Genomic DNA, 72,089 nt, shown 5'->3' with positions numbered 1-72,089 from the left:
ACATACCTGGACCGTTTCTTGATAAGGGATGGTTTCGCTGGGACTAAGAAGGTCGCTGGTTTTTTAAGGGTGTTCTTGGGGGGTGCTTCCATCAGTTCTCGAACCCTTACAAATTGAGGGAGCACCGCTCGATGAACTTGTAGGGACGACAGCCTTCCTACGCTCTTGGACATAAGACTAAAATATGACCAAAGTCAAGAATAAGTCAGCTACAGAAATCTTGAATAAAATCTCAACTTAACAAGGTCGAGGCTGTTGCTCTGAGTGCGTGTGACATAACTGAGCCCCCAGCTGGTAGAGCTGGTGCCGGGTTAGTAGAGGCAGTGGGGCTGGAGCTACTGGCGTGGTGGCCTAGGGCCACCCGCGAGTGACTCGGCTCCCGCGTCGTCATCCCCCTCTGGTTCTGCTCCACCAGCAGAGGATGGGGCTCAAGATGATACGTTGTCACCTCTGTTCCCACTTAGGCCCATACTACCCCTGATAAAAACATCATCCAAATCCGTAGCAGGGGACCCCATGTTCTCGGGCTCTGGGTCAAGCCCTTTGCATACGAGAAGTTGTCAAGCCCACGACGGCCGTTTCCTAGAGTACAACTACTTAGAGCAAGAATCAAGAAGGTCTGGGACACTTACCGACAAGATTCTTGCCTAATTTTCATGGTCCAAATCTACAATGGGAACCAGGACATACTTGCTGCTAGAAGAAGGGATGGCTTCAAAAGCAACTTAACCTTCTTATCGATAACATACGATGAGTACACTGCAAGAGAAAGCAACAATCAATAAAGATAGATCTTAAATACCCCTTACATATAACTACTTAGGATCGGGAAGTACCTATCTCACAATTTCGGTCCAGATCCAATCCGGCTAGAAAAAGCCAAGCCCCAGTAATCCTCGATTTCAGAGGACTAAGGCGGTGCTTGATGAAGTGCCTTGCGATGTCGTGCTCCATTAGATTCCTCTCCTTTAGGAGCAAGATCTCCTTGATAAGATTACAGTGAAGGGTAGTCATCACTGGTTCTTCTGTCCACGTGACCTTTGACAACAGCGCTAGGCCCTGATAAGAAAGTCCCTTTGGACCAAGTTGGTAGTATAACCACTTCTTGTGCCAACCCGACCAGGAGGACTTGGTGGCGAAGTTGATGTACTCTACCAACTTGCCTTCTCGGAGCCAGAATCCGGCACCACCGATGACCTTGTTTTGGAGCCTCTTCAGGACATAGAAATACCAGAATAGGTCGAGGGAGAGACGGAAGCTGAGATAGGCCACACAAAGATGCACGAAGACACTTAGAATGATGATGGAATTAGGGTTCAGACGGATGAGCTCTAGACCACATAAGGCTAGCACCTCGAGGAAGAAGCTAGATGGAGGGAAACCGAACCCACAGCGGAAGAACTCAAGGAAGACCACCGAGGTGTGGGTGTTCGAGCTCGGTATCATCTGCCCCACCGCCGTTGTGCAGAGGATTAAAACCTAGGAAGGAATCACCTCCTCACTCTCGGCCTTCTCCAAGGCCTCCTCCATGATCTCTGATTGCTACTAGCCATCTCATCGACAGAGGAGCTCTCTTTCTCAATCCTCTTCTTGTCCATGGTGGCGGAGGGATTGGGACAGGAGGGTTTTTTGAGGGTTCTTGGAGCATAGGTGCAAGGAGAAAGACCAGGGTGACGGAAAGCAGTCAATGACAGAGGAATGGATGTTGAAGAGGGTTTTCCTTTACCTTTATGTAGAGAGGAGACTCTCAAAAATGGTGGTTCGACTAATGATGTGACATGACCCAAGGCCACGATCCCCTCTTTATCATCACGTTGCATTTAATGACCGACGCATGTAGGACAGTTGGCACCGTACCTCGAGGAGTTCACCTCCTCGCGCAACTACCATAATAATGATACTATGGCAGGAAAAGATTCTCACCACTACCCAAAATCTCCCCTGCGATGTTTCAAAACTCAAAGTTTAACAATAACAAACCTTTTTTTCTTTGAAAGGGCCAGGTTTGCAAAAAAAATCTACTCGGACAGAATACCTTCTCGAGAACTCTCTTGAGAACTCGGAGGCATTCGAAATCCCTAGTAAGTAATCTTAAAATCCAGGAAATATGGTTAGATGTTTTATCCTAATCTGGAGTCTAAGTTTACTCGATGATATTGTCAGGCAAAAATTGCTGGCTATATACTTGAACCGTCGAAGTCTCATTTCACGTATTGATGAGGGGCATGACGATAAATAATAGATAGCTACCATATCCGGGTACCACTGGGTTTCCCGTAATTCTCGAGGCATATCTTTATCTCTGAGAAGGGGATCCCTAGAAGAAAGAATACTACTCACAGGTACCCATGGCATCCCGTATTCAGGAAGGTCTATCTCCAAGAATAGGAAGGAAGAATCCAAGACATACGACACCCCCATATATATAAGGAACTAAGAGGCCCTACGGAGGAGGAGCGAGAACAAGTCATCACAAGCAATATGAGTTCCACAAGCCGATACAAGCCAACAGAAGCCATGAAAGAAGATGCTGACTAGGTTAATATCCTCAGGGTGGCCCATACCTGTCTAAAAACCCATGTGTGTTTACCTTGTGATTCGTCTACTCAAAGCACCCCCATATTCTTTAACAAGATCATTAGATCAGTGATTTACCAATTGTCGACATATACTAAGTTCAATAAGTGCGTGTTCTAGCTAAAGGAATAAGTATCATTCCTCGGACATATCCTATATGCTACAGTGGACCCAAGTAAGGTGAAAGGTGTGCTGGTTTTGAAATCACCAACTAGTGTCACAGAAGTACAAAAATTCCTTAGACTAGGCGGATACTATCATCGCTTCATAGAAGAGTTCGCTAAGCCACTCATAGAGTTACTCAAGAAATGTGCTTCACATGTGCATATGTGCCTTCTCGTTGCATCAGACATGTATTGAGTCAACTTGGACCCATATATCAAGCGACTCTCATTCATTGTCACTAACGCAACAACAAACTTGTCCATGAAGTATTTGCACCAACTCTTCAAATCTTGCTAGATGGGTCTAACTTGGTAGTCAAATGTACTATTCTATAACTCGAGGATCGCCTTTAGAATCCCTGCATGGCGGTCATATATGATACAAACATCTGGTTGATTTCTCACAACAAAAATCCTAGCATGCTCTAGAAATCAATACTAGTTGTCTACATTCTCACTCTCAACAAAGGTGAACGCCACTGGTAATACTTAGTTGTTTCCATCAATGTCAATTGCAGTGAGTATTTGACCCTTGTACTTGACGGTAAGGATGGTAATGTTGATGCAAATGATAGGGCGAGAATGTTGGAAAGCTCGAATACATGCTCTGAAGGCAAAAAATGTGTGCTGCAAGACCAACATACCATGTTCCTTCACCGACAAGTAGTGCATAATGTCAATGTAAGTTCAATGGTTCCTTTGAGAAATTATGCAAAGCAACCATGGGAGATTATCGTACAATGATTTGTACATCTTGAAGGTCATCTCAATTGCCTTTCTCTTCGCCCTCCAAGCTTTGTCGTAGCTAATGGTGTACCAGTACTCCTCCTCAATTGACCTGATTATGGATCTTGGATCAAAATTTAGGTTGTTCACAATCTAAACGTGCATGATGTTAGCAACAAAACTTGATTATAGGTTCATGTGGTGCTTCTCCAATTCATCCAACTGACAAGTGTGGTCAACCACTATGAAGTACTCACAATATTCAACTCACTTTCCCTTAAAGGCGTGCACCCACTACGGGCAACCCTCATTCACACACTTCACATCAGACTCCTACATGCTGGACTTCACAACAGTAAACTACCTCTCAAGAGATGTCACTCATTGAACCACATCATTTTTGACAGGCTGAATGTTAGGGTACCTAGCCCCTAGCACACCTCATTCTGACTATACTTCCACGTCAGATGGTAACCTTTATTCACCATTAGGTTTGCAAAATCAAGATTGTTCCAATCCACAGGGATAGGAACAACATTCTCATCGTTTGAGATGTCATCTTCAGGAGCTTCCTCATCTTTCTAATCCTCCCACTCCATCTATTCAATTAAACCAAGGATGAGTTCCCCCTCATCAGCCTCACCCGTTGGTTCCATCAGATTGGCCAAGGATTGCTCAACATCTGATTGTTCCACCTCGTGTACCACTATTTCATCCTCCTTCTCCATAATACCTCCAACCTGCAACTCTCCAACTCCTTCCTTGTATCTCCATTGAACAAGCAACATAGGTGACCAACCTCTCTTAGTTGTCCACTCCAGGTACCTCCTCCACCCTGAGGTAGCATCTATCTGGAACAAACCCCAATAAACACCTTCACTTCCACGGTTCACTACAACACTAATGCTCAACTCTTGTTGCTCAAGATCTATTCTGAAACCCCGCATTACCAGTCGTACAATGCCACAAAAGTCTTTTCCATTGGTGTAGCTATACCCTTGTCCACTGAGTCAAACCCTGGCATATCTACCCCTTGTGGACCATAAACAATCTTCTCTTCTCCATAAAAAATCTCGAAATACCACTTATCTAACATACCTACCCACGATCGATAAAACTATACTATTATTTTGGTTGACAATAAGTATATGTGCTACATCTACAACAATATAAACATAAAAAAACAAATATCTAATGTTACTCTACGTTGCTCCAAAAATCTATATCTGATAACAGTAAAATATCCCAAAAAACATAGGTTTAACAGTTACTCTAAAAACCTAGATCTAATAGCAGTACAACTATCCTTAAATTAGATCTGCTAACATTGTCAAATATAGATCCAATGCCTAACCTATGTCCGAAACTACATCGGATGGTTAACTTATGTCACAAACTAGATATAATGGCTATCCTTACTAGTTTGTAAAAAAACCAAAATTTGAATTATTATCTCAACCACAAAAGAAATCCAGTAGGGCTTCACCGCTTTTCCCCTCCCTTCCTCTCCTCCTCTCTCCTCTCCTCTCTCTCTGTCTCTCTAGCGATGGAGCAAATTTGCTAGCGGTGGGAGGCCGAACACCCTCTTATATAGGAAAAGTTGTCATCCTTCCAGCAAGCGACAACTTTTTTAGTGGGACCCGTGTGATATAGAGGCATTTGTCGCCCTTCAAAAGGGCAATAGGTGGGTGATATCCGATGTGGATGCCATCGTAGCCGATTCGCCCAATTCGAGGGCTCGGACATCTCGTATTGTTCGTTCAACGGGCGACACGTTCATGTCGCCAGTTAGAAGGGTGACAGAAGTATAGATTTCCAAATTTCAGAAACTGGCACATATTTTTGCAAAATCCAAATTTTAAAAATGTAAAATAAAAAATCCACACTAGCCAGCCTCAAAAAATAAAGAAGCCCAATTGGCCCACGAAGCAAAACTGAGGGAAGAAAGGAACCCACAACGTACCCAACACTAAACGACCCAAAGGCGAGCATGAATCGCAGAGCAATTCTGATGGCCTAAAATTCGACTGCAATCACCAAATAAAATAGCTAGCTATTGTATACCAATCATGATTTTTTTTAAGGAGAGAGAGAAGAAAAGATGGTAACCAGAGAAGGCCGTGGGCTTCGCCGTTTTCTGCAAGTAGCTACCAAGTTCAGGGTCTGGCCTTCAGCGAAGCCCGTCAGCCCATGGAGGCCCCGCCCAGGTAGACGCCTGAGCAGGCTGATTCTCAGAAGGCCCTATCTCCATCCATGTGGACGATGCAACAAGGGTTAGGGTTTTGCCGCCGCCACCCGGCCGATTAACCCCTCTATAAGTAGCAGCCATCATCCGCCTCTGTTCCTCAATCCCCTCTTCACACTCAACCGTGCCTCCATCGCACTAGGATCGTCCTACCGTCTCAATACTTCTCTTTTGATTTCGTTGCTGGTGTTTTTATTTATCGGCTCAGTTTGGTTAGGTTCCTTGCTCTGGTAAAGTTTGTTCAGGGGAAATTTGTGTGCTCTGGGTTTCTTGATGGGTTGGGTTTGGATCTGTTGATTTCGATCAATCTTGAAAGAAGAAAGTGTGTAAAGAAAGCCAATTTGCAGAGCAAAGGGGCCAGATATGTGGCGATCTTTGCATTGAAGGTTGGCGATATCGAACTAGATCCTGCAGTTCTCCGTGCCGCTCAGATTTACCTCTGTTTTGTGACGGCCTCGAACAAGCTGCTACATCTCTATTGTCCAGTCCCATACTATTTTTCCTTAGTGTGGAGGAACCTTGGTTGCGAATCAGTCGTCTAGTTTTCTTCTCTCCTTTTGGCTTCCAAAGTGTTCATCAAACCTACGAGAGGATGACTGATTTGTGATTTTACTTAACTTTCCTCCCATCAGATGGTAGTTTTTTCTTTTCGTATTGTATGAGATTGATGGCTGATTGAAAATAAAAAGGCAACGGTATGGATAACGACAAAACTGTATGGCTCCGCAGAGTGGAACTCGCTTCCATCAGTTACATGCATGAAACACGGGAACTGACAGGCAACATAAGATTAAGATTCAAACTGTTTACATCAGTTAAAAAGTAAAACGGAATAAAACATTCTGAAGCTAAACCGTTTACTAAAACGGAATGAAACATCTGATTTCTGAACGCCAAGCAGAACATACTCAGGCACAACTCCCAGCTAAGTCCTGCGCGTGCAGGTTTCCCTGCTTACACCTCCCAATCGATTGCGGTACTCTCCATGAGCACGCGCTTGGCGCAGACCGCGATCCGGCCGTGCACCCGCATGTTGAGCAGCACGGGTTTAGCCCTCGTTCTGAAAGTAGATATCGATGCCCTCAGGAAATACCAGAGCAATAAGGTGAGTTCTTCGGCGGCGCCGTTCGGAATCAGAACACATGAATTTCAGAAGAAAGAATTCACGTGACTTTTTGGTGAACTTTATGTTCTCCATACTATAACGTACGTTGGAGTGGACAAGGAGCTTACAAACCTCTTCAAGGGCACAAGGTGGCATGGAGGTTAAAATGGAAAAAAAATGGATCAAAACCTGCAGGTTTGTAAGGGAGAGGGGATTATAAAATTATCTTCAACCATATTCTTTTTATTTTATTCTCTTTCCGATTCTTTTTTTCGTTCTTATTCTCTTTATTTTCTCTTATCTACAACAGCTTCCCTTCGAGGAGAATCGCGAAGAGAAAGTAAAGAGAATCCTGTCCTGAAGAAAATATTCTTCGTAAAGGGAACCGTAAAGGAAAACCGTTAGAGCACTGAAGGGAAAGAAAATCCCGTCGTGAAGGAAATTTGGACCTCAAAAGGAAACCTCGGAGATAATCTAAAGTCCGCAGTTTGAAAGAGGGAAAAGCCATTAATAGGAACAGACGGGTATGTTAAATTAAATATAGATGCTGCTTTCTATCTATTGGGGCATGCTGCTTTCTATCTATTGGGCAACAAGAGCTATAATCAAAGATGAAGTGGGAGGTTTTTTTTGCAGCTAGCAACAGTATAATTGCTCATGTCAATTTAATATCAACTGCATAGGCTCGAGCTCTGAGAGAGGGACTTATCCTAGCTGGTAAGATTGGGTGCTCGAAGTTAATCATTAATTACTCACGTCAATTCAATATTAACTGCATAGTTAATGTAGAATATTGGCAACTCAGCAACTGAAGCATTAGCAATATACGAAGAGCGTAATTTTCTAGCTAGAGGTTTTGATCGTGTAATAATAGAACAGTCCGTAAAAGGGTAATATTATAGCTCATGTGTTAGCATATGTCTAGACGGGAGATCCCCGACTTTATTATGTCCAGGTTGTTAGATGATATAACTGTCTTTGATAATCAATAAAGTCCATGAAGGCATTCCCTCAAAAAAAAAAGGAAAAAAAGAAAAGTGGACCCAGCTCCTGATCAGAAGCAGAACAACATACAACACTACGTTTTGCTCAACATTAGTTGTTTCACAGTACGATTTTTCTTTTTTTTTCACAATTAATAAAATCAATGCACAGATTAGAAAAATCAAATTCGATAATTAGCAAATCATTCGAAATAATCACTCGAGTCAAATGAGTTCTACTGTGTAAGCAGATATAATGTGCTGCACTTTCACAATTTGGCCCGCGCAGCCCTGAACGAGTTTTGACAGCTAATTCCTGTGACGTGTTGGACGTAGGGAGATATAAGCGACACTCTTCTATTAATATTTAAATATTTAATTTTAAATATAACAAGCATTTGGAATTAAACTTGCCATAATCAAATACCACAAAAGAATACGAGCAGTTCCAAAATATTAATTAATTAAATTAAGTTACTCATTTAATAAAACATTTATTAAAGAGCAGGAACTGGGTTTATGCTTGATCAGAACAAACCGAGTCTGGAGATGTAGCCTTCAAAATCCCCGAGACTATGAAAGTGATCCAGACTATTCAAGAGATTACTAATGAAGAGTCTCTAGAGCCTAATAGAGAGAATGACCTGCTTACCAAGGCCTTAGGGAACAAGGAACACTCGGATCACACTCGAGGTATTGGATCAAAACTGGGCTGGAAGCATAGGTTTCCAGACGCCGAGGGCCAGTACAAGACAAGTTATAGATATAGGAAGACCCTAGCGGAAGAGATACAAGAACAGATTAAGGTCTAGTTCATGAAGTTGTAGAATGAAAGGGAGAATGAAAGGGCGATATTAATGATGATAGAATAACCAACCAGCTCAGATTTTCGGAGCAGCGTCCGGCTCATGCAGTTCGATAACCAAAGATATCCTGTGGATGATATCATAGAGGCTACCCCTTGCATGCTACATGTTCCGGTCGGCAAAGGAGACTTCACTGTTGAGGCTACCATGGGCTAGGCCATTCCAGGTTGTGTGTTCCACAATCAAGACATTTCGGCCGGTTACGCCAAGATATAAGTGGACTCGGTACAGCCACTTTTCATGAAGTACAAGCTAGACATCAGCACACTTGAGGGTATCATGATTCTTGATTAGGTTGTTGGAAACTACATTCTGTGGCCTAGACGAAATATCATCTTCAGCTGTCAGCAGTCACAATCGACAGCATCACGACTGTGCCAGCTCCCAACATCTCTGCCTCAGGCACCTTCGCCCCTGCGCCAAGCCTCTCCGCCTCAGGAACTTTTGCCTTAGCGCCCAGTATCTCCACCTCAGGCATCTTTGCATCATGCTTCACCGTCTGTGACTCTAGCACCTCCGCCTCTAACGTCTACAACTCCAGCATCTCCACCTCCAGTTTATGCGCCTCCGGCACCTTCACCTGAGCATCAGAGAGTCCCTATGTCACACCTAGTTTTAACGGACAAAACCAACTGCGATTTATGTGTGCCCAGAATGTTCAACACACATAAGGACGTCACAGTGGAAGCAACAAAAGCAATACTTTTATTAAATAAACGTTAAACTCTTACAGCAATTAACATATATTATCTTCTATGAAGATATTTGCAGTGGAACAAAAGCATTGGTGCCCAACAACACCGCAGGTAACCGACCGGGACACACGCATCTAGAACGTCACAACCTCGCTTTGATAGTCTTCAACATCTTCACTCACTGAGCAACAGCACACATGTCGTATGGCCTAAGAAAAATAACAAGTGTGGGCACATGACACGCTCAGTAAGTGTGGGAAAGATAATAATATATAGGCTTATATCAAGAATAGGCTAACATATAGTATATTTGCGTAAATACGAGTAAGAAAATATATTTAGACTCAAAAAGTATTAAACAATTATTAAGTGAATGTAACCCATACAGTACAACACCTAGCATACAAGGCTCCCCATCTTGCATACCATAACCGTCTAGTACTCCCTGTACTATAACAAAAACCAAAACCAAACTCATAACCACAACCCAAAACCACAACCCACTAATCATGTGAGAATCCAAGTCTTTCATTACCGCGAGCACGGCTGATACATCAGATTTTACACTATGCAGAGGTTGTCCAGCTTTCCCAACAGGTCGTGATTTCTATGTTGCCATGTTAGCTAGACACTTAACACACGCCAGTGGTGTATCGCCTGGAAAGTCACTTCAGAGCCGTTACAAAGTTTCATCTAGTATGTGTATGCCCGCTAGGTTTCACCGCCATCAAAAGTGATTTTCGCCCCACCCAGAAGCCCCCTTTTGCGCCTTGTAGTTTCCAGAAAGTTTTCAACCTTCCCTTCCACTACACATCTCATACCACTAACCAAATGGTTCTGGCCTTTGCCGTCCCCACACATCCACTCTTCCATTTGGTAGCACAAAAACTGGAATCCACTAATTAATAGGCCAGGCCTGTCCCATACCAGGTCTCGTGGTTGGTACGATATTTCTTGGGTTGTCGCTCCACAAATCGGTCCTTATTTATGCTACTTAAACAAACACTAACCCAACAACATAACCATAACAACCACCAAAATCACTTTGCTCAAGGCCTAAAGTTCCATGTTTTTAAACCATTAACATATTAACGACCATTGTTGCATAAGTTTATTAATCAAGTATATGACACTTCTCGACATCCCAAAAGCATGGCTAAGCAATCTACCCATCAAAGATACCTAACCATAAACCATCTAGATTCCAAGGGATGATAAAGAAAAATCTAGAGAAAACCCTAACATAGGTGACTACCCATCATATTAACAGACACTGCATGCAATTTTGTAAAACAAAACAGTTTAAATCATAGGTTCAAGATGACCAAGGACACTTGCCTTTTACCCAATGCTGCTCAGTGTTGTCGAAATCTTGGTCTTAAAGTACCTCGAACTGCTCCGAAACATTATCGACTAATCGCGAGAACTACCGACAAACAACACAAAGGAAAACACAAAGAACAACATATCAAACATCATTAAACCACTTTAGAAACACTATGGTTGGACAGGTAAGATTTTAGAAATATTTAGACTCAAGAATCACCTAAATAGCTGTTAAGATGAAAAGAGAATAGCTTTCGGAAGATAGATTAGACTGAAAAGAATATATTGATTTACCTAAACTATCTTCCTATAGGAAAAGGTTTTATTGCACAATCACTGCGTGAGGCTTGAAAACATCATTGCGCAAGATTCAAGAAGTATAGGGCAGACCAAACTTTGCTGACTAGGCTAAGGAGAATAACATGGTGCTGACTTGACATGCTATGGAAGTACCGTTTTAGATTAAAGAAGGGATATACTGAGATCTAGTCTCGACCACCTATGATGGATCAAAAGGGCCGAAGGTTACGTTTCTAGGTTAAGGAAACTACCGGTGACTCTATGTAGCGGTGGTGGTTCGGGTTTCGTCGAAGACAGCGATCGGGCGCGTGGCCACTGACATCGATGTTAGGCTTCTATGGCATTTCACTGAAACGTGGGAAGCATGGTGTAAAACACGGAAAGACTAACTCAACAATATGGTTGGTTTTGGAAGGGGTCATCCGAGGTAGCGGCAAAACAGCGATGACTGCTACTAGGTTTGGTGGTGACCGCAAACAGACGCAGCAACAAAGATGCTCACGTTCCAGGAGATTGGCTATGAAATTTGAGAAACTATTTGAATAGATATGTTCATATATCCCGAGAATACAATGCTACGATATAGGTTTTTGTAAATCATCCACTGAGAGGAAGAATGATCAGTGGAGATGCGATGGGTGACGGTTGTGACATGCTGTGGTTGGCAACCACGTTCTGATCGTGTCGCTGCACAAATAGGGATGGGCTCATAGGGTCACGTAGAAGACTCGATGGGACACGCAGTGACGTGGTTGGTGCATCCATACGGCTTTCAGATTGACGGAGAATGTGAATGCAAATCTATTGCACGTGCAGAATGCATCCAAAAACCGAACAGCGGGCATGTCAACTTTGATTCTGGTGGTTTGGCTACTCTACTGGCCAACCTGGTTAGTGAGGGCATGGGGAACATCATGGGACATGCTCTGGTGAAAGGGCATGGTGAACGGCGTACTAGTTGGTCGGGAACATCGATGCCAATTAGCTACAACCCGGCTGTCCACGACGGTGACGACCGTGGTGGTGTAGATCGGGCTTTGGCTGGGGCTAGGGCTTGGCTAGGGACTTAGTATGATACTAAAACAGTATTAAGGGAGGAGAAAAAGGGGTCCTCACCTTGCTTTGATGATCGAGGAAGGAGGATTCACGGAGAAGATGACGTAGCGCATCACGGGCGGCGGTGGCGACGGCTCCAACGAATGGCGACGCACGGACAGGGCAGCAGCGACGTCTAGGGCTTGGGGGCGTGGAATAGGGGTAGGAGAGGGCATGCAACTCCTATTTAATGGTTAGGGACCGTTGGTTGAGGTGGAGTACAAGCCGAACACGAATTGGATTCGAGTTCTAGTCAGTAACGGTTTTCTTTTTCGCAACTCTCTATTCTTAGGATGATATCTCCATCATCCGGATTCCAAATTGGACGTTTCTAGACTCTAAATTGTACTACTCAAAAAGATCTGCAACTTTGGTATTCATTGGAATGTCCGAAACGCCATCTTGATTTTAAAAAATACACCACAAGTTAAACTATTTGAACTCAGACTTATCTGTGCAATATTAATTTCGGGGCCATAACTCCTAGCTTCATTATCCAAATGAGGAGTTCCATAGTTCAAATCGAAGCTCTCGACGAGACCTACAACTTTGGTATTCAAAAGATTTGCATTTGAGGCCGTTTTGAACTCCGAAACTTAATAGGAATATGAGGCTATCCAGGACTCCGCGAAAAATTTGCAGATTTCGTGGATTCTTTATTGAGCCATCTAGAAGACTTAGCTAAGGGTTTGGACTTGAGCAAGATTGAGCCCAAAGACAATTTAGGTATATCTAGGGTTTAGAAAAGAAACGTTTGCAGAGAAATTTGAATAGGGTTTGAATTTGAATTGTACTTGGAGTGGATTTAATAGAAACGAAAAAATGAGGTTGAACAAGAATAGGAGTAGATAAGGAATTTGAATTTGGATTTGGGTAGAATTTAAGAAAGAGCAAAGATTGGCTTTAAATTAGAATTTGGGTAAGATTTGAATTGAACTGGAGAGGGATCAGGTATGATTAAGGATTGAATAGATGATAAATTCAATGATTTTGAATTCCAACCATTAAGATCCTTAACTAGCTTACTAAAGAGTTTTGTAAAACATTTTCAAAATCTTTCTCACTCAAAACACCAAAGAGAAAGAAAAAGAAAAGGAACTCTAATGCATTTACTTGGCTCCTAATAAAACTCAGCATGCAATCACTCAAAATAATAACCTATATCGATCGATTGATTAAGAAAATAGGTTTTAAACCTATGCTACTGGTGAAGCTATTCAATAATCTGGGAAAATTTTAAAAAGTTGTAAATTCTGAAAATCAAGGTGTTACAAATCGACCCCCTTAAACGAATCTCGCCCTCGAGATTTGGGCAGATCGGAAAACAGATAAGGGATCTTGATCTTCAAGTTTTCTTCTCGCTTTCCAAATTGCTTTTTCTTCTCAGTGTTAACCTCATTGCCCTGATATACTCTGCTCACTTTGCTTTTAACGGTTTTCGCATCTGCCTTGACAAATCTTGATTGATTACCCTGAGTATGTTGGATTTTCTCGAATATTCTATTCCTAGTATCTTCAACGGTTGTAGTTGTCTCTGATGTATTATTCTAACGTTTTTGACATGTGTCATATAGGACCATATACTTTGCTACACCACTCTTGTTTCCATACTACTGATAACAATTCTTGAGATCATGATACATCTTAGTGCTTTCTGATTCCTGAGAATTCCGTAGCTTTAGCACTCTTGATAAGTTTCTTTATTATTTTTTTAATGATCTTCTCATCTGTTGATTGACCTTGGCAGAACTTTTTATCCTTGCAGATTTAGTAAGGTATATCCTAATTCTGAGGAAAGAGTATTTATTCTTAGCAATCACTTGTGTGGTAGGAGTGCAGCTTCTAGGTACTATCCTTCCTTTAGCACACTTTATTACCTCATTACCTTTGCTGACTAGCCGTTTCCAATATATGTCTTTAGGTTCCAAAACCAAGAGATTAGCTAAGAAGACTACCCCTTAAAAAGGAGCAGACTTCTCTGACTTACATTTCCAGTTCTTGAGAAGTAGATAAACTTGTAGCTTTTGACATGGAATATATCACTCTTTTCTTTGGTGCCTACCGAGCTTCTTTGAGCTTGATGGGATCTCGTTGATCTTGGCTATCTTGAGCTACAACTTGAAAGTCATGACAGTCCGAATGTTGAACTGAGATCTTCATATGGGGTTTGGGGTTGATCCAATTCCGTGCGGGGTGCTTCATGGGACATCTTTTGACCTAGCATGTAGGTTCTCCAGAGTGGACACACACCTTCTTATCGTCAGGTACAAGGATCCTCAGGGGATATCGATTGGCATAGCGTCTTTCTTCTTCACATAAAAAACACACATTCCTTGTAGGGGTACTCTGCAAATATTCTCTCGACCTGTGAAACTTCCTGGTTGATAGAACAAAGTGCTTGTTCAGGAGTGGAACGTAGCCAAGAACTGTTGTTTGCTTGATGGTCTTCAAAGGATTTCTTCCTCTTCTTGATGTTGCCTTGCTTTCCACGCTTGTCTTCTGCACCCAGAGCTTTGATGATATGTAGCAGACTTTCTATATTCTGAGTCATGCCTTGAAGGATCTGAGTCTGTGTCTCCAAAAATTGCTCCTTGTTGAATTGAGGTGGCATCTACTGGATGTTGTTCTTATTGTTGTTGGTACCTTTACCAAGCTAATCTTTATTTGTGTTCACCATCTGATTGGGAATGAGGCAGAAGGTTGGGGCAAGAAGATAAGGGACTAAAAGGAGAAAACCTAGCTATACTATTAACTATAGAGATATATAAGGAATGTCGTTGTTATCAGATGCTAAAGCATCCCCCAAGGCACTCCAGCACTCAAACAGAAAAACCAAATCACACAAGGCACACAACACGAACACACACTACTAACAGCGCTCTAACGTTTACGAAGATTAGGGAAAATCCTCCTATGTCTCAAAAACTAAAATCGGCAATGGCGCGGAGGTAGATCTTCATGTCTTCAGTGTTGTGGTACATGAATCTTCCTTGTCGTGATGGATTTTCATCTTTATCATATAAATATTCACGCAAGGTAGGAGCACCAAGAGATATCTTTAAATGCATCCTTCTCGAACAGAGTAACTGGGATGGTTCAACAACTAATAGTTTGAAAGGAGGAGTGTTGGAAATTCATTTTTCTCAATAGATTCACATGGGTAAGTAGAGAGAGAAACTAAGAGGTCAAAAAAGTACGGGGATGTGTTTATCAAAATAGGCTTTTAAAATATGACATTATGGCACGACCATTCTATCTAGGCTTGCGTTCTATGGTCAGTATGGCTATGATACCACCTCTGTCACACCCAATTTTAACGGACAAAACGAGATGTGGCTTATGTGTATCCAGGATGTTCAACACATATAAGGACGTCACAGGTGAAGTAACAAAAGTAATACTTTTATTAAATAAACGTTAAACTCTTACAGCAATTGACATATACTATCTTCTATGAAGATATCTGCAGCGGAACAGAAGCACTAGTACCCAACAACACTACAGGCAACCGACCGGGAGACACGTGCCTAGAACGTCACAACCTCACCTTAATAATCTTCAACATCTTCACTCACCGAGCAGCAGCATATATGTCGCATGACATAGAGAAAATAGCAAGTGTGAGCACATGACGCGCTCAGCAAGTGTGAGAAAGATAATAATATGCAGGCTTATATCAAGAATAAGCTAACACATGGTATATTTACGTAAATGCGAGTAATGAAAATATATTTGGACTCAAAAAGCATTAAAAAATTATTAAGTGAATGTAACCCATACAGTGCAACACCCAGCATACAAGGTTCTCCACCTTGCATAACATAACCATCTAGTACTCCCTGTACTATAACCAAAACCACAATCAAACCCATAACCACAACCCATAACAACAACCCACTAATCATGTGAGGATGCAAGTCTCTCATAACCGCGAGTACGGCTGATATATCAGATTTTACACTCTGTAGAGGTTGTCCAGTTTTCCCCACAAGTCGTGATTTTCATGTTACCGTGTTAGCTAGACACTTAACACACGCCAGTGGTGTGTTGTCCAGAAAGTCACTTCAAAGCCGTTACAAAGTTTCATCCAGTATGTGCATGCCTGTCAGGTTTCACCACCGTCAAAAGTGGTTTTCGCCCCACCTAAAAGCTCCCTTTTGCGCATTGTAGTTTCCAGAAAGTTTTCACCCTTCCCTTCCACTACTCATCTCATATCACTAACCAAATGGTTCTGGCCTTTGCCGTCCCCACACATCCACTCTTCCGTTTGGCACGAACAAAAACTAGAATCCATTAATTAATAGGTCAGGCCTGTCCCATACCAGGTCTCGTGGTTTGTACGATATTTCTTAGGTTGCCGCTCCACTAACTGATCCTTATTTAGGTTACTCAAACAAACACTAAACCAATAACATAACCATGACAACCACCAAAACCACTTTGCTCAAGGCCTAAAGTTCCACGTTGCTAAACCATTAACACATTAACAACCATTGTTGCATAAGTTCATTAATCAAGTATATGACACTTCTCAACATCCCAAAAGTATGGCTAAGTAATCTACCCATCAAAGATACCTAAACATAAACCATCTATATTAGAAGGGATGATAAGGAAAAATCTAGGAAAAATCCTAACATAGGTGACTACCCATCATAATGACAAAACTGCATGCAATTTTGTAAAACAAAACAGTTTAAATCATAGGTTCAAGATGATCAAAGACACTTGCCTTTTACCCAATGTTGTTCAGTGTTATTGAAATCTTGGTCTTGAAGTCCCTCGAACTACTCCGGAACGTTATCGACTAATCGCGAGAACTACTAACAAACAAGATAAAGGAAAATACTAAAAACAACATACCAAACATTATTAAAATACTTTTAAAACATTATGGTTGGATAGATAAGATTTTAAAAATATTTAGACTCAAGTATCGCTTAAATAGGAGTTAAGATGAAAAGAGAACAATTTTCAGGAGATGGATTAGACTAAAAACGAAATACTAATTTACCGGAACTATCTTCCAATGGGAAAATGTTTTATTGCACAATCACTGCGTGAGGCTTGAAAATATCATTGCACAAGATTCAAGAAGTATAGGTCAAACCAGACTTCGGTGACTAGGCTAAGAAGAATGATGTGATGCTGACTTGGCATGATATGTAAGTACCATCTTGGATTAAAGAAGGTATACGCTGAGATCTAGTCTTGACCACCTATGATATATCAAAAAGGCCGAAGGTTGCGTTTCTAGGTTAAGAATACTATCGGTGACTCTATGTAGCGGTGGTGGTTCGAGTTTCGTCGAAGACAGCGATCGGGCGCGTGGCCACTGACATCGATGTCAGGCTTCTACGGCATTTCACTGAAACAAGGGAAGCATGGTGTAGAACGCGAAAAGACTAACTCAGCCGGTTGGTTTTGGAAGGGGTCAAACGAGGTAGCAGCAAAACAACGATGACTGCTGCTAGGTTTGGTGGTGACCGCGAACAGACGCAGCAACGAAGATACTCGCGTTCCAAGAGATTGGTCATGAAATTTGAGAAACTGTTTGAATAGAGATGTTCATATATCTTGGGAACACAATGCTACGACATGGGTTTTGGTAGATCATCCACTGAGAGGAAGAATGATCAGGGGAGATGAGATGGGTCACGGTTGTGATATGCTGTGGTTAGCAACCACGTTCCGGTCATGTCGCTGCACAAACGGGGATGGGCTCATAGGGTCACATAGAAGACTCGTTGGGACACGTCGTGACGCGGTTGGTGCATCCAAACGACTTTCGGATTGACAGGGAACGTGAATGCAAATCCAGTGCGCGGGCAGAACGCGTCCAGAAACCGAACAGCGGCATGTCAACCTTGATTCCGGTGCTTTGGCTGCTCTACTGGCCGAGCTGGTTGGTGAGGGCCTAGGGAACATCATGGGACATGCGTTGGCAAAAGGGCATGGCGAACGGTGCACTAGTTGGCCGGAAACGTCGATGCCAATCGGCTACAGCGCGGCTATCCACGACAGCGATGACCGTGGCGGTGTAAATCAGGCTTTGGCCGGGGCTAGGGCTTGGCTAGGGGCTTACTATGATGCTAAAATAGTATTAAGGGAGGAGAAGAAGAGGTCCTCAAGTTGCTTTGATGGTCGAGGAAGGAGGATTCACGGAGAAGATGACGTAGCGCGTCACGGGCGGTGGCGGTGCACGGACAGGGCAGCAGCGACGTCCAGGGCTTGGGGACATGGAATAGAGGTAGGGGAGGGCGTGCAAATCCTATTTATAGGGTTAGGGGCGGCTGGTTGAGGTGGAGTCAAAGCCAAACACGAATCGGATTCGAGTTCGAGTCGGTTACAGTTTCCTTTTTCGTAGCTCTCTATTCTGAGGACGATATCTCCATCGTCCGAACTCCAAATTGGACTTTTTTGGACTCTAAATTGTACTAATCAAAAAGATCTACAACTTTGGTACTCACTAGAATGTCTGAAAATGGCATATTGATTTTGAAAAATTCACCACAATATAAACTATTTGAACTCAGATTTATCTACGCAGCACTGATTTCGGGGCATAACTCCTAGCTCCATTATCCAAATGAGGACTTCTATATGTTCAAATCAAAGCTCTCGACGAGACCTACACCTTTGGTATTGTCAAGATTTGCAGTTGAGGCTGTTTTGAACTCCGAAACTTCATGGAAATATGAGGCGATCCAGGACTCCGTAAAAATTTGCAGATTTCGTGGATCTTTTATTGGGCCATCTAGAAGACTTGGCTAAGGGTTTGTACTTGAGCAAGATTGAGCTCAAAGACACTTAAGGTATTTCTAGGGTTTAGAAAAAAACTTTTGTAGAGAAATTTGAATAGGGTTTGAATTTGAATTGAGCTTGGAGTAAATTTAAGAGAAACGAAAAATGAGGTTGAACTAGAATAGGAGTAGATAAGGAATTTGAATTTGAATTTGGATAGAATTTGAGAAAGAGCAGAGATTGGCTTTAAACAAGGATTTGGATAAGATTTGAATTGAACTGGAGAGGAATCAGGTATGATCAAGGATTGAATAAATAATGAATTCAAAGATTTTAAATTCCAACCGTTAAGATCCTTAATTAGCTTACTATATAGTTTTGTAAAACATTTTCAAGCTTACTACAGAGTTTTGTAAAACCTTTTCAAAATCTTTTTCACTCAAAACACCAAAGAGAAATAAAAAGAAAAAGAACTCTAATACATTTACCTAGCTCCTAACAAAACTCAGCATGCAATACACATAAAATAATAACCTATATTGATTGATTGATTAAGAAAATAGGTTTTAAACCTATGTTACTAGTGAAGCTATTTAATAATCTTGAAAATTTTAAAAAATTGTAAATTCTAAAAATCAGGGTGTTACACCCTATCATGGTTATCTCATACGAAAAGACTCTAACATCTCCAGTGAAGAGGTGGTTATGTCCTCCAAAGTAAATGTATCATCCGCTCAGGAATCTCCAGTGAAGGGCAATCTCACAAAAGAGACCGACAAAGCATTAAGTACCCCTTTGTTGGATTTCTTATCTACACCAGATGTTCATGAGAAATATGAGAATGGCAAGACATATCTACCATTGTTTTAACTCCAAGAAGGTTCATGGGAGATGAGGAGATTCCACGAATAGTATATGAGGGCATGTCACGCGGGGTTCTCGATAATCACTGCTAATATCCCCACTAATGTTTTTCTAAGCGGTGACTCCTATCACCTGGTGGATTTTAGGGACATACACGCTTTGTTTCGTCACGAAAAACTCGATATCAATCTCATAAGCGTGTGGTGCCTGTAAGTGCCTACAATCTACCACTATGTTCATATATCTACCAATATATGCTATAAAAGCTAATAACTAGTGACTTGTTCTGTAGTATGTAATTTAACGATATGAAAAAGTTGAAGTTACCGGTCAGATTCATTGATCCACAATGAATTTCTCAGCCCAACTTAGTCATAAAGTTGAGGAATGATGCCCCTGAGATTAAGGGGAAGATTAACAAGGAGAAAGTAAGGGTCATAAGATAAATGACCAAATCACGCAGGCTTGATATGTCAACCTGCATAGGAAAGGCTATGCTAGAAATGCAAGACAAGGACTACGTCATGGCTTCCTGCAACTTTAAGTAAGTTTGATACGTCTAGAACCTAACATAAGTATTTAACTTAATTGGTCGATCAAGAATCTAACATAAGTATTCATGTAGCGATCACTTTATTTGTATAATGTTGATATCGAAGCAGAGCAGAATCGTGATCCTTGACTGAACCGATCTCCAACCATCATCCTACCAAGATCTCATCGACGTTATATAGAGGTAAAAAAAATTCCCATACATAAAATTCTTATAAATGATTTATGAATTGATAATTACTTATTGGCATTCGAATAGGACCTACAAGTAATATGTAATGAAAGGTGGGATACACGATACGACCAATCTGGATACGATGACAGTTCGTACACACTTTCTGGTAATAATACACCTCTAATACTTGTATCTCACTATTTATGATGAAGAGTCTTATTGAACTAACGACGTTGCATTTTTATTTAAAATGCCACAAGCAAGATTTCTATATCGTTCTTTGTGGATACTATATTTGCCAGTTTCTTACGGTAAAGTGAAGGTACAAACGAACCCCGATGACGTAAGTTATTATTGCGCCTGCACATTTTTATTTTGTTATGTTTCCGTTGTCATTAGTGTTTTAACTCTTTTAGTTGTGTTTTTATTTCAGGCACGGATGATCGAATGTACCCATACCTTGCTCAAAGATGATGATATACAAAACATCCAACATAACATGTGGTAGTTCATCATGCACGAAGTTATTCACAAGAGTGACAGATTTTTTGACCTCGGAGGTGAATTGGCTAGCCACCTGAGGCTTTGTGAGTGCGAGAGGAAAGACTTTTAGCAATGTTAGTTGAGTTATTGTGGTACTTATGTTGAATATTGGATTGTAATATATATTATCTGCTGATGTAAATATTGTGTATATCTGCTGTGTAGAAAATATGTGTTTAAATGTTGTTAAAATTTGTGATGTTAATCTATTTTGAAAATCTATGTTGAAATCTAGACAAAATAAAATATATGAATATTATGAATTTAGAATGTTATACATACCATAGGTGGGTCCTTATATCACCCGTTTGTAGTAGTCTATCTAACTACAGGCGGATGATAAAGTACACCGTTTGTAGAAATAGGTTTTCATATGGGGTTCTCTTAAGGAACCATCTGTGGAAATAGGTTTCCACAGGTGGTCTATTTTGCGTCTGTGAAAATCGTCTATTTTCACAGGCCATTGATCACAAACGGGTGCGCTAAATGCCCGTGACAATGAGTTACGAACCGCCTATATAAATTATCTATTTTCACAGATCTTTGATCACAAACGGGTGTGCTAAACACCTATAAAAACGGATCATAAATCGTCTTAAAAATAGTTTCTTTAGTAAAACACTAATCTCTACCCCATCTGTTAAGGCATTGAGCCAGCAGTAGACCAAACGCATCGTTTACATCAGGCGCCATCACTCACGCACGACGACGACCAGCTGCTTGCCGACGTTGCGCCTAGTGAAGAGCCCAGTGGGTGCCACCGGTGCCTTCTCTAGCCCATCAACAACATCCTCGACGTAGCTGATCTTCCCCTCCTTAAGGTACCCCACCATCTCTTCCTAGAACTTGCGGTACCCGTCGTAGTAGTCGGAGACCATAAACCCCTCCATGTGCATGCGCTTGGACACCAGTCAAAAGAGGCTGCACACCCCTTCCGTTTGCTCTAGGTTGCACTGCAAGATCATTAGGACAGCAGCAGACCCAACCCAGAAATTGAACAGAACCCTACTAGCTATAGTAATACTAGAGCTAAGTAAAAATAAGAAGTGCTCCACTTCTATAATGCTAGATCCGCCCTCTTACCCAGCGACCCGGCTGTAGACAGGCATGTTGAGCAGCACCGCATCCAGCATCGTACCGCCCACGTTCTCAAAGTAGATGTCGACACATGGGTGGGGTTTGGCAGACGCTGCAGCACAGCTGTCTTGGGACCGTAGCGTGTTTTGCATTGCACAGGAAGGCAGCGTTGTTGCGTGGATGGAAAACGTGGAGAAGGCCACTGAACAGACTGGAACAACACAAGATTCTTCTAGATATCGTTTCTTGGTTGGCACCTGTTCTTATGCATCTCAATCGATTCTTGGTGGCACCTGTTCCTCCCAGACAATTTCCCTCCTCTTATTTTTTTTTTCCCTAAATGAGGATGGCTTCAGTGCAAATTCTTCATTTTTCTCATCAACGGTAGTCGTATTATTAATGAACATGGCGAATTAAACAATCAAAAGGAATTTCATCTGTCCCATATAGAATGCGTAATCCAAAGGTGAGTAACAGATCAAAGGAATGGCATCAATACACAAAATATATAGCTGGTTTGGAGAAGGGAAAATGTCCATCCAACAAGTTCCGCTATAATTTAGAGATTTGCTAGATCTGAGCGGACTTAAATCTCACAAAACCTATAGAAGAGTTAGGTTTAGCAGAGGGGTGAGAGCCGGGGTTGATCTGAACCGTGTCACAGCCCGTCTTAATTATTGGTACCACAACTGCCAGGAATTTTCTTATTTTTATATTTTTTAAATTAAAAAATTATAAAAAATAGATCGCCGTTTTTAAAAATCGCACATCTGGCGGCAAGGACATGTCGCCTTTCCATTGCTCTAAAAAAAATGTTATGTTCCAATAATCTTAAAATTCAAAACACTATCAAAATTGTTATAATTTTTTTTGAAAATATTTGGTGGTGTAGAAGATATTATGATCTAACACTCCAAAAATTTTCAAATAAAAATATGATGGATGCAATGAGAAATTTATCTTTTTTGTTTTTTATTATATAAGTAATTGTTAAAAAAATTTAGAGAGCTACTTTATAGCATCCTCTCCACCATACATTGTTTTCAAAAAAATTCATGACTATTTCTATTGTGTTTTAATTTTTGAAGTATTAGAATGTTATATTTTTATTTTTTAACTTGTCACTCGTCATAATGGCGATAGGCACATGTTGTCTTTTCAACAAACGATATTAGTCTAGATGTGTAATATTTTAAAACGGCCATCTTATTTTATAATTTTTTATTTAAGAAATATATATATATATATATAAGTTCCTACTATCAGCGCAGCTGAGCCTCGACGTGAGCTCCGTCGACGCAAGCCGAACCCCCAATACAGCCCAACAGAATGGCTGGTAGGAAAGTAGCTCACGTTTGTGACGAGTGAAGATGAATAGTTGAGAGGTAGAGAGGTGTATTCCTTTTTAATTCTAATCCCAATCTCAATTGTCCCTTCCCAGTCTAAAATCGATCGTTCTTCCTCAAGTGTGTGACAAACCGTTGAATCTTTTATCCAAAGAATCGGAATAGGTCACTTTGAGATTAGCAGATTCTAAGTCGCAGATGACTTTCACGCGAGTTACTTTTAATTGTAAAAAAGAAATTCCAGGTTTCATTATCAACATGAACTGTGTACAACCCAGAGGTTGATGAAACTACGAAATTGACAGGCGACACGAGATTGAAACCTTTCACATCCGTTACTTGTACGGAAAAAAAATCTGAAACTAAGAGTTTGTTTCAGATTATTTTTGGTTTCTGTCAGAAGTCCAAAAGTTAGAAGGTAAAATAAATATGTTTGCTGAAAAGTGGTTTGTTACGAGAAAATGAATTAGAAGCTGAGAATCTAGTTGAAAGTATTTTTTTTAGAAGTATTTATGCTGAGAAATTAAAAATTTATTATAAAATTCAACAACTAAAATCCAAAAATAGTTTTTCAAGAAAAGCAAAAACACAGCATTTTAAGAAGCCAAAAATAGAAAACGTCCATGTGAACTCTTGGACGTTTAAGCAGCAGAGACGTCCGCGCACACCAAACACGTTATTTATCAGCAGATAGATACTCTGCGCTCACCAAACACGTGGATTGCCAGCACTCACTCCGTCGCGATAGCCACCAGCTGCTTGCCGACATTGCGCCCGTAGAAGAGCCCGATGAGCGCTGCCGGCGCCTTCTCGAGCCCCTCCACAACGTCCTCCACGTAGGCGATCTTCCGCTCCTTCAGGTGCCCCACCATCTCCTCCTCGAACTTGCGGTACTGGCCGAAGTAGTCGAAGACCATGAACCCCTCCATGCGCACGCGCTTGGCGACGAGCTGGAACAGGTTGCGCTGGCCCTCCGGCTGCTCCTGGTTGTACTCTGAGATCATCCCGCACATGGGGATCCGCCCGTGGTTGCGCATGTTGAGCAGCACGGCGTCCAGCGTCGGGCCGCCCACGTTCTCGAAGTAGATGTCGATGCCATGGGGGAAGTACCTGAGCAACGAGCAGCACAGCAGCAAGGTTGTGAAATTCAGCTGCGTTTGGAGAATGACAGTTCGTATTGTTGATATTCATCTTTAGGTTGGACAGAACGGGATGCGAATCACAAACCTCTTCAAGGCGCCATTCAGGTCCTGCTCCTTCTTGTAGTTGAAAGCTTCGTCGAAGCCGAACTTGGTTTTCAGAAGGCTGACCTGGAGAAGGCATAAGTTTTCATATAATTCATCGGTTAGGTAGTTTTCCCTGACCAGCACTTTATTCATTTAGTGCTAGTTAAGAAAAAATTAACAGATGATGTAGTAGTTACAATTGGACTGAATGATCTACCAGTGATTAGGACATCAAATAAATGAGACGACAGTTACAGTAGGCAGAAGATGAGCTTCAGAAAAATAGTAGTACATGAACTAGAGAACAAAAAATCGTTAGAAGAAGGCAAAGGGAGATGAGTAACCTTCTGGTCAGAACCAGCACTGCCAACCACGTAGCAACCCGTGAGCTTAGCAAGCTGCCCAACAATCTGACCAACGGCACCCGACGCCGCTGAGACGAAGACATAATCGCCTTTCTTAGGCTTGCCCACATCAAAAAATCCAGCCCAAGCAGTAATGCCCGTCATGCCTGGATGATGGAGATTGTAGCGTAGTTAGAAAACAAATTTGTACCGTGTAAGAATGACGGATTTAAGAGTTTTTTGTTTTCAGGGGAACTAGGTAAGATTTTTTTTTTCAGTAGAAGCCAATGAAAAAACAACTCAAAACATTCTTTTTTCTGAGTGGAAAGAAGAAAAAGACATTGTTTATTGTGAAGGAAGGTTTTGAGGGATTGGCATTTTGGTTACAAGAAATGAAGTGCTAATATTCTACTAACAAAGAACTCACCAAGAACACCTGTGTAGTACGACAGAGGCAATTCAGGATGATTGATCTTGAAGAAAGACTCTGGGTTAGGTATGAGAGTGTACTCCTCCCACCCGGTGATCCCCCACACAAGATCGCCGACCTTAAAATCCGGGTGCCCAGATGCTACCACCCTGCTCACGCCAAAGTTAACCAAAACCTGCAAGGTTTGTACAGGGGTATAGCAGAGCTGTAAGGTCCCCAGATTGAAAAAATAGCGGTAAATGGAAGAAAATGGGACCCAGATCCAGTGCACAAGCTGAACAGAGTACAGTAAACTTCACTGTTCAGAAGAATAAACCACGCAGCAACTTATGCTTTGTCCAACACTTGCTGTTGCACAGTACACTGAATTCTTCATTTTCACCCGAATTGTAAATCAAGGCATAGGTTGGCACACTCGAATTTGACAATAGTCCAATTCCATCGTTCAGCTATGGTGAACTTACCTTGTCCGAGATCAACAAGATTCAATTTCAGATGCCATATTTGACCATATCTAGTACTTCTGGGCAAATTCACCTTGTCGGAAATCAACAAGATTCAATCTCATACGCCAGATTTAACCATATCTAGTACTTCCCGTCGAAGTTAATAACTATAGCGCATTTTGGATGAAGAGGAAAACATAGTTGAACCTAGGAGTGACATGGTTCTTTTATCCCTTAGAATAGAAAACCACATGAATTTGAAAGAGGTCTATTCCAATTTTTGGCCACAACATAGGAATTATTTGACATGGTCTAAATCTAATGCAGTCTTGGGCGTAAGAAAGCATTCCATTGTAGAGGTATAAATTGGTGAACCTAAAGGTACTCACCGAATCTTTTTGTATTATTTTTCTAAAACAATGACTCAATTTGAGAAAAGTAGTATTATTGGTTGAACTAAAAAGTATCGGTAGATACCCTTAGGTTAATTAATTTGCACCCTACTCCATTGAAATTGGATCCTTTGATAATCCTACAACCCAAAGAGACCTTGTGTTCTACTCTGCTCCCCGTAAGACAAAGCTTAATTCTTCAAAATCTAAGCGCAATCGATCGATGCGTGTCAACTAGAAAAGATACTGCAAACACAGATGGCACCATGGACAGAGTCAAATACTACAAATATATAAAGACCTCAACACAGATGACCAGCAAGAATAAACAAAAAGATTCGATTTTTTTATACAACAACAACGCGCTGGACTATTTGATTGCTATTTGTAAATTAGTGGTTACCTCCCCCGGGACGAAGTCGGGGACGTAGCTGGGCGTCTCGTGCTTGGTCATGCGGTTGCGCATGTAGGGGTCGCACGACACGTAGAGGTTCTTGAGCACCACGGCCGCCGACCCGGGCGGCACGGCCAGCCGCGCGGTGCCGGAGACCACCTCCATGTCGTCCTCCGTGGGGAACCCCGTCACGTAGCGCTTCAGGATCACCCGCCGGTTCGGCACTTCCTCCCCGTGCGCCACCGACGCCATGGCTCTCTCTCCCTGGTCTCCTTGTCTTGTGCGACGGATGGGTGAACGAGTGGGGTTTGGACTGGAGTCGACGAGCGCCCCCGTCCAGTCGACAATGCCTTGTGGTGGTGGTTGTCGCGTCTCCCCCCGGGCCTGCCCCTCGGATGGGTGCGAGTGTGGCCGTGTGGCTGAGCAACGATTTCCTTTGCTGGTACCAGTCCTAAAATATTTTGAATCCAAGTGGGTGATTGTTGAAGAATGAATAAGTTTAAGCTGTTAGCACTACCGTTTGCAGGATCTTGTTAGTGCCTAGATTGTAGGATCACGGGTGGTAGCGCGTGTGTTTTAGCGCTTACTGTTATCGTCCAGTAACTGAACTCTCTGTAGAAATGAAAACAGACTCCCGCACTGGTTTGGTGTGTGGAATTGATCCATTCGTTTATCATTAGTTTCAACACGGCATCAGAGCCAATGTCCAACAATAACTCCAGTTCGAGTATCTCCACCACCATGATCAACTCCACCTCCACTGGCATTCTTCCCACGGTTTGTTCGGTCAGCTCGTCACCATCAAACTGAACCATGACAATCATCTTCTCTGGAAGGCTCAAATGCTACCCTTCCTACGAAGTCAGCAGCTGCTGGGGCTCATCGAAGGCTCCTCCGATGTACCTTCCAGGATGATCTCTGTTAGGGATGGAAACGGATTGATACGTATGGAATCGAATTCGGATAATATGATTTATCATATTTTAATTCGAATACGAATACGGATCCGGATATCCTCAAATATGAATACGAATCGGATAGTTCGAATACGAATCCACATTCGGATATCTACTCGATCTTCAAAATTCAGGTCGGAAATTTAAATTTTTGAAAAATTTGACTGAAATTTGATAAAATTCGATTGAAATTTGTTCTAATTTGATTGGGCCGGAATTTTAGAAATTTTGTTCAAAATTCATGTTGGAAATTTAAATTTTTGATCAAATTTGACTGAAATTTGTTCCAATTTGATTGGGTTGGAATTTCGTTCATATCTGAAATTTCTAAAACTTTAGCAAAATTTGGTTCTTTGGTTGGCGGATACGGATACGAATCGGATATATCTCGAATTCGGAGATCCACATTTGAATCCGAATCTCGAAAACGAATTCGGATATATCCATTTTAGTATCCATTTCAGAAACAAATATGGATACGGATATCCATATTCGTACTTTAACGGATACGGAATCGGATAATTCGGATTTCCTGCCATCCATTTCCACCCCTAATCTCTGTCACCAAAGGGGCTAGTGAAAACGCCAGGACCTCACTCAGGCCAAATCCGGCGTACCAAGCATGGATCCTCCAAGACCAAGCGGTGCTCAGTGTACTTCTGTCATCCCTATCCTCTGAAATTTTATCACAAGTGTTGTTCTTATCTGCATCCCATGAAGTGTGGATTGCGCTAGAGCGCATGTTTGCATCCCAATCCCAAGCAAAAATTATACAGATCCGGCGTCAAGTGGTATCGATACAAAAGAAGGATCAATCAATGTCTGATTACTATCATAAGGTGAAAGAACTTGTTGATTCTCTAGCTGCTGCTAGCCAACCTCTGCAAGATGATGAAGTTCTTTCATACCTCTTCACTGGGCTTGACTCTGAGTACGATCCCATTGTGACCTACCTCACAACCAGATCGGATCCACTCAGCCTCGACCGAAATTTATGCTCATCTTCTCACCTTTGAGATGCGGCTAGAGCATAACTCTAGGATGCCAATTGGCTCCTCGATGAATTCTGCTACACGCGACAGAGGAGAAGGTGGACGCTGAGGTTGTGGCCGTGGCTGCAGTGACGGTCATGAACGCTAAGGCCACAATTCTTCTGCCTCCAACAACAACAGCATCAGCTCTGGTAGCAAAGCCTACATGTCAAGTCTATGGTAAGATTGGCCCCACTGCTCTCAAATGTTGGTATAGGTTTGATCATTCTTACCATCCTGAAGACAAGAGAGCAACAAGTTCATCGGTGACCATGCTGGCCTACAACCTTGACACCATCTGGTACACCGATACCGGGGCAACTGATCACATCACAAATGATCTGGACCGACTGACAATCCATGAAAGGTATAATGGAAAAGATTAGGTCCATGCAACAAATAGGGGAGGTATGATCATCTCCCACATTGGTCATTCTAAGATTAATACCCCTCATCGCGATCTCTATCTGAATGATATTCTACATGTACCACATGCCACTAAAAACCTTCTATCTGTTCATCGCTTTAGTACTGACAATGATGTTCTTTTTGAATTCCGTCCCAACTATTATCTTGTGAAGGATCGAGCCACGAGAAAGACTCTTCTTCACAGCCAATGTAGAGGAGGACTCTACTCACTTCCACCTGGTTGCCGTGCCTTGTCTGGATGCACCTTTCTCAGTACTGCTGTCACACCAGAACAATGGCATTGTCGACTGGGCCATCCATCCACTTCAATTGTTCAACAAGTCATCTAATTCAATAAAATTTCTTGTTCTAGTATCAATAAACATGTACCAGTGTGTGATGCATGTCAGTTAGCCAAAAGCTGTCAATTGCCTTTCTCTCTGTCCAATAATGTTTCCTCCACTCCTCTTGAACTTGTGTATTCTGATGTGTGGGGGCCTGCAAACACATATGTAGGAGGATATCAATATTATGTAAGTTTCATTGATGATTTTAGCAAATTCATTTGGTTGTACCTTCGTAAGAGAAAGTCTGATGTTGCTAAAGTTTTTCTTCAATTCCAAGTGAACGTTGAACGAATTCTTGGTGCTAAGATCCTATGTGTGCAGTCAAATTGGGGGGGGGGGGGGGGGGGCGGTGAGTATCAGAAACTTCACTCAATCTTCACCCAAACTACTATATCACACTGAGTCTCATGTTCCTCACACTCACCAACAAAATGGAGCCGCTTAAAGGAAGCATCGACATATCGTTGAAGTCGGTCTGTCCCTCCTTGCTCATGCTAGCATGCCTGTCAAATTTTGGGATGAGGCATTTTAGAAAGTTTGCTTTCTCATCAATAGACTACCCAGCAAAGTCATTCAATCCAAAACCCCCGCTGAAAAGCTTTTCGGCTCCAAGCCCTCTTACTCCTTTCTGAAAGTCGTCAGATGCACTTGCTGGCCTAACCTGCGTTCATACAATCGATATAAGCTTCAATTTCGCTCCATCCAATGTGTTTTCATAGGATATAGCACACTGGACAAAGGCTAGAAGTGCCTTGATCCCAAATCAGGCCGTGTGTACATCTCTCAGGATGTCAAATTTGATGAGATAGTCTTCCCATTCACTAAAATGTCTCCAAATTCAGGCTTTATTCATTCTGTGTCTCAAATCCTGCTCAATCCCATCTCACCTAGTTCCTTTGAGGGTTATGAATCTCAGACTAACCAGTTGAATAATGATCTTATGCCTGCTTCTGTTGTTTCACTTGAATCTATCTTGCAGAATACTGTAGCAGGTCCAACTGTTGTCGACAGTGTCACAAATTCACCAAGGTCAGTGAATGAGGCTACACTAATAGCATCTGCAGATAGTCCTGTGGTTTTTTTATCTGCTAACATTGCTTTTGCACATACCTCTAGTGGTGGCTCCTCAAATCAATCACAAGGTTCAGCTGATGAAAGTAACTCTGAACATGTGACAGTTCCTGCTGCTGCTACCTCTCTGGATCCCATGCACACTCGGCTTCGAGACAACATTACAAGACTAGGGCAATTCTCTGATGGTACTATGAGATATGTAGGTGCAGTCACAACAGAGCCATGTGATTACAAAGAAGCTCTTCGGCATGTGCAGTGGAAGAAAGCTATGGATGATGAGTTTCAAGCTCTAATCAGAAATGATACATGGGAATTAGTCTTGCCTCAACGAAGTATGAGCCTTATAGACTGCAAATGAATTTTTAAACTCAAAAGAAGAGCAAATGGGTCAATTGATAGGTACAAAGCTCTGTTAGTAAGGGATTGAAACAAAGGCAAGGTATAGATTATGAAGACACCTTCAGTCTAGTGATTAAACATGCAACTATTCGACTGGTTCTATCTCTAGCTGTGTCTCGAGGATGGAGTTTAAGGTAGCTGGATGTCCAAAATACCTTTCTTCATGGAATTTTGGATGAAGAAGTCTACATGAAACAACATCCAGGATACGAGAATCCACAATTTTAGAACCATATCTGTCGGATGAAAAAGGCATTGTATGGGCTCAAACAGGTATCTCGAGCATGGTACACTTGACTCAGTTCCAAATTACAAGTTCTGGGGTTTAAACTATCTCAAGTCGATACATCTTTATTCATTCTCAAGAATGCAGAAGTCACCATGTGTGTGCTTATCTATGTCAATAATATCATTGTTGCAAGCTCGTCTGTTCAAGTAGTTCCAAACCTTCTTTGTCAGCTTCAGACAGATTTTGCTACCAAAGATCTTGGAGATCTCCACTATTTTCTTGGGATTGAGGTGCAGCAAACACACACAAGTCTCTTGCTCACTCGATCCAAATATGTTGCCGATCTATTGAAGAAAGCACATATGGATCGATGTAAACTTTAGAGAAGCTGACAAAAATAGAGTGGCAATCTCTGTCTGTGACAGATGCTAAGGTATCGAAGTGTTGTCTGTGCTCTGCAATATCTTACTCTCACAAGGCTTGACATAGTTTTTTTAGTCAACCGAGTGTGTCAATATCTCGCTAATCTGACAGAAGTTCATTGGGGAGCAGTGAAACACATTATTTGATATATTCATGCCATCCCGACAATAGGTCTTTCTATCAACAAATCACACTCAGAGTTGATCAGTGCCTTCTCTGACACTGATTGGGTGAGGCGCCCTGATGACAGGCGATCAACAAGCAGGTTTGCTATTTATTTCGGCAGCAATATCATATGTTGGAGCTCTAAGAAACAAAATATTGTGTCAAGATCTAGCACCGAATCGGAGTACAAGGCTCTGGCAAATGCTACCACCGAGATTATATGGATTCAGTCACTCCATGCTGAACTTGGGATCTATCAAACAAGATCACCGAGTCTCTGGTGTGACAATTTGGGCGCAACTTATCTGTCTGCTAACCTGGTGTTCCATGCTCGCACCAAACATATTGAAGTCGACTTCCATTTTGTGCGAGAGCACGTGGCGCAAAAGGCATTGGACATACGGTTCATCTCCAGCAAGGATCAAGTAGGTGATGTTTTTACCAAATCCTTGGCGGCGTGTCAACTAATGAAGACGTGTGACAATCTTAACCTGAATAAAACTCGTGGTTAAGATTGAGAGAGGCTGTTGAAGAATGAATTAGTCTAGGCAGTTAGCACTACCGTTTGCATGATCTTGTTAGTGCCTAGATTGCAGGATCGCTGGTGGTAGTGTGTGTGTATGAATGGAGTCAACAGACTCTTGAGTTTTAGCGCTTATTGTTACCGTCTAGCAGCTTGTCGGTGGGGCCACACAAGGCACAATGCATCATTTGGTATTAGATGTGCTGTCAATTGATGTAATTAGTGTTTTACAACACATTGTAAAATACAAGAATAATGAACCAATGATCGGAAGCTTGCTGTGATAATTCATATGTGATTTTTTGGTATTGATAAACAAGTTTTTCTTTAACCTTTTTTTTTATAGTTTCTTTAACCTTTCTGTGTTCTCGCATATTATGCTATAATATTTTGAATGACCACTTCAATGTTTAATCTTGTCCGCTATCATAAGGCTAAGGGCAGCAATTGGATTTTCATTCTCTCCTAAACCATTTGTTCCCGGTCTCTACCACCCCAAGAATACCCTGTTAATGAGCGACAGATTTATCGGATGAGTTCCTTTTGGGATAATTGATCATCTACATTCAAGGTAACAGTATGACAAATGCTTATATGTAATGACAAAAGGTAGAAGGCACAGAATTTTCATGATCTTAGCAATGACAAAAGAAAATTCAGCTTTTACTCGTACCTTCTCATCAGAACCGGCACTGCCATCCACATAGCAGCCTGTGATCTTGGCAAGCTACCCAACAATCTAACCAACGGCGCCCGACGCCGCTGAGACGAAGACTTAGTCGCCTTTCTTAGCCTTGGCCACCTCAAACAATCCAGCGTATGCAGTAAGGCCAGGCACGCCTGAATCAACAGAGTTGTAGCACATATAGATATAGTTACAGAAAATACATTATGCAACCGAGCAAAGAGAAGGAAACAGTTATGCCGGATGCATATCCACTGAAATAGCATAATGTTCTTTGCATCCATTCAAAAAGAAACACATACTACGTATACTACTCTGCAAATCCAACAAGGAATATGCATTCACCACATGATGTTGGAGAAAACCCTTGCCTTCGTAGACCAAAATGCCCTACAATCACTACAACAGAAATAGTTATCAGTGCCGGTTCAAAAACTCCACCAGTGACGATTTTTTAACCGGCACTGATTACTCGGCACTGATAGTCATGGACTATCAGTGATTATCAGTGCCGGCTGAAGAATAAAAACCGGCACTGATACATAGAATATCAGTGCCGGTTCTTAGTAAAAGCCGGCACTGATATTATACATATCAGTGCCGGTTTTTTATGTTGAGCCGGCATTGATAGACCATCCCCCCAAATATAGTCATTGCAAATGTCACATAAAGCATATGCACATATAATAATCTCAACACATAATGTATCACACACATACATAATTCATTCTCATCTCATCTCATTCATGCATACGTAACCATGTTATTTCATATGTCATTGACTATAGATCATAACTAATAATAGTTTGCAATAATAGTTCATAATTAACAGAAGTATACAAGAAAAGGATAAGAAACGGTGTCATTCAATTGTTCTTATTGACCAAGGACCCTGAACTACGTTTTTTGCCTTTTGAAGAATCAGGTAACGAACTCCACGGGTCTTTTGAAGGGCCGGATCCGTCAATACACCATTTGGGAACATGGTACCACCCCAACTTTGGAATGATTTCGTCATTGATGAACCCGCAAAGTTGTTCCTGAATTGCGTTGATTCTCCGCGGCGTGAGGATACCTGTTTCCAGCTGGAGGTCCTGCAAGTACCAGAATTGAAGAAATCAATCTATTTGAACACTAGTAGGAACTGAAAATTGAACATCTATATCTATACCACTTACCTCAGCTTTTTTCTATTTGACTATAATTGCTTTCGATCCATCCATCCATGAAATCACATACATAGTAGCCACATAAATTGTTGCCCTGGGTCTGAAGCCTACAAGGAAAGTCTGTTACGATTCTTCATTCCTTCCGGAATGGAAAGTGATGTCCTTTCCTCTTGGCGTAGCGCGTGTACACTCTGTACGAGTGTGATTATTGACTGTAACTAGACTTAGATTCAATCAATTCCAAGTTTACTAGAGCGTTAATGAAATAATTAATTTACCGTTGTAGCAAGTCTATGACGGGTTGGTATTCGGTGGCTGGATTTCTTTTTCTGTCGAGGACAATGATATAGCTGTAGTCAGTCTGGATGACAAAGAGGGCCCAGTGAAATCTACACATATGTCACCGTAGTTAATTAGTCGTAAGTCCTAACGTCGTGATGGTAAAAAAGAGTAGTACAAATATGGAGGAAAACATGTACCCAAAGTTGCAAGGTAGAAGTATGTATCGCTTTAATTGGTGCGTTTGAATAGCTTCAAGTGCATAATCCTCGGTTGCCTGTGGATTGGTGGCGACCGTCGTCTGGTTTATCTTCATTGGGTCGAGGAATGCTACATGAGTGATTCCCTTTTGACCGCATGTATGTATCTTCATTCTATATACACAAGAAGTTAAGACATTCAGTCTAATGGCACAAGAATATATACTGTGAATTATACATGTAAGACACTTACAGAGTACACAAACTCATGATTTGAACACTGAGGGCGTCTTGGTGGTACAATTGATACATTTCATCGAAATGAATCCAGTCTTCGCCATCCCCATGGAGGAAATCACAATGTCTGTATTTGTACGCGAACATACATCTACCGGCCTTCGACTGTTCCAAGTACCAGGCATGGAATCTCCGCATTTGGGTTGTTAGCTCCAAGAGGTGCTCGACCATTGGTTCGCCAAGCTTAAATTTCCATACAATTTTTCCCGTTTCAGCCTTGGACTCGTCATAAAGCGCTTCTTTTGTCAATCCAGACGACAGTAGGAAGTTTCTTTCTAATTCTTCCTGTTGTTTTTTTACCTTATCGATCGACGTCTTCTTTAACTGCCTTTTACCCATGATGCGCGCGTAGTTAGATTTTTGCGGTGGAGGCCCAGGTCTTCTCATCAAAGAGTCAAGAAACTTACTGACCATTGCTGGATCCATAGGAATCTTCTCTGGCTCCTTACGTTTGAAGTGTGCAGTGACTTCGTCATGCACTATTCTTTTGGTTTCCTCCTCAATTCTTTCATAAGGCAGAGGAGATGCCGGCTTCTTAGATGCTGATTGCTGCTTCTTAGCTGCTTCTTGTTGCTGTGACGAAGTCGATTTCTGAGATGACATCGACTTTTGAGGTTTTGCAGGTGCTACCGGCTTCTGCAGCGGGAAAGGCGGTGGCGACGAAGGGGTTGGAGATGTTCTTGGTGGCTGGAGGCAAAGGCGGAGGAGGCGGAGGTCCTCTGAGTGGTTGGGGAGGCAAAAGCGATGGAGGCGTAGATCCTCTGAGTGGCTGTGGAGGCGAAGGAGGAGGCGTAGATCCTATGAGTGGTTGTGGAGTTGAAGGCAGAGGCATAGTTCCTCTAGGTGCATCCGACGGCTCCGAACTAGACCCTGACTCATCTGTGTCTTCGCCAAACATAATACCGCGCTTGCGCCACAGGACGTAATGGCCTATGTTTTTCGAGAGCCTCATTTCCCCCACCTCTCCAGGGTAATCTAGCTTGCTTTTATGGTACTTCTGTATTACAATCTTCACATGTACCCTGGCGTATCCCTGTGGTATTAGACTACCGTTGAAGAGGGTCCCTTCCACCCATTGCTCAGTCAGACCCCTAGCCATCGTGGTGGGAACACCTAAGACTGGCACGACAAGCTTGCATGGTGTGCTTTTTGTGATGTTGTCCATGGGGTGACGGATTGAGGCTTCTCCTGGAAGCCCCGTGGATGCGCAGCTGCTCCGGGGACCACCAGGGCTCGGCACCAAAACGTTCTCTGTGACGGCTAACATCTCCTGCCTTATTTGATGCTTGGCTTGCTGCATAGCTACTTCTGTTTTCGCGTCTGTCGTCCATCTCTCCTCTACAAGTTGTTCTTTTAGCATGGTCATTATTTCTAAAACATTTTGTTTTCTTCGTTTCTTGTAAGTGTCGGCATTTTCCTTGAATCCGACCTTCCAAGGCCTCAAACCCTTGCCGCGTGTGCGATCGGTGTGCTCCTTGTTTCCCAGTGTCAGTGTTAGCTCGTCGTTCTCCCTATCTGCCCGGAAGGAGGCCTGGGAGCACTGGGCGTGGGCATCTCTAATCTTCTGCGTGACTTCCAGTTCTCGTTCGCTTTTGAACCATAAGGTTCCATCAGGCACAAGAGTCACCCCTCTCCCATATAGGTAGTTCTTCGCTCGAGGAATCAACTCAGACGTGGCTGGTGTGACAGCGCTTTTAGTTATGTCTTCTTCGATCTTCTCCCACTGGTCAAGTTTCCTAACGTACCCACGCGAGCCGGTTCTGTGGGGGTATAGTTAGTCTTGTTTGCTTCACTTATCGTTTTTGCTTCCTCCGAATCCCTGTACCCCACAAAATCATTCCAAAAATCTTTCACTATCAGATAATCATCCCAGTCCAGTGTTCGACCCTTCAAGTGATAACCTCTATACAATTTACCCTTAAAATTCTTGAAAATTCTTCCCATTATGACTAGGGCCTGATGCATCGCTATGGCCATGTTGCATCCTTCAGGGTACTCAAACTTCTGTGACAACTTGCCCCATATGAAATCCTTGATCTTATCGGGAACCTCCGACTTGTCACCTCGTTTGCCTCTCCAAGTTCTGTAAGTGATTGCGACGTGGTCCCTTACGAGACACTCGAACGCTGTCTTGAATGGCCCGAGTACTTGTAGAGGCTTTATGGGCTCTCCTGCTGAATCGACTTCCGTGATGACAAACCGGCCTTTAGGCATCTTGTTGGGACCTCAGCCATGCCTCAGTCCTTCGGACGACTGACCATCCGGCGCAGAATCAATGGTCCAACCCTCCGGAGCATCAGTGGTCGGACCATCCTCACCAGCATCAGTGATCGGAACCTCCGGAGCATCATTGTCACGTTGATTAGATTGAGGTATGCACTTGGGCTTCCCTCTTGAGCATCAGTCACGACTGGATCCTGGTCAGAGGAGAGGCCTTGTATCGGGGGGCACGTCCGTGGGCGATGACTTGATTTTATACGAGCCATTCCTATATAAAAATTCCATCTATTCAGATTTCTTGCAACATCGACAAGTCATATCAATATAAACTGGGCATATAATACTAGATCGATACTGGGCATATAATACTAGATCGATACTGGAACCAGAGAATGAGGACATGGAATGATTGTATCGTGCAAAAGTGGCATGACTAAAGTTGCATACAACAATCATAAAATAGTTTAACATGGTACTAGCAGCTCAGTAGTCACCAAAACCAAGTATCCATGTCCATTCAGTACTAGCGGCTCAGTAGCACTTAATATAACAAGTTTTGACGACAAACAACCCGATACAACATACTTTACAAACATTTTGGGAACCACCAGTACTAGAAGTAATATAGACACACACACATATTCAAATTACTAATCAGATTCACTTGGCAACCACCAGTACTCATCGCTATCGTCACATGGCGTCACACTCTCAGAACTAGTGTAGTCATAGGGAACAACGTCGTTCGGGTCTATGCTAGTATGTGCATCCTCGCCCTCAAGGTGGCCAACATCTTGACTATCCAGGAGCTCGACCGATTAAATTGCCAACTTCTGAAGGCTTCTCACTACCTCCTCAAGTTGGAGTACAAGCCGGTTCGCATCCATGGAGCACTTGCACGAACATGGATCGAAGCTTTCGTTAGCTATCTTTCCTAGGTCTACAGCTATATCATCGATCTTTTCGATGGTCCACGCCTATCCATCAGTCATTGTGATAGAAAGAAAAGATATTCAGCAGAATATCTTTTAAATTACCTATCCTATCAGCCTTCCAAACGAAACCACAGAACCAGCGAAAAAGAAATAGGTACAATGATTAGTGAAATGTATGTCTGAATTCACAAGTATAGCTTACTCATTCACTGGTGTACTTGATGCTATATACAATCATATGATTAGCCTGTAAAGAAAATCAGTAGCACTATCTACAAGCAAACCTTAACAGAATCACACTATCACAGCATATGTACTTGATTTGGTTCTAGGCATTCTTGTCCAAGTACTGTCTCATTCACTGGTGGGCTTATTTATTTTGAAACATACAAATACAAGGCAATACTGTTGATCTCAAGTACTGTCTCATTCACTGGATGATAGAAGGTCTCATTTTATGTACGTGGTGTAAACGCTTTGAAAGAAGGTCTCATTTGGTGTGTAGGGAATGGAGAGCAGATCAACATTTGGTTAGATCCATGGATACCTAATGGTAGTACCCGCAGGCCAATTACACCTAGAGGGCAAACAGTGGTTACTCGAGTGGTAGAGCTCATTAATCTGTCGACAGGCAAGTGGGATGAACAAATGATCTGTGATATTTTTTGAGAGGAGGATGTGAGATATATATTAGCTATTCCAATGAAGGATGGTATGATCGATGAATTGGCGTGGCATTATGATCCTAAAGGCCTTTTTTTCGGTCAAGTCAACATATCATGTGCTCAAAGACAATGGCGAGAGGTGGGCTCCTCGACAATATGGTGAGTCATCTGCATCATCTGAGAAGTGGCTGGCTTTGATTGGAGAAAGATATGGAATTTGGAGTGCCCACCAAAGATAAAAACAATTTGTGTGGAGGTTGGCACATAATAGTATGCCGTTACGGATGAATATTCAGAGACGATACAAGTTCTTTAGCCACAGCCCCTTTGGTTCATCCAAGCACCAGACACATCCATTGTAGCTTTTTAAAGTCTTTCCCAATAGGTTTGCAAGAGTAGGCCAATCCTGAATCGTTACGAACAACATTGCGTGTAGGTTGAAATGCTCGCATTTGTATTCATCCCACACCCGTACGCCATCTGTCCATAGTACAAGGAGATCATCAAGCAATGGTTGGAGATACACATCAATATCGTTGCCAGGTTGATTCGGGTCACTGATCAGCAAAGGCATCATAAGGAACGTCCGCTTCATACACAGCCAAGATGGAAGGTTATAGATACAGAGAGTCACGGGCCAAGTGCTATGACTATTGCTCGTGTTGCCAAAAAGATTCATCCCATCTGTACTCAACCCGAACATTATATTCCTCACTTCAGCTTTGAATTCCTTGTATTCTGTATCGAAGTTCCTCCATTGCATTCCATCAGCAGGGTGTCTAAGCTTACATCTTTCTTGCGCCCTTCGGCATGCATCGCATCAACTCATCATTTGTTTTATTGGCAAACAATCGCTTCAGACGGGAGATTATAGGAAAATAACAAACCATCTTAGCGGGGGGTCTTTTATCCTTCATCTTCTCCCCTACGTCATCGCTATCGATATCGTCAACGTTGCGCTTGTACCGTGATACACCGCAAACGCGACACGCTTCCAAGTCTGCATCCCTGTTGCGAAACAACATATAGTCGTTTCGACAAGCATGTATTTTCTCTACATCCAACCCCAATGGATAGATAATCTGCTTGGCGTGGTACATGTTTTTAGACAACTCGTTGCCCTCTGGAAGCAAGTCCCTCATGAATCGTAACAACTCGTTGAAGCACTTATCAGACCAGCCATTACTAGACTTCATTTGCAGCAATGTCAGCACAACATGCAACTTGTTGTGCTCTTCCTTACAGCCCGAGAACACCGGTGTTTTAATGTCCAGCGGATATAGCCAGGCTTGAAACCCCTGCGAAGCAAGTGTGCACGGATCTACTCTATGCCTGAGAACTGCTTCTCATTCTTGCAATCAACGCAGGGACAACACATATTGTGATCATCACTCTTCTTTTTTGGCTTTCTGTACACCGCAGCAGCCCTCAAAAAAGCATCCACGCCATGAAAGAATTCTTGGCTGCGACGGTCAGAGTTGTACATCCATGTCCAGTCCATCTGCAAATTTATGATTATCATTAGTTTTACCCATCAATAAAAAACCAAAGAAATGATAACCATGCAATATTTCAAAATGCAAATCTAATTTATTAAATTACCTAGCATCTTAATTGCTCCATGTCAGATGACCCATCACCTTCCGGCACTTGGTCTCGGTCGGAGGACCCATCTTCTAAATACTGCCGTGTCCGCTTGCGACTAGCGGGTGGATTTGCCATCCCTACAGCACAATATTCATATTCAATATGTTAATCTTTTTTTTTACTAATTCACTACTAGAAAATTTGAGCTAGGTTTTAATCTATTTAGATGTGATTTAAATATTCTTTTTCTTAAATCACTACTAGAAAATTGGAGCTAGGTTTTAATCTATCTAGAGAAGTCTTAAGAACAATATTTTTCTATTTTATGTGTTTTTAAATTAATGAAATGTAAATGGTTAATAAAACATTAACCAAGAAATTATGTTAATCAACTGTTTCATGACTTGATGGTATTTTTTTTACAGAGGATGATAAAAGAAGTTTAACAAAGTTGGTGTCATCATTTTTGGATTTCTCCTTAATTAGTTATGGAATTAATAATTTACAGCACAATTAATAGAATAAAGGAATTTTAGTACACTTTTCAAGTGTGCTTGTATTTTTAACATGTATATTACATCAATGTGAACACAACAAAATTAGTTTCAGCCTTTTCCGAGCTCTAATTATTTTTCTACGTATTTTATAATCTTAACAAATTTAGTTTCACTCTTTTCCAAACACAACAAAATTAGTTTCACTCATTTTATTACAATCTAGGTGAACCGGCGAGGAATAGAGAGAAGTGAGGAGAGCATGAGTTACTTAAGAAGGAGGGGGATGTCACCATACCTTCAGCCTGGTCGGAGAGTGGCCGGAGGTGGCTGCAGTCGGCGTGGAGGTAGAGGAGAGCTCGTGAGGTGCCCGGCCGGCTAGAGAAGAAGGATGGAGAGGCCGCGGCCGAGCTCCTTGTCAGCCTTCCGCCTAAGGGAGGGGTCCAGGACGACGTCCAGCCGCAGCTCCTCGTCCGGCTGACCCCAAGCGCAAGGTAGAGCTCCAACAAATGGCGGGAGAGCTTTCTGCTGGCGGGAGAAGAAGACGCGAGACTTTAATAGACATATAATTATTAGTGCCAGCCCGTAAAATGAACCGGCACTGATACTCAGTATTAGTGCCGGCTCATAGTTATAAGTCGGCACTGAAGTATTAATGCCGGTTCATTCTAATAACCGTCACTGATAATACTGAGTATCAGTGCCGGTTCAACCGGGCTCAACCATCGATCAAGCGTGAGAAGTTACGAGCCGGCACTGATGCTTCATCAGTACCGGTTTATGCCTAACCAGTACTGATGGGGCGGCACAAATGACTATTTTTGTTGTAGTGAATCCCTTTACATTGCAGTTTGAGGCCTACGCCGCAGGCCACACCGTTAGCTCCACACACTACACTGCGGCCTGTGTATTATGCCGTCTACGATCACATTCAGGTTCTTGATTCTGGCAGCCCTTGTACAAAAGTATCCAAACTGGTGTTCACAACAAGCATACATAACAATCTTTTCAGAACAAATAATGGTCGTATAGAACGAATGTAAAACAATATAGTGCTTGCCCAAAAAATATAGTCCTATTGGTATCATTACTTAGTCTTGTGATTTTTTGTCAAAATTGCATATCCGTTGCCACATATCTTCCGAGTCATTTCCATCATTTGCTACCCATATCCCATCAGGATTTATGAAGTGTCATCGCTCGATATTCTGGTATTCTCTTAAGCTTTCCTAGGTGATGGTTGTGAGTCACGTGTTAGAGTGCCCATATCTTGTCACTATCTTGTATATATCGAGTGACTTTGATAAATAATTCGATATGCTATATGTCCATACTAGCTATGTGATGACTATGAGACGTGGCTAAGAGCATGTGTCCAAGCATATACCTGTCAAGTCACTACGTTAAAAGTTAGACATAGCTGTCAAATTACTGTGTTGCATTTTGTAGAGGGCAAAAACATGTGGACTGGAGTGCTCTGCCACAACATTCAGTTTTTAGGTGTTTGACTGATAGAAGATTTCTTCTTCCTGTGCAACCAATGAATGGTCAGTGAATTACTGTGGTTGTGACATTCGAACGCATTCTGATCTTTTGCTCAATTAACATGTGTTATGGCATCTTCAGTGTTAATGAATTGATCAAGCTAATTTGATTCAGCTTTCCACCGATAGCATGCGTAGGACTGTGTTATGTTTTGTAATAATTTTGCCAACATTTGTCTATGTTGTTTCCGACTACTATTTTCTTGGGTGCGTTGCCTGCTCTCTGGAAATTCAGTGAGCTTCTAGAGCTGTTGAGAGCCATCAGCAAGACATTATCCTATTACGTAAAGAAGGTACAGATGTATCTCTTTGTATTCTTAGACTTCAAGAGACCTATGTCCCATAATTGATGATGAAAGCTTATGTCTCATAACATACCTTCTTTCTTCGCCCCCACCCCCCCCCCCCCCCGCTCTCTCTCTCTCTCCACATATGTGCTTGTGTGTGCCAGATTTCTGCTTATTTTTCATGCAGGGGGCAGCAACAGAGCACTCACGAGCAAGTGACCTGGTTTCTTTTGGCAGTCCTTCAGGTTAACCTGTTAGTCACCTCATCCATTCTTTTGTGAAACTTCTGCTTCTTCATATGATCCTTATAGTTCTGGGGAACTCTGCATCATTTGACCTGCAATTCCTAAAATCAGCTCAAAGCAACTTAAAAAAGTAGGCAATGACTGATGCAATTTTTTAGCTTCTTGTATTTAGTACCTCCTTTCGCTGCGCGTGAACCACCTTCACGAGTGTCGTCACGGATCGACTCGACAGAGACGCACGTGACCTCGGTCCTCTCAGCTTCTTCTCTCCCGCCGGTTGCTTTGCGCCGTCGGAGCTCCCACAGCCGCCGTCACTCTCTTCTTTCTCTCGCGGGGTACTGACAAAATGGGAAGGAGCAGAGTGATTAGGGTTAGGGTTCAAAATGGGGGTGGGGGCAAACATTTTTCTCTCGGCGAGAACGACGGCGAACGGTGCGATCATGATCGACAGTTTGGAGCGTGTCGGGCTCATCGGCCAGTCCGGCGTGGTAAGTGAGCTGGTATCGCATGCGTGGGCTGGCACGTGAGAAGGTTGGCCGGGCTGCTGGCATGTGCTTATTGAAATTCTTTTTTTTTCCTGCCCAATGGTGATGTGGAGTGGAATTAAATTTTGCATGATTTTAATTAGACCAACGTAGAATTATTTTCGTGCAAATTATTTCTTCATGATAATTTTTTAATCTGACCTATTTTTTTTCAGCTCTTAATACTTCCATAGTTGCCGCCGTAATTGATGGCATCGAGCAGCTCACGAGAAACAATTTCCCCTCTTGGACCTAGATTATGTACTCACGCTTGACACTCCCACTTCTCATGTTATTAGTGTGGAGAATTATAATGAACTTAACAAACTTATAATGCAATTGTTGAGAAGTGGGAGTGGTCAAACCGCTTGTCCTTAATGATTATGAAGAACTCTATCTTAGTTAGGACAAGGGGAGCAATCTTTGACTCCGATATTACTAAGACGTACTTAGCGTCCGTGGAGGAGAAATTCAAAGGCACCTCTAAGATTTATGCCAATACGTTTATTCAGAGGCTCTTAAGCATTAAATATGATGGGTCCGGGCAGCATAAGAGAGCACATTATAATGATGATAGACATGGTTGGCAAGCTCAAGGGTATGGACATAAAGATCTCTGATAGTTTTCTTGTCCATTTCATTATGACCTCTCTCGTGCCTGAGTTTATTCCTTTCAAGATCAGCTACAACACTCAGAAGGAGAAGTGAACCACGAGTGATTTGATCATGATGTGTGTCCAAGAGGAGGAGAGGTTGATGGCCAAAAAGAAAGATTTTGTGCATCATGTTAGCGGCCTCAGCAAGAGGAAATTTCAAGGGGATTTTAAGTCTAAGAAGAAATTGCATTTTTCCCCTAAGCCCGACACAGCAATGCACAAGGCGCCTAAGGCACTTGCTCCTGCCACTCAAGAAACCAGGGATGATGGATGCCACTTTTGCCGTAAGAAAGGGCACTACCAGAGAGACTGCACTGGTTTCCTAAAGTCGCTCGCAAGAAAGGGTAATGATTTAATAATGTTCATTGATGAATCTTTTTATACTGATTTTCTCTTAATTTTTAGTGAATTGACTCAGGTGTTACTATGCATGTTACCAACTCCTTACATGAATTTCGTACCGCGAAAACACTAAAAAAGGGGGAGCAAAGTCTTAGAGTGGCCAACAGGAAGGAAGCTGAAGTTAAAGCTGTCGGATCACTTCTATTAGTTCTTGATAGTGACTTCACTCTCAGACTCAATAATGTAGTTTATGTTATGATCATGAGGAGGAACCTTATTTAGTTTCAAAGTTATATTATGATGGTTTTCATTGTAATTTTGGAGACAACAAACATTATTGGTCTTGTCATCCAACAAGACAAACTTTACATGCTTCCTCTGAATGAATCTACTACATCTTTGAATGTCTGTGATGTAAGTAACAAGAGGATATGAAGTGCAAATGATGAGACTTCTTTGAAATTGTGGCATTGTTGTTTAGGTCACATTTCGAGGGGGGCAAATGGACCATCTCATTAAGGAAGAGATTCTCCAAACTTAGACTTCTCCGACTCTAACCACTTCATATATTGCATTAAAGGAAAATACGCTAAGCAAATAAACAAGGAGGCCACTCGGAGCACATGACTCTTAAAATTAATTCATACGGACATCTATAGTTCTTTTCCTATAACATTGGTGAATGGTTTTGATTCTTTCATTACCTTCATGGATGATTACTCCCATTATGGCTATATCTACCATATTAAGGATCAATCCAAGTCTCTTAATAAATTCAATATATTTAAGCATAAGGTAGAAAATCAGGACAACCTAAAGATTAATGTAGTGAGATCGAATCGAGAGGCAGAGTATTATGGGGAATATGCCCCTTACAGGAAAATGTCTGGACCCTTCGCCAGATTCCTTTAGAAAAATAGCATAGTAGCCCAGTATTCTACACCTGGTGAACCTTAACAGAATGGGGTAGCTAAGCAACCCAACTGCATACTTATAGATATGGTGCGAAGTATACTTAAATATTCTAGTTTATCAATTAGATTGTGGATTGTGGCACTTAAAATGGCCACACATATTATTAATCAGGTTCCCAGTAAATTAGTTCCAAAAACACCTTATGAATTATGGACCGGGAGAAAGCCCACTTTGAAGTAATTACGTGTGTGGGACTATCCTGCTGAAGCAAAAATATTTAATCCACATACTAGGAAATTAGATCCTAAGACAGTTACTCGTCACTTTATTAGGTATCCCGAAAGATCAAAGGGATATCACTTTTACTGTCCAGATAGGATCACTAAATTCGTAGAAACAAGACATGTTGTGTTTCTTGAGATCGAGGATATGGAGCTCAGAGAAGTTGATCTTGAGGAGAAATGAGTTTATGTTCTTGCACCACTTATCCAAGGGATCTACGTTCATGTGACCCAAGTGGTTGCAACTTTTGTAGAAGATAACATTAGTGCACCTCCTGTTGAGGTCCCTGAAATTCCTAACGATGTATCTAACGATGAGCCTCAGTAGTCCCTTGTAATACCCAGTCTTGGTCCTGTAGTACCTAATGAACCGATCAGGAGATTATAGCGTGTCAGGAGACCTGCCATCTTGAATGATTATGTTGTTTACATGAATGAGGATGTTAATGATATAGGAAAGACAGAAGATCCGAACTCGTATAAAGAGGGCAAGATGAGTGAGCATTTGTCTAAGTGGCTTATTGTATGAAGGACGAATTAAATTCTATTAGCGATAATGATGTATAGGACCTAGTAGAAATTCTTGACGGAGCCAAAACAGTAGGCTGTAAAAAGGTCTACAACACAAAACATGAATCTAAGGGAAACATCAAAAGGTTCAAGGCAAGGCTCGTAGCAAAAGGCTTCTAACAAAGAGAAGGGATTGATTATAATAAAAAAATTTCTCCTATATCAAGTAAAGATTCTTTTAGAATTATTATGACGCTTGTGGCTCATTATGATTTAGAACTATATTAGATGGGCGCAAAGACAACATTCCTTAATAGTGACTTGGAAGAAAATGTTTACTTGGTTCAATAAGAAGGTTTTATCATGGAAGGCAAGAAACATATGTGATGTCATCTTAAGAAATCAATTTATGGTCTAAAACAAGCGTCTAGGCAGTAGTATCTCAAATTTGATAAACTCATAATAAATTTTGGCTTTAAGGAAAATGAAGTTGATAACTGCATTTATGTAAAGTTTAAAGGGGGGGAAATTTATCATTTTAGTTCTTTATTTGGATGATATCTTATTGGTTAGCAGTGATAAGCATATGCTATTTGAGACCAAGAGGCTTCTTTCCTCTAATTTTGACATGAAGGATCTCAGTGAAGGATCTCGGTGAAGCTTCGTACGTTCTTGACATTAAAATTCACCAAGATAGTTCCAAAGGAGTATTAGGTTTATCTCAAAACGCATATATCGATATAGTACTGAAGAAATACAATATGCATAAGTGCCCTGCCTTGCTTGCTCTTACTGGTAAGGGCAATAAGTTTGGGACATTTCAATGTCCAATGAACCAATATGAGGCTGATCAGATGAAGTCAGTTCCTTATGCTTTAGTTGTCAGAAGTATTATGTATGCTTAAGTATGTACGCGACCTGATTTAGTTTTTGTGATCAGGATGCTTAGCAGATATCAGTCAAATACAGGATCGGACCACTAGAAAGCTATTAAGAAAGTCCTTTGCTATTTGCAAGCCACTAAGCACTACATGCTCATATTTAGAAAATCCTAGAACCTTGAAGTTTTTGGAGGCCTGCTGTATCTTAGGCTTCGGAAAGTCGCCCGGGCGTCGGTGGGGTGGCCCGAAGGAGTCCACAACCTCCGGGGGTCAGGTTTGCTGCTGAGAGTTCAGAGGCCGAAGGCTTTGGAGGGGCCAGGCGTGTTTCCAAGTCGTGGGAAGGCTTCGTAGGTACGAAGAGGTGGCACGAAGGAGCCCGATGCCTTCGGAGGTCGGGCCTTTAGCTGAGTGTCCGGAGATCAAGGCTCTGGAGGGACCTGGATAGTAATTTTCAACCATTATCCTCAGGCTGGTTTATTTTCCCCCAACATCCGGTATTCGGCATAAGCGCTGGAGTGGGACACTGTGTTCTATCGTTTGGAGGACCAATAGACAATATTGTCACCAAGGAACATGGCATAGCCTGACGTGGAATTACGCGTGTCCAGGAAATCGGCCCAATCAGTGTTAGAGTAAACAATGAGGTTCGTCGACTCAGAAGGATGAAGATCAAGACCGTGATCAATGGTGCCATGGAGATACCGAAGAATACACTTCACTGCTGTGAGATAAGGTTCTCGAGGATCATGCATATGAAGATAGACATGCTGTAGAACATAAGAAATATCTAGGCGAATGAAGGTGAGGTAGTAAAGCATGCATGCAAGACTGCGGTACTGTGTCAAATCACTAACAGGAGGATCAGTATCTGAGGCGACTTTGGGATGAGTATCAACAGGCGTACTGCAAGCTTGCAATTCAACGTACCAGCATGTTTCCAAAATATCCAACATGTACTAACACTGAGATGGAAATAGGCTGCTACCATGGTGCTGAACTAAAATCCTAAGCAATAAAACATCACAAAAATTCAGTAGAAATTCATCCAAAGAAGTATGAACAGCAAAAAAAAAAAAACGAGTTCGCATAGTGTCTAATTGTTATACACATGCTCTTATAATTGGATCTTATATGATTTAAAAATTATTGACAGTATTAATAGTATCCGAATGAGCTATAGACTCGTCACCCCAATCTCATACAATCTCTCCTAACCAAAGCATTGTATCTTCGATTCCAAACCAAATATAAGTGAATCAGCATCGTGGTTTAATCTAATCATCTCTATTATAACAACTATAAATTCCAAAATCTTATCATTAATAAATAGGCAAAGAGGCCCTCTTCTTTTTATACCCTGCTGACCTGAAGCCTATTCCCTTATCGGTTACTTGAGTTTGAATCGGATATGTACAGTCTCCCGACCGAACTTCTATGTAGCGTGGTGCTGACACAGAACCAGCCCACGTGAAACCAAAAGAAAATCAATCATGCTCACCAGACTTGCGTGAGCCACTCATGCATGCAGACGAGTCTTTTTTTTATTCCGCAGCCGTACACAGAACCAGCCCACGTGAAACCAAAAGAAAAAGTATCCATGCACACTTGCCACACGTGCCTATTCGAGCCGCGCACGACTCTCCGCATGCCCTGATCATAGCGATGGAAACGAATCAAATACGTATAAAATTAAATTTGAATAGTATAATTTATCATATTTTAATTTGAATGTGAATACGGATCCGAATATCCTCGAATACGAATCGGATAGTTCGAATACGAATCCGCATTCGGATATCTACTCGATCTTCGAAATTCAGGTCGGAAATTTAAATTTTTGAAAAAATTTGACTGAAATTTGATAAAATTCAACTAAAATTTGTTCTAATTTGATTAGGCCGGAATTTTAGAAATTTTGTTTAAAATTCATGTTAAAAATTTAAATTTTTGATCAAATTTAACTGAAATTTGTTCCAATTTGATTGGGTTGAAATTTCGTTCATATCTGAAATTTCTAAAACTTTAGCAAAATTTGGTTCCCTGGTTGGCGGATACGGATACGAATCGGATATATCTCGAATTCGGATATCCACATTTAAATCCGAATCTCAAAAACGAATTCGGATATATCCATTTTAGTATCTATTTCAGAAACAAATACAGATACAAATATCCATATTCATATTTTAATAAATACAAAATCGAATAATTCGAATTTTCTGTCATCCATTTTCACCCCTACTGATCCCCATTGGGCCGTCTGCACCACGTCTCACCGTGACGTGGTCTGGTTGCTTTTCTGTGACATGACTTCACAGTAAGTCTGCTCTTCGGCATCTAGTTATACATTTACAATCTCGACTACACGGTCTTCATGTATAGGATTTTTTAGTCTGAATACTTAATCGTTATAATTTTTATTTCTTTTCAAGTGAATTATATATATTAAAATTATAAATATTACTAAGCTACCATGAGTATATTCAAATAATATATTATCAACACATGCACGTCATAATACTAAATCACTTTAATTTGCCAATTTAATCACTAAGACTCCATTTGAATCTCATAATTGCCATGGATGAATTGAATTGGACCTCAAATCCAAATCTAGATGGAAATAGAAATGCGACTACAATTCAATTCTTTTATTTGATTAGTGAGAAAAATGTTGAAATGGAAAGAGGAGGGTCTCCGCCCCGTCATCTCCTATGATGGTGGCCACCTCCCCCGAATCCCGTCGTACTGCCTACCCTGATGACCTCCACGCCTTCCTCCTCTGCGGCCTCTGCACCTACGCCGCCGTCCTTCGCTCCCACGCCTTCCTCCGCCACGGCAGCCTCCTCTTTGGCCCCCATCCCGTTGCCCTCCTCCTCACTGCCTCTACCTGCTCCACTGCCTCCCGGCCCACCCACATCCTCCAACTTGCGCAGCGGAGGCGGCAATCGTGAGGCTGAGAACAAGAATGACAACGAGATCTTGTCACCGGCAAGGCAATAGGATGGGTGGGGTTGCTGGCAAGGGAGATGAGGGAGTTGTCATTGGAGCCTGACTCGAAGGATGGTAGGGTTGCTCGCTTTGATTGAGATAGATTAAGATCCCACTGGGTCCAAATTGCGAGGCTCATTTTCTAGTTGATGTCTATTCTACGGAAATCGACTTCCAATTCCCAAGGACTTCCAAGCAGTTGAAATGATAAAACCTAATTCTAATTTCGCAATTCTGAGCTCAATTTTTTTTAGCCCGGTGGCAACATCCTCAAGGGTGAGGTGAGCCTTGGAGGTTCGATTCCCCTCCTATATTCCCCTGTAAAAAGCCTCCAATAAAAATTAGGTAAGAGGGCTGGTTAAAAAAAAATTCGAGCTCAATTCCACAGACCGAACGGGTGTACACCAATTTTTCACTACACGTGGTCCTGCCGTCAGTATCCCTAGTATAGCAAGCATGGGTGTGAGAAGGCCTCGATAATCTATACATATTTGACCAAGTGTTTGATTAATGTCCACAAGCTACATAGGTTGTTGCAATTAATGAGAATACTTTGTTGAACTGTATGACGAACACCAGAGTTCGTTGTTTCATGTTCCGCAACGTATGTATCCATGACCTTGATCCCTATTTTGTATTTAACTAGAACAGTACTAGGTATAGCGCTATATGGTCTGTCGCCGAGTATAATTCGTGATGGGTTAATTTATAGGAAAAATGCAAATACCCCTACAAGTCACTTGAAGTTACAAATGCCCCTACAAGTAAAATAGTTATGTTTATCACCCTGCAAGTCTAAACCTATTGAAAAATCCCCCTCAGGGTTTTAACTTGATGCTATAGTAACATATTTACCATGATGTCACCTAGTGTGCTCTACGCAGGTTGCCAGCATGGAAAGATGGGGATGGGGAAAGGACTACAACACATTATAAGGTCCATTGAATCAAATATATTATTGTAATTTCCTACACAAAACCAAAAGAGATGTTTAGTGGTCGTTACACATAATTAAACCCTATGCAATCATTTCCTATCTATACTATTAACCTACATAGAGAACTCGATATCACAACATGACAAATATGTTAACATAATATCAAGTGAGAACCCTGAGGGGGGATTTTGCAATAGATTTAGACTTGTGGGTGGTAAATGCAACTATGAAACTTATAGGGGTATTTGCAACTTCAATGACTTGCAGGGGATATTTGCAATTTCTCCTTAATTTATTCACTATGTATTTGATTAGGTAGAGATCTCCCATTTGTAAATTGTCTTGACATGCAAAACATTTTCTTCCTTTATCAACTAAACAACTGAATATTTGCCATACTCTATATCAGAGTCGGCTTTATCTTCATCTATCTTGTCATCGTCTTATTTATCTTGAGAACATATATGTTAATATGAGTCACGTTACGTTAGATGGACTACTTATGTCTAGAATATATTGGAGGCAAAGATAAATAATCAAGTGGGTTAAATTGTATATCTTATGGAAAGTTCACAGTGAGAAATGCCATACCAAATTTGTTTCATGGTAATGCCACAATCAGGGTGCTACTCATACATATCACAGTGAAAAGTCTAATGTTCTATGGGAATCTTATAAAGACAGATTGAATACATCAGAGTTTTAAAAAACATTCTTTGATGTAAGTGATCCAAAGTGGAACTCAATGTTAACACCTCTCGGATTATTGGTATGTAAGTACAAATGGTTCGATGAGAAAAAAATATTCAGCTGATATGCAATGGACAGGAAAGGCAACATCAAGAAAGGCTTGCTTCTCAGAGGCTAAGTCCGCTACAACCAAGAGGTTGAACAATGACAACAGCAATTGTACCAAGAGAATAATATAGAAAGAGCTTCTAAGATTGAGATAATCCATCTGATGAACCTCCAAACGGATGAACTAAATGATCAGCGACTTCATTTGTTTATGAGGCAAGTAGCCAACCTTGTTCAAAAAATCATGCACTCAGTGACAAAAGCATACTGACACTAAGATTTCAAATGTAGCAGACTATTTCATCAGAAGACAACCAACACATATTGGCAATCGTGGCAAGTCTATCGCAAACAGGAAAGTACACATGTTGGTTAATCTGAAAAGATACGTAGTTTGAGAAAGTAGACATCCATAGGTGAAGGGAGCTGGAAAAATTGGGTAACAAAGAAATCACTGGAAGTGTGATTGTTAGTCGTAAAGGTGAAATCTTTGTGCATATCTAGTTATAACTGTTGTATGACAGTTTGGGTCTTCCTTGTCCTCCTAGTTAACCTGTTGTTCGCTATTTTCTTTTAGCTATACTGACAATTAATGTAATCTTCGCCAAATTATATATTTATGGATGCAACGTTAAGGTTATTTTGTATAAAATTGATGAATCCTATGTTAAAATATTAAAAGTTACCTTAAATGTTGGTGACTTTTCGTCTACGGTCCCACTACATTGCTTCTGCTATACTATTATGTTACGTCAATTCTTTGTTATCTTTTGCTACTAAAATAATAATCATAGATATGACGTTTTATCTCATAAGTGTAATGTTAGATCATCATACGAAGTATGCAATACAATGTCAAAGGTTTTTTTTTTTTTTGGAGGGGGAGGGGGCATGTGCTGGGTTTGCCGATCATCCAACGACACTTCAAGATTTACAACTCAATGTTTCACGAACATGTGGTCCAGGTGCAACATGACAGCGAGCTCGGTAGCTAATCCAACGATGATTTGTGTGGAAATTTTTAAATTATTCCATTTCATTATTGTTTTGTTGGTTCTAATTGAGAGATTACTAACCTTTCAAGGTGGCATCGAAGTCTAGAAATTTGTTGTTATGCTTGATGTATCGATAGCAGAGTCTTGTACAATCATCCTGACTAACCCTTGAGACTGAAGATCGGAAAGAGGCTTAAGAAATAAACCCGGGGTGAATTACGCAGATGTCATAACTTGTCCTTCTGTAACAGAAAAGGGCAACCGTTATTGAAACAAAGTACTTTAACAAATAACATGTTCCATTTTAGCCGGTGTTACCAGAGTTGTCAGTAAAGTCACTATTTGCACAATGTACAATAAAAAATATGTTCCATTTTATTAAAAGCAACAGATTCTCCATTTCGCAATATTTTTTTTCTAAAGAACACATTGTGAAGGGGGTAGCCCTTCAGTTCTCCCGAGAGGCTAACAGAATATGAATCAGCTAGTCTTCTCCTTTTTCTCTAGCATAATTGAACTTTCTTTTTAGAAAATTTTGATTCATTATACTACTTTTCATCGTTTATGGAAAAACCTATGTTTCCATTCTCATCTTGTAAGTGCAATACATGATCCTACCATGTGAAATTACCTAACATTTAATCCTTGGGTATTTTTTTTCAAATGGTCGAAAAACTTTATTAAAAAGCTAAATCAGATATTGCTGCAGAAACTACATGCAAAAGAGATTCGAAGGTGGAGGTCAAAATATTATGTTATTCTGAAAGATATCGATATCTCTAGAAGATCTTTCTTCTTTTGTTCCAGTGAATTGAACCATACGCATCATAGGTTGACATGCAGTCATGTTGATTGTTGAGTGTTCCGAATCAAGATACAACGTATGGAAGCTTGGAAGGGTAATTCCAAGTCCTTTTTATGGAACTTATTCGTCCACTAGAAACTTGGCCACCTGCGAGCATACCAGACACAGTTGCCACTTGGCAGCAACCCAGTGTTGGATTCCTGGTTTGACAAGTTTGCTGCCGATGTATTATTGACATTTTGCTATGGATTGGCAATATCATTTAGAATAGAATATTTGATGTTTTGACTCCTCTCATTTTTATTCATCTCAAAGTACACATCAACCACTTGCAGGAGGACAATTCTAGGAAGGGATCTTAATGCCAAGTCAAATATTTCTGGCTTGAGTTTATAGCTCTTTTCTTCTGCATTTCCATGGTTGATTGTAGCATTTATCCCATTTGAAAATGATGCCCTCTAAGGAACAAACAAAAAGTCAAATGGAGTATATATATGCAAATCTTACAGGAGCCATTTTTAAGAGCATTTTTTTTATCAAAAAGAGTAATTACTTTCGTGTGCCTTCTAGCAAACCTCAGTTTAATATGCATTCTTTATGTGGCAAATATTAAGCTCAGAGATTGTCACAATATTGTTCATGCATAGATCCTCTTTGCTGTTACCATGAAATTCCGACAAAGAAGTAACACTCATTTGCACAAGTACTCTAAAAGTGTTCAATTTTTGCATTTCTAGGTTCCTATACTCCCCATGTATTGAAAAAAAAAGAGGCTCGACGCAAGGGGATCGGAGAGACATCCTATAGGTATTGCATTAAGGTCAAGAAAAGACCCCGAAAGCTGGCTACAACCCGCACGCTATCACTGAGTGACCGCATCACGACAACGGGGAACACACAGCGAGGGGTCTTTTTTTTTGCGAGAATCAGAATTTGAGTCCTAGTTGGTGGCCTCACACCTGGAGGTCTTACCACCGTGCTATTCGCACATTCTCCCATGCATTGAGCATCACACAACAATATCTTAGACAGTAGCAAACAAATTAATAAGGCATCTTGATTCACAGTTTATCATTAGATAATGTCGAATATTACATGAATACGAGGTTGAATTTTGTTCAAAAATGTTCAAAATATCAAAACATTTAACTCGAATAAGCAATATCATCTCATTATCACCTTTCCTTTATCTGAAAAAGTATTTTCATAATATTTAATTATCTTTATTTGAGTTTTTATATTTTTATAAAAATTGCTAGTCAAAATGTCATCTTATAGACCATATCAAGATGTCCTAAACATCGTGATTTTGAATCGGAGGGAGTATACAAATTTAGTTGGCTCAAATGCTATTCATGATGTGGATCTGAGACAACGTCAGCAACTAATGAATTTAACCATAACAATTAAATGGGTCGATGGTACTAAGCCAGTGATGATATCCTATCTGTGTTCCATTTTGGCAGAATTTTTGTCATGATCCTCCAATAGAAAGTCCAGACCTAGATTCTCCAATACACCGCAAATCCTTATGAATTAATTTAGGTTATTGACTGGAAAAAGATAAAGGTCACGCATAAGTATGCATTTTGTATGGTTGTCTCAAAAAAAAATCATTAAAAGTTCTGGCAGTATATATGGAAAAAAACATATGGAGTGGTGCCTCATCTAATTGATGGCGGTCTCTCTATTCTACAATATACTGATGGCACGATTCTCTTTATAAATCATGACCTGGAGAAAGCTCACAACGTGAAGCTATTGCTTTGTGCTTTTGAGCAACTATCGGGACTTAAGACCAATTTTTAAAAGAGTGAACTGTTTTGCTTTGACAACATCCAAGCCATGAACTTTTTGGATGTGGCACTGGCAACTTTCATATACGGTATTTAGATGTTCCTATTTATTATAGAAAATTAAGGAATGCGGATTGGAAAGGGGTTGAGGAACGGTTTGAGAAGCAACTCGATAGTTGGAAAGGAAAACACCTTTGAACTGGTGGACGACTGAAATTGATAAATTCAGAACTTAGTAGTCTGCCCATGTACATGATATCCTTTTTTGCTATACCAAAGGGGTACTTAAAAAACTTGATTATTTTTATTCAAGGTTCTATTGGCAAAGTGATGATCAAAATAAAAAATACTAACTTACTAAATGGAACATATTGTGACGCCCCAGAGACCAAGGGGGTCTTGATCCAAATACAAAGAATATTGCTTTACTTAGCAAATAGCTTTATAAGTTGCTCACGTCTGATGGAATGTGGCAATAGCTGATACGCAACAAGTACCTAGGTTCAAAGCCCCTATCGCAAGTCTAGTAAAAAGCTGAAGACTCATATTTTTGGGCCAGCCTTATGAAGGTGAAGCAGATTTTCTCCACTTCGGAACATTCACAATCAAAGATGCTCCCATATTAGGTTTTGATAGGACTAATAGTTGAGAAATTCAACTAGAACAGTAACCATGCCTTACAATATAGTCATGAACAAACAGAACAATGTAGCGGGAGTCCTCCGAATGTTTCTTTTTGAAGGGACCTTATAGGGCCAAGATTAGTGGTGTGGAACACATTACTTCCTCGAATCACTAATATTATGCTAACTCAGGTGCAAGATGAATTCCGCTGGAACTTAAGCTAAAATGAGCAGTTCTCAGTAAAATCTCACTATCTTACCTTAGTACATTGTGATGTTCCCAACGTTAACAAATGTCTTTAGAAAATGAAGGTGCCACTCAAAGTCAAGATCATTCTGTGGTAGTTATGCTAAGGTATAGTGTTGACAAAAGATAATCTGGCTAAGCGTAATTGGCAAGGCAGTACGAAATGTTGCTTTTATCATGAAAAGGAGATAATTAAACATCTATTTTTTGAATGTCGTCTTGCTCGTGCTGTGTGGTCTATCATACAAGTGGCTTCAGAACTTTTCTGACCTTGTAATGTATCTCATATGTTCAATACTTGGCTATAGGGTATTAGGAAGGACTTGAAATCACAAGTCCTACTATGGATGGCTGCTACTTATTGGTCGCTATAGTTATGCAAGAATTATGTAGTGTTTAATAAGAGAAATATTTCTTCTCCTCTGCAGATTATCTACTAATATACTCATTGGCTCCATACCTGGGCCATCTTACAGAGGCCAGCTCGGACTATGGTTGCACAGGCGTGTTAACATTTGGAGTAGGTGGCCAGGGAGTTTTTTACCCAGGAGTATGAATGGCGGTCTAGTAGGAGAATCGGCGCGCTTTAGCAACTCCTATCTCCACTTTTCTTTTTTTTTGGCTATGTGCATTTTAGTTATAGAGGTGCCGGGAGTGTTGTTAGCTTGATTGTATCATGTTGATGTAATTATCTGAGTTCGATAAAAATTTTCTTTATCGAAAAAAATATGGAAAAAATATCAGGAAGAAGAAACATTTAATAATTATGATACAGAGTATATTGACATTGTGCGTCTTGCCTAAAGCATACTTATCCACTGAGAACTGATTTGGCTAAGCTAGGATTTTCTTGAATAGACTGCTTGCCACAGAATATATTCTATATGGGGGAAAGGCCAATCTATGCCATGCAAATTGCAACAGGCCAGGCATGGAATGAGATTAGTTGGCTAGCACTATCTGATCCCTCCTCTTGCTCACATTATAAATACTTGGTGGAGGCTTGCATGAATGTCAAACCAAACAAGATAAGTCCATGAGTGAACAAGTGAAGAGGAGGGACGCCTTACATGGAGATGAGGAGCCTATCTCTGTTAGCCAAGAATGGCTTGCCTATCTCCATTATTTGGTTCGTCAGGGAGTCGGAATCCTGATGATGGATTAAATGTGGATGACGGTGAGCCTTCTTCGGCTAACAGAGTGATTCTCATCCCCCATGCTAGGCTAGCCCTCTTTCCATTCAAAGTTAAGTTAGCTATGTGATTAGATCCCAATATTACTCTTCCATTCAAGTTAGAGTTCAGATCATTCATTGATCATTGGTTCAGAAGCATGGGTTGAAGAATTGAAGGTAAGAAAGCAACTAAAAGAAGTGCTTGAAGTGCCAACAGAAATGGGTAAAGTACTTTTATTCTGCTCTCTTAGATTTGGTCATTTGGCGATTCTTCTGTTTTTTAAATCCTTAGCCAAGAGGTTTAGTGTTATATGAAGATGGGCACATGAGTCCGTCTAGGACTTCAGTAGGGGAGGATATGAAGATGGGCACATGAGTCCGTCCTAGGACTTCAGTAGGGGAGGATATGAAGATGGGCATTTGAGTCGGCCCTAGTTCTTAGGATTTCAATACAGGAAGGTACTAAGGATTACTTGTTTCTATCGTTGGATCAAACCATTTCCAGTGATAACACGACAAAAGGATATATTTGTTACGATTACTAATCCTTAAGTTCTATTTAAACCTCCTCATTGTATAATTTAGCAGCTGCAGGTGTTGATAAATAGATCATCTTCAATGAAATTTGACTACAACCAATTATCTTTATATCTTTTCTACACTACTATAAAAATTATTTTTCGAGACATCTACTACTAAAAAACTATATTTCAAAATACCTATGGTGCCTTTTCACAAGCAGCTCAAATGAAAAACTGTCTGAGCAATTAGCGGGGCCGTTTGTGGTTTCAGACCACCTGTGGAAACAAATTTTCACAAATGATTCCTTATGTGAACCGTCTCTTAAAGTAGGATGATTACCACAAGCGATTCTTTATGTGAATTGTCTGTGTAAAAGGTTATTCCTAGATACGGTTTCTTATATGAACTGCATCTGAAAATGTGATGATTATCACAGACGATTCACATAAGGAACCGTATGTATAAAAGATCATTTTCAGAGATGGTTCCTTATGTGAACTATCTCTGAAAATATGATGATTATCACAGATGATTTACATAAGGAACCATCTCTGATAATGAATGACAATTTATCTTAAAAAATTCATAACTTTTTTATATGAAATTGGATGAGGACAAACTAATGAGGACATCCCAACCAACACCACACCAAAACCAGTTACACAAGTATTAGAAGGACCGATTACGCGCAACCGGGCAAAGAAGCTACAACAACAGGTGAACGCGCTCCTCTCTGAAATACATTTTAATATTGATGAGAATTATTTGCACAAGTCGTGTAAATTTCTCTTACTCAGATATATGCGTGAGGTTACTCTGGAACAAAAGGATTACGAGAAGATGGAGATAGGTTACGTGGGAGACCGGTTCTACTAGCTGACACATGCCTCCACTCCCACGAGTCACACCACCTAGCCTGTTGTGAATCGGTATGCATAATACACATGGTTGGGAAGCTTATCAAGTCTACTTTCACCTTCAAAAAACGTCTTGTCATTTGGACTTCCGAGGAGGGAATAATGACCATTTAACTGAAGACTGCACAAGAGCCAAACAGACGCGCGAGAACTCGAGAAGACATATTGAATGACCAACAATCTGCTCCTTTTCACCTCCCAAACGTGATGACTTCTTTTCATACCTTGCTGGGAGGGTTGTTCCTAGTATAAATACCTCCTACGTTTTACCAAAAAAGTGGGATGATTGGATAAACCGATATATGGTATTGCAGTCGAGCTGCTGAGTGTCTTACACCTTTGTTCTTGTGAGTTCTCTTGGGCTTGCGAGAGATCCCTCTGGGATCCCCTAATTCGTGCTCCAAGCTTTTGGGCCTTTTGTGTGGATTAGTCCCGAATTGTGGTTCTGTGATCGTTCGGAGATCGAGTTGGAGTCCAGGAGGCTTCGGATCATTTCTCCCTGTCGCTTGGTCGCATCCAACCTTGGCAGGTTAAAGCTATTTACCCTTGTTGTTCGCAGCTAGTTATCGTTGGTTCATCTACCTACTGCCGTGAAGATCGGGGCACCCCTAGTGTGTTCCCACCATTTGGTAATCAGAGCTTAGGTTGTAACGGTAGGTTTGCCACCCACAAATTAGTCCTTTTAGTTTATCGGTAGTCCATGTGTTCTTGTTGTTTTGTTCCCTATCCTAGAGTCCAGAACTGAAATCCACCCAAAAAAAATTATTGTGCCTTTTTTTAGTACTATTATTCTTGTGTCATTTGTGTTCTTCTAGTTGCTGGTCACCATCGTTGTTGCACCGTGTTAATTTTTCTTGATATCCACACTCCCCATATTTTGGTTATTTTATTTGCTGGTTAGTGGAAGAAGAAAAAAGTGAGAAAGAAAGAGAAAAAAAAGAAGAATAGTAGATGAAAAGCTGAAAAGGGTTGTGTTGTTGATTGCTTAATCACAAGTTTCAGATTTGTAATCCTCAGTTCTTGGTGCATTTGATCAGCAACGTTTTTGCATCCTTTGCATGGGAAATGACACTTGATAGTGGTACTACACCCCTCCTTGACCAGCCTTCCACGCTCCACCAAAACCCGTAGTTGGATCTTTTCAACTCGTAATCCTTTCAATCACGGGATCACAGCTGTGGTACTGCCACCTTTACACACTCGTGGTCCTCTGAGAACGCATAAGAACATCGGTGAGTAAGGGGTGAGGTTGTGTGATTCCACAAAAATTACCTATTCCACTTTCTTGGCTTTCGCTAACATGGCAGGATCTAACGCAAGTGTTCATGGCAAAAATCATGGAGAGGAAGAGGTTCCAGTCACACGCGCTGAGGTGCGACAACTATAGACGATGATTCAAGCTATGGAGAGGCTACTCAATGAGTGCCTCCCCGCTGCCGGAGGTAGGGTTCTACAGCAGCATGACCCTGCTGCTAGCAATATTGAGGTCCATGATGAGCACTCCGTGGATGGCGCTGAAGATGAGTTTGACGATGGTCGGGTAGCTGGTCATAGACAGCAACGACCTCATCGTCGTGGTGCTGTCCATGGTGATGGAGGCCACCATCATGGTCATCATGATAGGGATAATTCGGAAAATATTGCTTGAATCAAGTTGAGTGTTCCAAAGTTTACCTGAAGAGAAGACAGTGATGCCTATCTTGATTGGGAAGAGCAGTGTGATCAGATTTTTTGTGTCTATAATCTTTCAGATGAGAAACAGGTAAATCTTGCTTCCGTTGAGTTCTCAGGTTATGCTCTCTCTTGGTGGAATCAAATACAGGAGAATCAACTTGTATTGGGGTATGATTATATCAATACTTGGGTTGCGATGAAGCAAGTGATGAGAAGGCGTTTTGTTCCTTCCAACTATCAGCATGACCTCCGCAATAGGTTGCAAGCTTTGAGACAAGGATCTAGATCAGTAGATGAGTACTATAAGGAAATGGAGTTGCTCTTGATCCGTTATGGGGTTAGAGAAGACCCTGAATTCAAGATGGCTAGATTTTTGCATGGTCTTAATGATGACATCTCTGGATTGGTTGAGATGTTTCCTTTATAATAATATGCAAGATCTTGTTGATCAAGCTATGCGCAATGAAAGGAAAATTCAGCAAGAAGGACGTGGACAGATGTTTGGGAGCCGTTCGATTACAACACCATGGCATCGACAACAACCAAGTGCATCTTTTGCCGGTGGCCGTTCTCAGGATGCTGCAGCTAGGACTTCTCCTTCTAATTCTGTTGCAAAGGCACCACCATATTTGGCTTCTTCGCCTGCACCTCACAATGATAATCGTTGTCCTGCTGCAAACACAGGGGCTTCCTCTGCTGCATCGGCAGCGGCATCCACCTCTCGAACCCGTGCAGTAGTATGTCACAAGTGCGGGGTGTCCTAGTAGGAGGACAATGTTTGTCAATGAACAAGGTGAATGGGAATTTGGAAGTGAACTGGAAGAGGATGGATTACATGAGGAAGCATTGGCTCATGACAAAACTGAATATGCTGATATTCAAGCTGATGATGGAGACAAAAATTGCTTTGTCGCTCATCGTGTGCTCAGTGTCAATGTTGGGAAAGAAGAGAACAACCAACACCATAATATTTTTCACACTCGTGGCACAATCAAAAACATTATATGCAGAATTATTGTTGATAATGGCAGCTATAATAATATTGCAAGTTTGGAATTGGTGGAAAGAATGGGATTAAAGCAATGAAGACACCCAACTCCATACAAGATGCAATGGCTTAATGATTGTGGAGCATTGCGGGTTAACAACATTGTGACAGTCCAATTCTCTATTGGAAAGTATCAAGATCAGATGGTGTGTGATGTGGTTTCAATGCAAGCATGTCAACTGCTTTTGGGATGGCCTTGGTTATATGATCGTGATGTTCAAATTAGTGGCCAAGAGAACAAGCTTGCTTTCATGTATAAAGGGAAGTGTATCTCTTTGCTTCCTTTAACTCCGGAGGAAATAATGATGGATGATCTGAAAAAGAAACAGCGAGAGAGCGAGAAACACTTGAGTGGGAACCACAAACATAGTGAGCGAGTGATTACAAAGCCAAACAAAACTCCACAACCACAAATTTCTAAGCCACGGGGAAAAGAGGGATTAGTAATGATGACTAAGAAAGGGGATATGAAAGAATTGAGAGAACCCAAGGGCAAGTTCTTTGTATTGCTGTACAAGGAAACCCTTTTATCAACTAATGACTTACCCTCTACTTTGCCTAGTGTTGTTTTTTATCTCTTGCAGGGCTATGAAGATGTGTTTCCCGCTGAAGTACCACCTAGGCTACCACCCAAAAGAGGCATTAAGCATCAGATCGATCTTGTTCCAGGTGCTCCACTCCCCAACCGACCACCATACCGCACAAACCCGGAGAAAACCAAAGAAATTCAGCACCAAGTTCAAGACTTACTCAATAAAGGATATGTGAAGGAAAGTCTCTCACCTTGTGATGTACCAGTTCTTTTAGTTCCAAAGAAAGATGGCTCGTGGAGAATGTGTGTTGATTGTCGGGCCATTAACAACATAACGGTGAGGTATAGGCATCCAATACCTAGACTTGATGACATGCTTGATGAGCTCAGTGGCTCTATCATCTTTTCTAAAATTAATTTGTGAAGTGGTTACCACCAAATTCGAATGAGAGAGGGTGATGAGTGGAAAACTGCTTTCAAAACAAAATTTGGCTTGTATGAATGGTTGGTCATGCCTTTTGGATTGACCAATGCACCTAGTACTTTCATGAGGTTGATGAATCATGTGCTTAGAGCTTTTATTGGCAAGTTTGTTGTGGTTTACATTGATGATATCTTAATTTACAACAAGACCCTTAAAGAACATATTGAACATATCGAATGTGTGCTTGTTGTCCTGAGGGTGGAAAAATTGTATGCTAACCTTGCCAAGTGCACATTTTGCACCGACAAGGTAGTTTTCCTTGGCTTTGTTGTGTCAGGTCAAGGTGTGAAGGTGGATGCGGAAAAGATTGAAGCTGTTCGTGAGTGGCTACCTCCGCAAAATGTGAGCCAAGTGCAGAGCTTTCTTGGCCTTGTAGGTTTCTACCATCGGTTTGTGAAGGACTTTAGCACCATTGCTACCCCGATCAATGAGTTACTAAAGAAAAAAGTGCCTTTTCAATGGGGTGACACACAAGAGAAAGCATTTGAGGAGCTGAAAGCTAAGTTGACAGCAGCACCACTCCTTGCACTACTAGATTTTGGTAAGCCTTTTGAAATTGAATGTGATGCAAGTGGTGTAGGGATTGGAGGCGTGCTTATGCAGGAAAGTAGGCCTATTGCTTATTGTAGTGAAAAGCTTAGTGGACCAACTCTCAATTACTCTGTTTATAATAAAGAACTGTATGCACTTGTGAGAGTTTTGGAAACTTGGTAACACTATTTATGATCTAAGGAATTTGTGATACATTCAGACCATGAATCTTTGGAACATCTTAAGGGTCAACTGAAGCTGAATCGAAGGCATGTGAAATGGAGTGAATTTATAAAATCGTTCCCTTACATTGTCAAGTACAAAAAAGGGAAGGATAATGTTGTAGCTGATGCTTTATCTAGACGCCATGCCTTACTTTCTCAACTTGATGCTAAAATTCTTGGACTAGAAAGTATCAAGGACTTATATGCTAATGATTCATACACTGAACCATATTCCAAGTGTGGTAATAGAAAGGGCTGGGAAAAGTATCACTTGCATGATGGATTTTTGTTTCGAGCTAACAAATTGTGCATTCCAGATTGTTCAGTACGTCTATTGCTTTTGCAGGAAGCTCATGCAGGTGGATTTATGGGTCATTTTGGTGCCAAGAAGATTGAGAATGTGTTGGTTGACCATTTCTTTTGGCCAAAGATGAGGCGTGATGTTGAGAGATACGTGCAGCGATGTGAGACATACCATAAAGCTAAGTCTTGTTTGAACTGTATACTCCTTTACCTATTCCTAATGCACTGTGGGAAGATATTTCAATGGATTTTGTTCTTGGTTTACCTGGTACTAAAAGGCGAAGGGACTCAATTTTTGTCATTGTTGATAGATTTATCAAGATGGCTCACTGTATTCCTTGTCATAAGAGCGATGATGCTTCATACATTGCTGAATTGTTTTTCAGGGACATCGTGCAGCTACATGGTGTACCAGACACCATTGTTTTAGATCGCGACACCAAATTTCTGAGCTACTTTTGGAAGACCTTATGGGGGAAGCTTGTAACTAAACTACTATTTTCTATAACATGTTATCCCCAAACCGATAGACAAACTGAAGTAGTGAACAACACATTATCAATGTTGCTACGAGCTGTCCTGAAGAAGAATCTGAAGATGTGGGAAGAGAGTCTACCTCATGTGGAATTTGCATATAACAGGACAATACATTCGACCACTAAGTTTTGTCCATTTGAGATAGTATATGGTTTCAAACCCACTGCTCCCATAGATCTTTTGCATTTGCCTATGCAGGAGCGTGTTAACTTTGATGCAAGCAAGCATGCTGAAATTGTCAAGAAGATTCATGAACAAGCACGAGACAACATTGAGAAGATGACCAAGTTGTACGAGATGCGCACCAACAAGGGACAAAAGAAGATGTTGTTTGCACCTGTGGATTTAGTCTGGGTGCACCTACGCAAAGATCGTTTTCCTGAACAACGCAAGTGCAAGCTACAACCACGAGCAGATGGACCTTTCAAAGTGCTGCAAAAGATTAATGACAATGCATATGAGATTGATCTTCCAAGAGAGTACGGCGTAAGTAAGACCATGAATGTTTCTGACCTCTCTCCATTCTCTGGATCAATAGAGTCGAGGATGACTCCTTTCCAAGAGGAGGAGGATGATAAGGACATCCCAACCAACACCACACCAAAACTGGTTACACAAGTATTGGAAGGACCGATTACGCACAACTGGGCAAAGAAGCTACAACAACAGGTGAACGCGCTCCTCTCTGAAATACATTTTAATATTGATGAGAATTATATATTGTCTAAGTCATGTACATTGCTCTTACTTAGATATATGCGTGAGGCTACTCTGGAACAAAAGGATTACGAGAAGATGGAGATGAGTTACGCGGGAGACCGGTTCTGCCAGCTAACACATGCCTCCACTCCCACGAGTCACACCACCTAGCATGTTGTGAATCAGTATGCATAATACACATGGTTGGGAAGCTTATCAAGTCTACTTTCACCTCCAAAAAATGTCTTGTCATTTGGACTTCCGAGGAGGGAATAATGACCATTTAACTGAAGACTGCACAAGAGCCAAACAGACGCGCGAGAACTCGAGAAGACATATTGAATGACCAACAATCTGCTCCTTTTCACCTCCCAAACGTGATGACTTCTTTTCATACCTTGATGGGAGGGTTGTTCCTAGTATAAATACCTCCTATGTTTTACCAAAAAAGGGGGATGATTGGATAAAACGATATATGGTATTGCAGTCGAGCTGCTGAGTGTCTTACACTTTTGTTCTTGTGAGTTCTTTTGGGCTTGCGAGAGATCCCTCTGGGATCCCCTAATTTGTGCTCCAGGCTTTTGGGCCTTTTGTGTGGATTAGTCCCGAATTGTGGTTCTGTGATCGTTCGGAGATCGAGTTGGAGTCCAAGAGCCTTTGGATTGTTTCTCCCCGTTGCTTGGTCGCATCCAACCTTGGCAGGTTAAAGCTATTTACCCTTGATGTTCGCAGCTAGTTATCCTTGGCTCATCCACCTACTGCCGTGAAGATCGGGGCACCCCTAGTGTGTTCCCACCACAAACTTCATATGAAAATTTCATGTTACCACCCGTCCCTAAAAATAGTTTTTGTAGTTGTGATCTAGGATGACTTTCCACAGACAACTCAAGTGACAAACCATCTGAGCAATTCTTACAATTTCAGGCCACTTGTGAAAACAATTTTTTATATACGGATGCTTATATGAACCGTCTGTGAAAATATGATGATTACCATAGATATTTCTTATATGAACCACATGTGTAAAAGATCATTTTCAGAAATGGTTCTGTATATAAACCGTCTCTAGAAATGGAATAATTACCACATATAGTTCACATAACCCAAAATATAGCACCAATTAGCAAATATGCTTATTTTCATTAGCTCTTGAGTTCCATCTATTATTTTAGGAAAAAAGGAATCATTTATATTCCTAAAAGCGAACGAAATACTAAGCTACGTCTGAAGTGCGATAAGGCAAAATTGTGTTGCATGGTAGCGATCTAGAACAAAAACGACAAGAGGGCACTATGTATGTCATCGCATTGGTGCCGGTGCAATGTACTTCCAAGGGCATACATATGCACAAACGAGCTATAAGAGGGAAACTGCAGTGGATCCCTCGTCCTATGCACCCCCGGCAGAACATGGATCCGCCCATGGTGTTTAAACTGAAGCAAAATAAATTTTCACAGTGGCAAGAGAGAATTTCTTGGTTTTGATGGTTATATTGAAGACATTCATTCTATGGCGATATATAATTATTGTTTTCTTACTTATATGCTAGTGAAAAATCAATGTCAAAGTTTGATCTGAAAAATGGTTATAAAAGTTTATGAGTCCTGCACGGAAATGAGTAATGTCCCAAAACTTTTAATTTATTATACAAACTTTTGAATGTAAAAGAGCTAGATAAAGAGTTTCACATTCATTCTGCATACACTAAGTAAGAAACCACCTTTACTGACACAGCATTAGTGACGGCTGAATAGCACACGTCACTAATGTACTATTAGTGACGGGTCCAGTGATGACCTGTCACTAATATGTGTTTCGGACCAGGATCTAGTCAAGATCCGTCACTAATAAGAAATTATTAGTAATGATGAGTAAATAACCTATTACTAAATATAATACTGACGAGTTACCTCAAAACCCATCACTAATGATATAGTCATTAGTGGTGGATGGAGAAGGTACACGTCACTACATATAGCTTCGGACGGCTCACTGCCAGGGCCACTCATTAGTGACGGGTTATGAGGACATCCGTCACTAATCTCACTTATAGTGACAGGTTTTCTTATTACCCGTTGCTAATGACTAATTTTAGGTTTACTTCTGCGCTGAGTAGCTCGACTAGACAATGTGTGTCCACCAGCTGCTAGGCACAGGGGGTGATATTTTGGTGATCTTGTTGAAGACCAATCAAAATCTTGATGATTTGAAGTTGGGATTGTTCCTTAGCCTTTGAAGGTTTGCCTCCCATTTCCTTCTCCTCTTGCTCATTTATGGTGGATTCTAGGGTTTGAGTTGGAATCAACGATTTTACTCCTCCTAAATCTTGATACATGTGGATTATCCCCCTTGACCTTTGAAGGTTTTCATCCCTTTCCTCATCCTCTTACTACTATTTGCTAGATTCTAGAGTTTGAGTAGAATCTTGATATGTTTATGGTGTTATTATATTCCTAAAAGTGAAATTAGGTTGCTATTATGATGCTATTAGGTGTAAATCTTGATATGTTTCCGGTGCAATTGTGTTAATTATATTCCTAAAAATGAATCCAATTTGTGTAACCTACGTCTCCCGTTCGGGAGTATTTGATTAGAAATATGATTTGACAACTATCATATTTATAAGAAGATGCTTCTGAATTGCCCATGAACATTGGATGGTTCGAGGATATGTGGCACGAGTAGTAGGCTTCTGTGTTTTTGTATGGTTTTAGAGAGAATTTCGGTGTCATCTCCTTGTTGTTCTCCGGATACCACCCTCTTAGCTCGTTATCAAGACGTGTATTTGGAGAACAGCGGGGAGATATTGTCAAAATTTTCTCTAGAACCGTACAAGAGCATAGAAAGCTACTCAGGCCACATATCCTCGAATAGGATTAGGATCTATCTTTGCCTACATAGAAATTAGTTAGCTAGGATCATTCGCCTTAGATAAGAAATATATCATATTTTATTGGAAAAATCCTAAAAGTGAATATAGTTACTAATACATATACAATTGTGTCTGTATATTTGCATCTATTAGATATTTGCCAATGAGTTTTCATCGAGATCCTCTGACAAAGGACAAGCTCCCAGTCAGATGTTGGCGCAACTAGGTACCAGTGGAGTAACAGTATGAAGGCCAAGGGCACAAGAAAAGTGGCTGACGGACAAGATTACCATCACAAAAATTTATGATGATGGTATGCCTATGGAGAAGAAGGTCATGCGGAGGTTGCGGAAGCTCGTAGGCCTTAATGCTCGGGAAAGGGTGCCATTAACCCTTCCAAAGTTCGATGACCTCATTGTGGGTCAAAAGAATGCCTTATTTAATAATGGCGTCAATATGTTTCTGGAGTTCCCAGAGAATATGAAGGTGAAGGGTTACAGAACTGCTATGAAAATGATCGCCAAACTTTGAAGAAGCCACAAGAGTAGGCTTGTGAATGAGTATATGGTAAAAAAGTTGGATCCCTTCAACAAGTACCCATATATGAAAAGGGAGGATTGGGAAGCTTTTGTTGGGTTGAATAGCTCAGAGGCGTTCCAAACGGAGAGTTCAACAAAAAAACAGCTTCGGACAAAGAACAAGCAGAACCACAACCTGAGCACAGGTGGGTACGTGGGGAAACGGGAGAAATGACGGGTGAAGGATGAAAAGTTAGCCAACGAAGGTCATGACCATCCTTGGATGCAATTCCCAGGATGATCGCAATCATATTTATGAGCGAGGGGTAAGCTGTCAGATAGTGGAGAAATTACCTTCAAATCCAGCGAAACCAAGGCAGTCGCTAAAAAGGTGAAAGAAATAGCAGTCCAATCCTCTAAAGGTTCATTCACTGAGGTCAGGGAACATGAAGAGCTCTCCACTGCTCTGGAAAACCCTAAGCACCTAGGGCTAGAAGTTAGGCTTTCCTGAACATGTCGGGATGCATAAGAAGAGGAAGAGGTCGGGTGCAATCGATGTGTAAGCATTGACCCAGTCAATCACGGAGAGCGTTTATCAAGACCTCATGCAAAGTTTTGCATCACAGTGAATCGTAATTCCTAGTACACCAGCCGGTAATAGCCCCATTGCTAGACGCAGAAGTAGTCTAGCCTCTAGGGAGGTCGAACAACATGTCTCTTCTCTATCCATGGAGCCAGATACTATAGACCTTCTCGATAGGCCCACGCCATACTCGCTAGTCATAAAATCAGGTGGCTACCAAATTAAGGTTACAAAAGGCTAGGTGCATCCAGAGGTCTAGGTGTTACATACGGTCACGATACATTCTAGCTATGTTGTAGTCTTCATGGATTTTATACATGTCAATGCTGTGGATACAGATTTACCTGTCCCCCCAAATGATGAGATCCAAAAACTGGGTGAAGCTCATCTTCAAAGGATCTAATAGAAGAATAGGGCCATCATGGTGCACACGGAACCATGTAGGAGCAATCTACCTCAACGTTCAAGTGCACCAAGTTTCCTACCCTAACCTCAATCTCAAGATGAGCCAGCTGTGTGGCCTTTTCCCACTCCACCATCTCCAGCTAGGCAACCTGAGGGCAGTCCGGAGAAGAAGAAGAAGTCCAAGACATGGTTCAAGAAGCAGCTATCAAAGAAGTCCAAGACACCTAGTATGCATTTGGAATATTTTCAGCTTGTGTAGAAACAAAATCTCACACACTAGAAGCAGCATCGGTAGTAGAGGAATAAGAGGAGCTTGGGAGATCCTCATCATTGGGCATCATTCAGCGTGGAGATAAGTATTCAGACAATAAGTCCAAATATTGACTAGGCCTTTGTGTTAATTAGGCATCATTTGGGATGGGTGGTAGGTAGTGTTCAAATACCACCATGCACTCCAAGATTTGTTGCTCTATGTTTTACTGGTATGTGGATCCTAGGCTGCATGTTAGTTAATAAGTGACAGAACTTGAAATGACGATGAATGGAGTAGCAATCCTAAATTTTCCATACATGATCTTGCTATTGATTTCAATGATGCCATGTTCTAAAGATTTTCTTCAGCACCAAATACTTAGCTGTAAGAGATGCAAGCAATGTTATTGATGCAAGGGCAATAGTTCTTAGATTTGAAGATGACAATGCGAGGGGACCTACAATGGATGATATGAATGATATGAAAATCATATATGTTGTCCAACCAATGAAAATAATGTCTTTTTCAATGTGGCAAACAAGCCCTAGAAAGCCACAAGAGAAGCAGGTGATAAATAACAAAATGTTCAATGAAACAGTGGCAGATCCTTAGTTTCAATAGAATGAGTGCCAAATCCTAAATTCCCACTCATACGAGTGGCAAACCCAGATGACAAATTGCACCACTTCTAATTCAATACTCCCTCTGTCCATTTTTATAAGACGCGATTAGACTTTGCATGATCTTCTAAGTTATACTTTGACCATAAATTCTTTAACAATATATTATTAATAATTATAAAATCAAAACCATTAGAATATATATTGAAATATGAAACTAGTGAAACCACTTTTGTATCACTAAACCCATATATGTTAGGTCTAATTGACATCTAATTACCATGATCGCTAGCCTTAGGACATGAACACCAGGCTAATGCAGAATACAATGGGCATATTGTCACTTGGAGAAGAAGCCATTAGGGCTTAGTAGTTCTGTCAGGAAGGAGCAGCGACAAGGATCAGAACAAGTTGGTGAAGCGTAGTGGAGACCGGCGATGAAGATGGTGTCGATGTGGTGGCAGCAACAACCTTCACTTTGTTGTCAACGTGCCTTAGATCGGTTAGGTTTTTGAGCTATTTGGGGTGAGGCTAAACCTTAAAGGGATGTTGGTCTCGTGAGATGCTGGCTTCCCCTTTTTATTTGGCGCTGCATGGAATGAGACTGCAACCAATTCATTGGTTCTGCCTCCTATTAAGACGTGTAGGTGCGGCATAGCCCCCTTAGGACTCGGCTTTCGATTAGAAAGATCACACCAACAATATATAGTTAGTCTAATTGTTGATCAAAAGTTACAAAGTTTGAATTTTACGCATTATATTTGTGGATGAATAGTAATTCTCAGTGACCTCTATATCCTCGTTAATAATTGAGTTTTCACCTTATCCCTTCTGAAGTCATGTGTTCATCTGCTAGGATTTCTGTGTGCTCACATCAGCGTAAACACAGCATAAGTGTAGAAAGATGAATATACTGCAATAATTATGGATGAACTGTATTGAGCCTTGTGGACTGTTTACATAGAGTACATGGTGGCTTGAATCTCAAGCAATCCCAAAGATAAGATAGAAACTAATCATATCCTACCATAACTGCCAGATCTTTATCATATACTCCAACATCCACTCACAGTCATAGCATGAGCAACGCAGATGCTCAGAGTGGAGTAAAAGTTGACGATTTTCTCAAGATGATGATAGCCCTTTTGTTGCTGAGGTATCCGAGAGCAAGTTGATCATGATCGTAACTGTGGAGGAGGATGCATGCCTAAAGCAGCAACACGAGCACACACATGCACAAAGTCAAGTTGATCCATCCGAGGGCCTCGGCTGGCAAGAACGGCCTGGAGGTGTTGGAGGAAGGCGCTAACTCGGAGCGATAGCTAGTGTGATGACGAGAACGAGCAACATGGGGTAGAGTCACTGCTTGAAGAGGTGGTGACCCCGGCGATGATGGCGTGACCACGAGCGCCGGCGCTACAACCATGATGGGTGATACAACGACAGACTCATTCTCGATGGTGTGATGGGCTTAGTGCTTGTGGACGACAAGCGACAACGATGATCCGATGTGATGACGACGACGGACGGTGCGCTCAGAAGGCCGCCGATGAGGGTCATGTCAACGAGAGCGTTGCCTCCAGCCATGACACCATCGGAGGACAAGAGGCACCAGAGAGGTCAAAGCTGAGGCGGTGAAATCCAAAGGTGATGAACATCAACGGATCGGCAGGGCATCACAAACCAATCTATAATCGGAAAAAATAGAGAAAAACTTAATCTGAAGATGATCAAGAAAAACTCTAATTAGTGGTAGCCGATATTTGAATTGGCGACATGAATACTAAACTATGGGTTGCGCTGCCCCCGGGAGAGATCATGGAGATCACATCATCTCCCAAAGGAGGCACGGCGAAAGCTGTGGAGGCGGCGGCTCAGGAGCGGCGCCAGCTTTGTACCATGTTAAAAGATGAAGGTACTGCGATAATTATAGATGATTTGTATTGAGCCTCGTAAGCTGTTTACATAGAGGACATGATGGTTTAGATCTCAAATAATCTTAGAGATAATATAAAAAAACTAATCATACCTTACAATAACAACTGAATCCTTACAAATCATTTACCATATACTTTGACAATAAGTCTCGTTGCCCAAGCATGGCCATATCCTCTC

At 41.3% G+C, this 72,089-nt stretch overlaps 1 protein-coding gene and 2 non-coding genes across 3 annotated transcripts; 2 read left to right on the top strand and 1 right to left on the bottom strand.

Annotated features, from left to right (window-relative positions):
- Positions 1 to 6,058: 6,058 nt before the first annotated feature.
- Positions 6,059 to 6,186, top strand: LOC133905596 (small nucleolar RNA snoR86). The gene has a single exon (XR_009907648.1). It is a non-coding gene; the product is annotated as a small nucleolar RNA snoR86 (small nucleolar RNA).
- Positions 6,187 to 23,892: 17,706 nt separating this feature from the next.
- On the bottom strand, positions 23,893 to 27,137 carry LOC133904881 (2-alkenal reductase (NADP(+)-dependent)-like). The gene is made up of 5 exons (XM_062346509.1): positions 26,625 to 27,137; positions 25,381 to 25,558; positions 24,954 to 25,120; positions 24,611 to 24,693; positions 23,893 to 24,493 (listed from the first exon to the last, which is right to left on the bottom strand). Exons 1-5 carry the CDS (start codon positions 26,865 to 26,867, stop codon positions 24,115 to 24,117), a joined length of 1,050 nt encoding a protein of 349 aa, XP_062202493.1. The 5' UTR covers positions 26,868 to 27,137; the 3' UTR covers positions 23,893 to 24,114.
- A 1,312-nt stretch (positions 27,138 to 28,449) lies between these two features.
- Positions 28,450 to 28,589, top strand: LOC133905614 (small nucleolar RNA Z247). The gene has a single exon (XR_009907665.1). It is a non-coding gene; the product is annotated as a small nucleolar RNA Z247 (small nucleolar RNA).
- The last annotated feature ends 43,500 nt before the right edge of the window (positions 28,590 to 72,089 follow it).

Source organism: Phragmites australis, chromosome 22 (assembly GCF_958298935.1).
Source record: "Phragmites australis chromosome 22, lpPhrAust1.1, whole genome shotgun sequence".
Classification (NCBI taxonomy): Eukaryota; Viridiplantae; Streptophyta; class Magnoliopsida; order Poales; family Poaceae; genus Phragmites; species Phragmites australis.
Note: the sequence above shows the minus strand (reverse complement) of the source record. Positions and strands in the feature narration are given on the sequence as shown.

Bases quoted from the DNA above. Each gene is read 5' to 3' on its own strand.
- LOC133904881 (XM_062346509.1), bottom strand. From the start codon at position 26,867: ATGGCGTCGGTGGCGCACGGGGAGGAAGTGCCGAACCGGCGGGTGATC. The intron at 25,121-25,380 runs GTGAGTTCTTTG...TCCATCATCCAG, and splicing joins GTACTACACAGGTGTTCTTG to GCATGACGGGCATTACTGCT. The intron at 24,694-24,953 runs GTTACTCATCTC...TGCCTTCTCCAG, and splicing joins GTGCTGGTTCTGACCAGAAG to GTCAGCCTTCTGAAAACCAA.